Source organism: Furipterus horrens, unplaced genomic scaffold, assembly GCF_987537825.1.
Source record: "Furipterus horrens unplaced genomic scaffold, mFurHor1.1.pri manual_scaffold_9, whole genome shotgun sequence".
Classification (NCBI taxonomy): domain Eukaryota; kingdom Metazoa; phylum Chordata; class Mammalia; order Chiroptera; family Furipteridae; genus Furipterus; species Furipterus horrens.
The window spans coordinates 79921612-79993700 of NW_028327179.1; the positions used below are offsets into that span (position 1 = coordinate 79921612).

General features: G+C 38.8%; 5 long non-coding RNA genes across 6 annotated transcripts; 3 read left to right on the forward strand and 2 right to left on the reverse strand.

The window, feature by feature from the left end:
- Positions 1–16449: 16449 nt before the first annotated feature.
- LOC150002021 (uncharacterized) lies at positions 16450–19089 on the reverse strand. The gene is made up of 2 exons (XR_016513092.1): positions 19041–19089; positions 16450–16772 (listed from the first exon to the last, which is right to left on the reverse strand). It is a non-coding gene; the product is annotated as an uncharacterized LOC150002021 (long non-coding RNA).
- Positions 19090–25194: 6105 nt separating this feature from the next.
- LOC150002022 (uncharacterized) lies at positions 25195–37171 on the reverse strand. The gene is made up of 4 exons (XR_016513090.1): positions 37063–37171; positions 34029–34152; positions 30279–30431; positions 25195–25379 (listed from the first exon to the last, which is right to left on the reverse strand). It is a non-coding gene; the product is annotated as an uncharacterized LOC150002022 (long non-coding RNA).
- A 908-nt stretch (positions 37172–38079) lies between these two features.
- Positions 38080–46073, forward strand: LOC150002023 (uncharacterized). 2 transcript variants are annotated; one of them, XR_016513100.1, is made up of 4 exons: positions 38080–38382; positions 41502–41582; positions 43205–43276; positions 45841–46073. It is a non-coding gene; the product is annotated as an uncharacterized LOC150002023 (long non-coding RNA). The 2 variants fall into 2 exon arrangements; XR_016513101.1 differs by having other exon boundaries at positions 38080–38272.
- A 1443-nt stretch (positions 46074–47516) lies between these two features.
- Positions 47517–56106, forward strand: LOC150002024 (uncharacterized). Its single transcript, XR_016513114.1, has 2 exons — positions 47517–47553; positions 55285–56106. It is a non-coding gene; the product is annotated as an uncharacterized LOC150002024 (long non-coding RNA).
- A 7500-nt stretch (positions 56107–63606) lies between these two features.
- On the forward strand, positions 63607–68569 carry LOC150002025 (uncharacterized). The gene is made up of 3 exons (XR_016513113.1): positions 63607–63722; positions 64155–64230; positions 68411–68569. It is a non-coding gene; the product is annotated as an uncharacterized LOC150002025 (long non-coding RNA).
- Positions 68570–72089: the final 3520 nt, after the last annotated feature.

Genomic DNA, 72089 nt, shown 5'->3' on the forward strand with positions numbered 1-72089 from the left:
CCATTTGCTTTCAATGTTAGATGGGGATGTGAATGTTCGTTCTCTCAATAAGTGATTGGATCTGTTAGGTGCCAGGTACTGTCTTGGATGCTGGGGACAGATCTATATTCAGGGTCCTTGACCTCATAGAGTGTACATTTTAGTAGAAGAGACAGATGGTAAGTAAGCAAGTAAACAGATTAGAATTCATGATCGCGCTTAGTGCTAGGAAGGACAAAGTGTGAGAGAGAGACTCATAGTGTGGAAGGACGAGAGCCAAGTCAAATCTCTCCAAGGAAGTGCTATTTGAGCAAAAGCTTAAAGGATGAGTGGAGACAGCAGTGAGAACAGTGGGAAAGAGCATTTCAGAGGGAAAGGCCAAGACAGATGTCTGAGGCCATAAGCAGCTTAGAATGTTCTAGAAATTCAGTGAGAGCCAAACAGAAGGAGTGAGGGCAGAGTAGTCTCAGCTGAGGTTGGGGGCAGGGGCATGAGGCCTTGCTGGTGGTCATCTAGGGCCTTAGGGACCGTGGTTAGGAAACTGGATTTTATTCCAACTGAGGTGAAAGGGGTAAAAGTAAAGGGACTATCTCCAAGGTCCTTTGTGTGTGTGTTGGGGTGGGAAATGGGTTGAGGCAGGTAACTGGTGGTGCAGCTGGGAGCATTGTTGATAGGTCAGATGTGGAAGGAGGGGGGAAAGGAAGGATTAAGGGGTCTGAGCAACGTGGTGGAAATCGCTATCGTTTAAGGAGCTAGTGAAGATCAGGAAAGGTGTGTTTTTATTGGTAAGGGGAGGGGGAGGATGTGAATAGATATTAAAAGTTTGATTTACAAAGTACCTTCATTTTGAAACTTCCGCATCTAAATGGAGTTGTCGGGTGGGTAACTGGATATCTGAAACTGAAAGTCATGGAAGAAGGATGACCTTAAGACTGGATGAGGTGATTTTAGGGACTAAGTGTAAAGAGAAGTCCCATGACAAAAACCTAATGTATTGAAGTTAAGTAAGGGAGACAAAGCTGGAAGAAGAGGATCAGAAATAGTTGACCAATGAAGCCCTGGTGACGTAGCTCAGCTGGTTAGGGTATCAACCTGATACACCAAGGTTGCGTTTCGATCCCCACTCAGGGCACATACAAGCAGCAACCAATGAATGCGTAAGTAAGTGGAACAATAAATCTCTCTCCCTCTCTCTCCCCTTCCTTGCTCTCTCTAAAATCAATACATACAATTTTAAAGAAAGAAAGAGTTGATCAATGAGAGAACAAGGAGAGAGGGTGTTACAAATAATGAGAGTTTGTGCGTATATGTGTACATAGGAAAGGTCAAGATTCTAGAAGATACTCATCAACATGTCAACTGTGGTTGTTTCTGTTTGGTAACATTTTAGATGAATTTAGTTTCTATCTTAGGCTGTTCTATAATTTTAGAATTTAGTCCAAGATAATTACTTTTGTGTAATAGACTCAAACAGCATAACATTTATAATGTAAAGAGTTAAATTTTCCACACTCTTAACCCTCCCCCTTATCTACGATCCAGGAAAACTACCTCTTTACAGTTTGGTGTATGTTCTTCTAGGCATTTGTGTCCATACTTACAGAAGAATGAATACAAATGTTTGTATAAGTATACATATGCGTACTTCTGAGTAACATAAATCATATACTAAACATATGCATATTCTTGCTTTGTTCCCTCAGCAATAAAGTAGGATTCCTTCCTAAGTCATACATATTAATCTACTTATTTTCTAGTTTATAATTTCTACATTCAATTTTCTATTGATGAACATTCAGGTAATTTTAAATTATTGTTTCTAATAAGTCTGCAGTGAATACCCTTGTATATATCTTGAATGACTCTCATTATCAGGCAGAAAAGTAATTATTTTCTTTTGGGGAAACAAAAATAACTAATCTCCTAATCAAAATAGTACTGCAAGGGGATATGGAAAGAAGACTAATCTGGGCTAAAGATATTAGACTAATTCCCAGCCCTAATGGAGAATTGGAGAAATGTGAATTAACTGTATCTGTTATAGTGTTATAGTTGATCACGTGTAACAGATTGTAGCAGCCAAATCAAAGAGGGGTCCCATCCCTCCCCAACCCTGGTTCCTGTAAGCAGCAGCCAAGAAGGAGCTTATCCAGGGCTGGTGACTAGTAGCTTTAAGTTGTAAGTGGAGCCCAGGGTTGTTGCTTTTTAGCTTCCTGCTCGGCCATCCTTCCCATGCTTCGGGCCACAGACTGCCTGCTCTACCTCTAAGCATCTCTTCTATACTTCAGGCAGTATGTTCGCACCTGCCCATCAGACAAGTACCAGCTGGGGATGGTGCACACTCCTTAGACTGAATATGCCCACAGCTGACTCTTAGCCTCTGCTTCCCCTGCCAGCCCAGTCCAGAACCTTCCTTCCTGAGCTCATGGCAACCCCATCCACTGCTCTCCCTGAGCTTAGACTCTTAAGTTTCACACTTCCCCCTTCCAAGTTTTGTGGCAACTCTCAGAGGAGTCTCCTATATGATCTAGCTTAAATTTCCCCGAATAACTACAGGTTATCCATCCACAACACCCATCTAGCACATCATTCCCCTGCTGAATACCGTGATGGCTCTGTCAGCCTGGCATTCAGCCTCATCTCCTACCCATCACCCTAAGACTTCTCTTTACTGCTAGATGTTTCTCAAACGTGCTATGGAGCTCTGTCATTACATAACAGGATATGGTGGATTTACAATATGTCAACTTATTCAGGCTAAACTACCTATCTCAGAATCCCTGCTCTTCTATATTTCTGGATAGAACGGGCCACAGAGGGTTCAGTGGGAGATTTGGAAGGCCGAGTAATAAGGCTGCCACTCAGTAGCGAGTATGAGTTGCTGCCCACCTGCCAACTAGACTCCATGTTGTGGGGCAGCACCTTGGCCTGGGGCTGCTCTGCCCTTCCTCACCCTCCATCAGCTCCCCTCCTGGACCCGGTGTATGTGCAGCTCTGTGACACAGGCCAGGGGTGCGCCTAGTTCTGTGACACAGACCCTGGCTTCTGCAGGACACTCATCACCAAGACTGGAGACAACAGACTGCCAGCTTTCTTCAGTCTGTCTGTGTGGGCGAGCTCATGCTGGTTCTGGTTTTCTCTTGATCTCCCCACTCTACATCCATCCTCCCTCCCTGCCCTGTGGACTTCAGGCTTCAACTTCAGACATGGTGACAACGGCCTTACGGAGGCTGCTTGATCACTCCCACAACCCTAATGCCAAATCCTATGCATATATGTGGCTATCTCCTAGATGTTCTGACTTCTCGGATTCTGGACCCTAAGACACAGGGATATAGCCCTTTGTTACCCCAAGGAGAAAAAAACGTAAAATATACTCTGAAAGTATAATTATTCACACTTACCAATGTCATTTTAATTGTCTTCGTTATTTTTTCTCAAGCCAGAAACAGCAGACTGATGTCATGAGCTGATTCAGGAACAACTGGTGGCCTCCCCACTCACATTCAGGGCCCCACGTCGATGACGTGAGTGACTGCTGACATGTGTAACAGGGAACGGAAACAGCACGTTCTTACAGGATGTGATGACTGTCTGTTTTCTGGCTAGGTGATGTCCACTGGTCACAAGCTCCTTGGGAGCAGAGACCTCTTCTGTTTCCTTCACCATTTTATTCCGGACCCTGGGGCAATGCCAGGCACAGGAGAGGCCCTCAAGGAATACTTGTTGAAGGAGTGGGGACTTCCATTAGAATGGTGTTTACTTCTGGAATTTCCTTGAACAAGGTTCCTGTCTATTTGGAGAATTTCTCACTCACCATAACTAAGCTCAGGCATCCCCTCCTTTAGAAAAGTTTTCTTGGTAAGCTGTTGTCAATATTTCTATTATAACTAAATGTTTCTTCGTCTACTTGACCGGACTATGAACTCTAAGGGCAGATATTTCATTGGAGTCACTTCTATTCTCTAGTGTAATATGCAGCACTGGACAAGGTAGAAAGGATGAATTTTTCAATTGAACATTAGTATTCCCATAGCTTATCAAAGCCCATAGGACTAAATTAGCTTAAGGGAAACAAACAAACAAACAAACAAACAAACAAAAAGGGCTAGTTATACACAAAGTATGTTAGGCAGAGTGGTTAAGTCTTCCAGATAAGTTTGCAGCTTCTCATTATTTGTTACTAGGATCACAGCCAATAGGAATGTTAAGTTCATTTCCCTCTTAGTATATGACATCGGCCTGGGCAAAACTGTGCAGAATTTCTCCTTTTGTTGTTCAGTATCAGGAGTCACAGATTCGAATGCCTTTAGGGATCAGCTAATAGGCCAAAGGCAAAAGATTTAGTGGGAAATGTGGCAAATACAAGCGCACAGGCACCATCTCAAGACTAAAGACTGTGGTGCACAAGGGAAAGGCATGTGCCAAGAGCTTGGGTAGCACCCAGCATGGCTGGGCTTCACCTGAATCCAAATGTGACTTAGCCTCAGACACTGTCCTACCGGGCCCCCAGTGGGTTGCTCCTAAGAGCAGTAATGACTGCATTTACAAACTGCTCACCGAAGGCATGAATTTCAGATTTACTTGTCCTCCTGGGGTCATTCCAATGTTCTCTCAGCACCCTTTCTTAAGACAGGAAAATGACCTACAAATTAATAAATCTCCACCCCCTCATGTATGTGTACTGAAGGCCAAAGGCTATTTTATGCGACTGCAGTTAGTCTTGTAAGAGTGGTTATTTCTTTGTGTGCTCTGGAGTAGAAATCTTTCTTAAATACACAAGTATAATTTAATTTGATTCTGATAAAAGCCTGCTATAATAAAAACACATACTGAATTTTTCCTTATATAAAGAAACTATGAAGCTTATTTAGGGGAACATTTATCATGCATAAGCACATTTTCATTCATTTATTTTTTAAATCCTCACCTGAGCACATTTCCATTGTGTTGTTTTTTTTGGGGGGGGAGGGGGGCGACATCAATGTCAGAGAGAAACACGCCTTTTGCACATACCCCAATGGGAGATTGAACCCACTGCCTAGGCATATGCCCGGACCGGGATTCAAACCAGCAAGCTTTTGGTGCATTGAATGACACACCAACCAACTGAGCCAAGTGGCCAGGGTAGGTATAAATACCTTTTAATTTGAAACGGTTATTATGCCTTGTCTGAGACACATAGGATTTACCTTTTATTTTTAAGCACAAAATTTTAATGACTTGGTTCTACCCACTGTTTAAAATGTTGAAAGCCCTTTAGGTTAAGAGAAGGCTCTTAAAAACTTCCACTCTTCCTCCTCAAACTCTAGCCCCCATTCAGACAGTTAAGATGAAGTTTCCCATTTTCAATACCACCAGACATATGGAAATATGTTTAATGTCACTAATCATCAGAGTAATGCAACTTCAAACCTCCACGAGATATCACTTTACACCTGTCAAAATGGTTATCATCAGTAAATCAACAAACAAGTATTGACAAAGACGTGGAGAAAAGGAAACCCTCGTGCACTGTTGGTGGGAATGCAGCTTGATACAGGTTTTGGAGTTTTCTAAAGAAATTAAAAATGGAAGTGCCTTTTCACCCCGAGATCCCACTGCTGTGATTATACCCGAAGAATCTGAAACACCAATTCAAAAGAACCTACGCATCCCAATGTTCATAGCAGCGTTGTTTACAATAGCCAATGCTGGAGACAGCCTAAGTTCCCATCAGTAAATAAGTGGATCAGAAAACTGGTACATTTACACAGTGGAATCCTATGCAGCAAAAAGAAAGAAGGAATTCTTACCTTTTGCAGCAGCGTGGGTGGAACTGGAGAGTATTATGCTAAGTGAAATAAGCCAGGCAGTGAGAGACAAATACCATACAATCTCACGTATAGGTGGGAACTAATGAACAAAACAAACAAATGAGCAGAATAGAAGTGGAGACGTGGAAATAAGGAACACACTGACAGTGACCTGAGGCGAGAGGGGAGGGGGATAACAGGGAAAGGAAGGGGAAGGATGTTGTCAAGGAACAAGTATAAAGGACCCATGGACAACAGGGTGGGAGTGGGGGGGTCAGTGGAGAGCAATATGGAAAAATTGGGACAACTGTAATAGAACAACAATAAAAAAAGAAATTAAAAAATGAAAGTAAAAGTGTGGTACATTTACACAATGGAATACTACACAGCAGTAAAAAAGTACAAATTCTTACCTTTTGTGAAAGCATGGATGGAACTGGAGACTATTATGCTAAGTGAAATAAGCCAGTAGGTGAAAGACAAATACCATATGATCTCACTTATAAGTGGAACCTAATGAACAAAATAAACTAAAGAGCAAAATAGAACTAGAGGCATAGAAACATGGAACAGACTGGCAGCTGCAAGATGGGAAGAGGGAGGTGGGTACCGGGTGAAAGAAGGTGAAGGGATTAGACCAACAACATACATAAGTGACCCACGAGCATGGATAACGGAGTGGGGATTGACTTTAGGAGAGGGGAACAGGCTGGGTGGAGAGGGACAAAGGGGGAAATATTCAGACAATGGTAAGAGCATAAACAATAAAATATTTAAATTTAGAGATATACTAAGAAAGAAGCTCCTGGACCACAGAACTCTAATGTTAAAATCTGAGCTTGGAGGGAAAGCAGACAGACTACAGAATAAAGACCACACGGGTTTAGGTATCCTGCCCTACAACTGGACTTAAAGCTCACAAGGTTTGTGAGCTGACCACTATCTTGAACTAACCAGAGACTCAGATAGTCAGGAGTTCATTCTACAATGGTTACAGGGAACCTTCAAATGCCCTTCCAGGCAGTTGGTCCTTAACACCCCTTCTTTTTATCTTTACTTTACTGTAATAACTTTTCTTTCTTCTCCCGCTTTTTCTTCTTAACTATCTCCTCCTTCTCTTTATTTTTCCTTCAGGCTTTCTTCTTCTTCTTTTTTTTTTTTTCACATACTACTGATGTTTACTCAGGACTAAGACAACATCTTACTCATTTCTGTGTGTGAACAGCTGCTTCAAACCCAATCAAAGGCCTGGGAACCATAACTTATAGTTTCCCTACCTAGCACAGTACCTTGCTTTATTAGTAAAGGGTCTAGAGTGATAACCCCAAATACTTAAAATAGAGAACTAAAATTAGGCCTTTAGGGAATATAGTGCATTGATTGCAATAATGGACCCAAATTGTTTATACATCCCTGTGTTCATGCTCTTCATAGTGTCTTCTCAGATGACTCAAGCCATTGGCTTAAGCCAGTGGGACAGTAACTGATACGATGGGAATAGACTTGAAAAGCACTTGTACACCGGGGTGGTCCTCTTCCTGCCCGTGAAGTCCTGAGCTGCAGTGTGAAGGAGCCCAGGCGAGCGAGCTGGAGCAGGAGAGGGCGCGTGGAACAGGCAGTGCGCCATCCACTGAGCTCCCCTATACCAGCTCTCCCCTGGGAGCCCAGCCAGGATCAGCCAAGCATGAGCCCAAATAGCAGAGTAACCTGGTTAAGCCCAATCCACACTGTGGACCCACAGAACTAGGAGCTACATAAATAGCTATTCAGTCGCTGAGTTTGGGGTTTCTGTTATGTAGCAAAAACTCAGTGATACAAAAGTAAATTTCCTTCATAAAAAGAACTACAGAGTTCTGGCCAAGATGGAGGCATAGGTAGATACGCTGCATCTCCCTCCACAGTGAAGAAGGAATACAGCTACCTCAAAACTAAAACAAAAAACAAACAAAAAAAAGACCAAAAACCAGAAGTACCAGAAAATCGAGCTGCATGGAAATCCAACAAACAAAGAAATAAAGAATAAACACTCATCCAGGCAAGTAGGAGCGGCAGAACCAAAGCGGAAGGAGTTCATCAACACCAAGCCATTATTATATGAAATGTTAAAGAGATATGTTTAAGAAAAAGAAGATCAAAATATGAACATTAACATGACAACAAACCCACAACTATCAACAACTGAATCTCAAAAACAAAAAATAAGCAACAGAATAGAACAGAAACAGAATCATAGGTATGGGGAACATTGGGAGGGTTATCAGCCGGGAGAGGTTTCGGGTAGGAAGGGGGAAATGATGCGGGCATTAAGAAGCGTAACTGGTAGATACAAAATAGACACCAGGATGTTAAGAATAGTACAGGAAAGGGTGAAGCCAAAGAACTTATATGCAGGACCCATGGACATGAACTACGGGGGCTAAGATTGCTGGAGGGGAGAGGGTTACTGAGTGGAGGGGAGCAAACAGAAAAGAAATTGGGACAACTGTAACAGCATAATCAGTAAAATATACCACAAAGAAAGAAGTATAATTGGTAAGACAGGGGGATGTTAAGAATAGTACAGGAAGGGGTGAAGCCAAAGAACTTTATGCACAACCCATTGACATGAATTAAGGGGGATGGGATTGCTGGGTGGAAGGGCGGTACTGGGCAGAGGGAAGAAGCAAAGGGAAAAGAAATTGGAACCACTGTAATAGCATAATCAAGAAACATACTTAAAAAAAGAACCACATATCTTTCACACATAAAAAACTCCTACATATCGATAAGGGCCTGATTCCATATATACATCCTTATTCATGAGAATATTGGTATGTCCAGGTACATCCTTTTCAGTGAATTTCCTGGGAGATTGGCAACCCCTCCAGCCAACTAGGATGGTCACCAGGCAGAGGATGACTCACATCCCCATCAGACACACCCACTCATCACCTGAGTGCAGTGGGTGTCTGGTCCTGGGTGCTGGTACCTGCCCTCTCCAGGGACAAGTGGGGACAGACTACTAGGCTCCATGGTACACTCCTAACAGGCAGGTCCGACATCACTGAATTCACAACCTCAGGGCCAAATGGTCTCCCTCAAGTATTGCTGAGGACAGCTGCGGCCAGGTGGAAAAGCCTCTAACTACTCAAATATCACCTCTCTGCGTCCTCCTTACCTTAGAGTCACCACACACCACCTGCCTGACAGCCCCATGGAGTGTGAAAACAGACTGCTCCCAAGAGACAGATGGCAGCACACCTTTAGCTCAGCTACACTGCCCTAGATGAGGCACCTAAACAAACATCTGGCAAGCCCTTCTAATGCTCCCCTGAGCCGCCTGGTGGTGCACATTTCTTTGTTAAGCTTTAAGCTTTCCTGGGATCACAGATTTCCTTTGCTTTCTTTCCCTGACAGCCAGGTGTCCTGGACAGCTGGCCACATATAAAGGCTGAGTCATCCCCGTCCATGCAAATCTCTGGGAGAGCTGGGAGACTCACGGTACCATCCTTGCTTTCTGTGTGTTTCTCCTCAGCAAAACTCTTCACAGTTGAACTAACTTTTGACATCTGGCCTCCTGCCAGGGTGCAGAAGGACTCTCAAGGCCTCTCCAGATGGAGCCAGAGGCTAGGACCCTGCAGCAACGGATTATGAGGGAGGGTCACCACCATGACAAGCCCTAGCCAGACACTCCAAAGGACCACTCCTTTTCACCATTCGTTTAATATGCACTGATCTCGCACCCCACGGTGTCAGCCTGCATTAGCATGGAGCACCCCCAGGTCATGAACTAATGCACTATCCATGGACACATACGGCAGGTTCAATCCCCTGCATGTGTCATGGCAAGGCATGAAGAAGCCAATGGTATTTCAGAGGAAGGCCCCCTTCGGCCTCACCAGTCAGCCCTTTTATACCAGCATTTCATGACATCACTGTGAAGAGTTCTTGGGCCATCTACCTAAGAAACTAAGCAAGTGAGAGCTGCTGGCTTGAGCCTGTCCATGGGGCTTAGTCACTGAGTAGGGGACCTGTAGAGGAGACACATGCTGGGGTCACACTTTGTCCTGCAGTCAACTAGCCCAGATGTGTGTTTCAGCATGTGGGTCTGCCCTAGTCCATTTGTATTTTCAGCAGAGTGGACGGGCCGGGACCTGGGGTGCTGAGAGCTCCCTCCACCCATGGAATGTGCTTCTCACATGCCCTCAGGGAGACTGCACACCCAGAGCTACCTCGGGGGCTCCTAAGCCAGGCATTTCGCAATTATTACCTGACGTCTACACAACAGACACTGCAAGACCATAATGGTCCCACTTTAAAGATTAAGAGAAGCCAGGAGAGGTTAAATAACTTCCTGCCACTCACACACCAGAAGAGCACTGGGCTTAGCCCTGACAGTCAACAGAAGCCAAGCTATGATGCCCCCTCAGACTGCTGCCCCATAATTCCTAAGGAGATGGCCAGAGCACAAGGATGAAGGTGGCTGTGACTCGAGGCGGCCCCAGGTATTGCGCTGCCTTAGAGCACTTAGAATGGTCAAAGTTCTGTTACAAGAGAGAGGAAGAAAGGAGAAGTGGAGTTTCTGGCTTTCCTGCTTTCACTAATCAGACACATCCTCCCTCCCTTCAGAGCAGCCCCCCGGGGCCCAGCTGCAGCCACCTGGGAGTCTGGAGAATTTCTAGGCCTGTGCTGTGAGGTCAACATGCAGGTGACACTTCTCCCCACCCCAGGAGACCAGGCCCTGTGATCAAGGAGGCTTGTGGCCCCTGTACAGCCGAGAGCCCAGCACAGACCAGACCCTGAAGCCTGGCCACATCTCCTCGATGGCCCATCACAGCCAGCCACTGAGGCAAAGGAATTTTGTTCCCACAAGATTTATGAACCAAGGTCTTACTGTCCTCCAGAAAAAGCAAACTCTTTAAGTCAATGTCTGAATACAGGCAGGTCGGCTGGGTGATTCTGGCCACATCATTCTGGCCTACGGAGCTCTGCATGGCAGTGAACCCTAGCCCCTGGCACTGGCTGGTGGCCCCAGGATCCCGTCTGTATAACTGCATTGGAGTCAGGATACTTACAAATGCTCTGTCGGATCCACACCCAGGCGCTGGCTGCTCTTTTCCGTTTGGTATACTGTGGTCAATAATGATAGTTTCTGTATTGGCTAAACAAAATCCATTGGACCTCATGAATTCTGAAAATGAAAACAGTAAGAGAAACATGCAGGAGGGGTAAGGTTTTGAAGTTTGAGGCTTACACCAATCTCCAGACTACTGCCCTGTCTCCCCCACACTTTATGAGAATACTCTGCACCCCAGAAGTGCACTCTGGTGCCCATCTGGAGCTCTGCCACACACAGTAAGGGGCCAATGCCAATCTGCACTGGAGCCACACGTGCTGACTTGACCTATGGAAGCCAAGAGGCTCCTCTCTCCCCCAGGAAGAGGCTCTGGTTGTCTGAGTGCTCTCCCCATAAGCCCTTCCCCGTGCATTGAAAGCTGGAACCGAAAGAGCACTGGGCTCACATCTGGCAGCCTGGGTTTGAGTCCAGGTCCGCGGCACTCTGCCGGGGCTGCCGGTTTCTAAGCGCTCACCTGTGTCTGAGACAGGATAACACCATCACCGCCCTGGGCTTCCATGGTGATCAAATGAGATCAATGTGTGTTTTAAACCAAATGGGCGACTTCACCTTTTGCTTTATCTAACTCTATAACAGGACCCCTGGGCTGCTCCGATTGAAACAGAACCCACGGGCTGTTAAGTTAGGGGCCCGATTGCCCGCCGCCAGAATTATAACTCTTAATACCAGAGTTTGGTGAAAAGATAAAGAATTGTTTGTTTACACATAGTCCTGCCTCTCCCTCCCAGACCTGGCCAGTCTTAGGAAAGTCAGAAACACCGTTTCCCTACTTCCTAGGCACAGTTCAGCTTTACCAGTAGCTGCCAATCACTCAGTTCGGATTGGGGAGGTCCTTTCTGTGCTGTGGTGCCCTCCAGCTCTCAATGCAGGACTGCCTTGATTCTCAGCCTCCTTGCAAACTGCCTTCTTCCTGTAAACCTCGGGGATCTCCTCTCCTTCTCAAAACCGCCTGGCGAGAGCTTCTTCTTTAAGCAGCCTGGAGACCCCTTCTCCAAGCCACGTGGAGGGAGCCCACAAGAGCCAGAGAGTGAGGGCGTGAGGGCCAGAGAGAGAGCCTCCTAGAGCCAGAGCCAGCCCAAAAATATCCGCAGCTCCTCTCTTCCTCCCTGCCTCCTCTCTCTCCCTCCATCCTATCACGCAGTGGGTGTTGCAAAACCGTCCTGACCATTCACAGAACCCTATGTAGGCTCTGTCTGCTTCTTCCGTACCAGCCCACAGTCCAAGATCCCTTCCATCTTCCTGAGTCTTGGAAGTAAAGCAGATCTTTGCAACAATGTTTCCAGCCACTAGCTCCAGGCATGCAAGGGCATCCTGAAAGCTGCTTCCTGCTCCCTATCTCCCAGCCGCAAACTCTGAGGTTTCTTTTTGGACTCCCCTGTTTCTGTAACAACTCTGTATATAAATCGATTTTTTACCAACAAGCAGGAAGTTCATAATTTAAAGAGACCAACAAGGAAAACATATTCATGTCTACGTTGGCTGTACGGTGTTAGATTTTCGAGGACATGGGTCTGGTTGTCTGGTGCCAGAAGGGGTGGGAATGGGAGGCCTGAGGGTATGGCAGCTGAACTGGCACCGGCTGGGAGCCTGGGCCCTGCAGCTCAGCTCAACAATGAGCTCTGTGACCTTGGGACTCAGTACCCTGAACTGGAAAATTTCTGATGTATTCTCAAATCCAAAGAAGTATCCCAAGGATCATCATCTTCCCATTCAAGGCCTAACACATGGAAACACAGGGAAACACACCGCTCAAAATAGCCCTTCCTCTCTGCTGGTGAGCTCCATGGCTTGTTAGGGACCAGCCCAGGAGGGAAGCTCATCTGAGCTCTGCCTCCTGTCTCCACCTCCTTCTGCCCCTCCACCTGGTCCACAGCAGGAGGTGAGCAGCAACCAGCAAGTGAAGCTCTCCTCTGGCCCCACCCCCTTCGTCAGTGGAAAAACTGGTCCCTGGTGCCAAAAAGGTTGGGAACCACTGGCATTGACACATGGGCACCTGGTCTCACTGGGCATCTGATGCTATTGTTGTCTGGGAAATTGTTTTATTTTTTTCTTACATCTCACCATAATTTAGACTATTTTATTCCCATGTATGGATTTGATTTTTGTATAAGTCAGCGTGTAACTCCATGTCTAGTTTTAATCTTTCTAGGGATTTGGTTCTCATTTCTTGAAATTTCTCTCCATATGAATAGAATTAGGGAAACTATATGAAAATGAAGAAAGAAAAAGAGAAGATTTCCTCCTCACCCCCACATGGATAAAATGACTATTCATCAGTAATATTTGCCAAGTAATTCATTGCTAAAATTTCCACTTGGCTTTCTGGAGAAGTGACAGCTCGTATTTCTCTGGTTTTCTCCAACACCAGCTCAGTCGGTCACATTCCCAGTCATGTCAGCACAGCATGCCCTGCCTTGTCCTGCCTTCCTGGTTGGAGTCCCCCAGAGCTGCAACCTGCTCAAAAACAAGCGCCAACAGCCTGCAAGTCCTGAGAAGGAGTACTGAAAACCAACAGAAAGTTGGTGCTTGGAACCTCTGTGGTCAACTACATTTCCAGGAGCAAGAAGATGCAAAAAGATGTTTACCAAACCTCAGCGATTCTGAAGATGGCTAAATCTTAACAAGAAAGACTAAGAGTCTCTCACCTTGCTTATTTTCTTACATTTTCATTATAAAAATGGCTACACAAAAATTCACCAATTTTGATTTTTTTTAAATGCAAGCTGATAGGGCAGCCGTTATGATACAATTTAACAAAATTGTTTCAAATGAAGTTAAAGACAACAAAGTGCTACTAGAACCATCTTACAAAAAACAAACAAACAAACTTTAGGGCCAATCCAATATTTTATATTAGCTTCAGGCATACAGCATAGTGGTAAAACATTATAATAATTTACAAAGTCATCTCCCCAACAAGTTTATAGATGTACTTACCTGGCACCATACCTAGTTATTACAATATTATGGGCTATACAAGGTCTGTCCAGAAAGTATCGAGCCATGTAATATGAAAAAGACATTTATTGAAGATGATACAAGAAACATTGCACATAGAACAATGATAACTCAGTTTGCTTCAAAGTAGGCACCTTGGGACCTCACACAGTCGCCGTCACCTGCCCCATCGTATTTTCCTGAATCTCATCGAAGGTCTGAAATCTCTTCCCTTTCAAAGGTCATTTTAGTTCTGGGAATAGCCAGAAGTCTCAAGGTGCCAAATTTGAGCTGTAGGGGGGCTGAGTCACCTGGGTGATTTGATGTTTCGACAAAAATCTCTGCACAAGACATGATGCATGAGCAAGGGTGTTGTCATGATGAAGCTGACAATCACCAGTTGCCCATAGCTATGGCCTTCTGAATCATTCGAATAGTTTCCGCAGAAGAATGTTCAAACTTAACACAAAATTCGATGCAGATCTGTTGCTCTCCTTGCTCATTTTGAATGTGATAGCCACACAGTACACATGCTCACTCCAATGCGTCTACCGCTCCCACTAACTAGTACAGTGAAGTTGTCCTTGTTCACACATGTGCATTCCAGTGCACTCTCTTTGGCTGCCAGGTTGCACTGATGTCACACAAACTGGTCCCGTTATACTAACACATTGTATTCAGGTGTTTAGTGCCAACGCATTATGGTGGGAGTGGCGATTTTTTGAAATATGCGTGCAAATTTTGTCGTTACGTAAAATCACTATAAATTAAAAACTACTTCGAATATTTTTATAAAACTTTGATTTTCTGATCTTAGAATGTATTCTTCATCATTATTATGAAAGATAAAGGCACTCTGTGCACAATTTGCAAAAAATGTAATTTTACGTGTCCCGACAACAATGGGTTAACAATGATTAGGTTTTTTCTGCACAGACCTCATACTGCCTGTGGTGTACTTCACATCCCTGTGTCTACTTTGTAACTACCAATTTGTACTTCTTAATCCCTTCACCTTTTTCACCCAGCTCCCCAATCCCTCTCTCATCTGGCTACTGTTAGTTGGTTCTCTTAACCCAGTAGTTTTAAGATTGTTTGTATCCTTGTAAACATTTATTAAATACATATAGTGAACTTAAAATTCTTCTAATTCCTACCCTATTGTTAAGAAACTTCAAGTTTAAATGAAGAGGTAAGAACAACAGCTACCTTTATTGAGCATTTATACTGTGCCAAGTTCCACACTTAAATAATTTCTATGCGTCAGTTTACTTCATCCTCACAAGACGTCTATGAAGCAGATATGATTATTGCCCCTATTCTACACTTAAAAAAAGTGAAACCTATAAAATGTAAGTAACTTGCCCAGGATACAGAGATGGAAACAAGCTGGACCAAATCAGAGTGCAGAGCTTGAGTTTTAACCACTGCATCAATATGTTTACTTAGCATCTACTTTGTGCAAAGGTACAGAGTTTAAAGATGATCAAAATATGTTCACTGACTTCATACTTTAACTGAACATATAAAAAAAATACTACATAACAGATGTAAGGCCTCTATCATTTAAGTGGAAGAGACAGGTATATGGGCAAATTAATTTATTTACCTGTATGATAAACATCCATAAAGTATTTACTATGTGCGAGACATGGTACTTCATGCAAGAAACTGACATTCTAAAGATGGGGGAACATGATAAACAAAAGCCTGAACAAAGTAAATTCAGAAAATAAAAAATATGAAAATAAAACAGCCTATTGGGTTAGAAAGAGATTGGGAAAGGGGTTAGTTAGGTCATCAGGGAAAGCTGCGCTGAAGAGAGGAGACCCAAATGAAGTGAGGGACAAGCCACATGAAGGTCTGGGAAGCCACATGGGGTATGTTGTAGGAAGAATGGTGATGACTAACCTGGTGAAGTGAGAATGAGCTTAGGGTGTTCAAAAGAAAGGGGGGCAATGTGGCTTGAGGGGCACACGGGAGAAGTGGAAGAAGAAGCCAGAGGGGCACATAGAGGCCAAGGCACTCATGGCCTCGCAGGTAAACGTTTGAATTACATTAAAGAACCATGCAGAACTACCAGAGAGCTTAAATCAGATCCGATCCGATTTAGTCTTTAAAAAGAACATCCGAATTATATGAGAGGCAGAAGAGAGGGTTACAGGGAAATAAGAGTAGGAAAACCAGTCAGCAGGTGATGTAATCGTCTAGATAAGAGGTGAAGCTGGCTTGGACTGAGGTGTCCGCACTGGAAAGAATAACAACTAATACAGATAAAATTTAAAGGTAAACTGAAGGGCCTTCCTCACAGATTGTGGCATGTGAGGAAAAGAGAAAAACCAAGGATGTTTCCTAGGTCCTTGGAGATTGACTAGGTAGATTAATGGGATAAAGAAGATTAGAGAGGATCAAGTTTGTGAAAGCACCAAGAATTCACTTTGAACGGGCTTAGTTGTATATTACTCACCTAACAGGTGATGTTCAGCAATCAGCTCAAAATGGGAATGGACTCGAAAGAGTTTAGAGCTGGAAATAATAAATCTGAGGCTTATCAGTTTCCAGATGGTATAACCATGGGATTAGATTAAATAAATAAATAAATAAACAAAACAAGCTATTGGGTTGCCAGAAAAAAATGTGTTTAATACAATATAAAGAATAAATAAAAATGTTTTAGAAATATAGATACAAGCAATTATTTAAAATACAATTAGTAAGCCATACATGTTTGAGTCAATGCCAAACGAATGGTACAGATGAGTGTCACATGCATTTAGAGCGTTTCTTAAACCGGGCACTACTGACGTCTTGGGCTGGATAATCCTTTGTTGTGCGGCTATCCTGTGCCTGGAAGGATGTTCTGCAGAATATCTCACTGCTGCCCACGAGATGGCAGAACCCTCCACCCAGATTCAATAAACAAATGTCCATAGACACTCCACTGCCTGTGAACAAGGAAGACGGATGCTAGAAATTCATCCCTTATTGATAACAACTGATTTAGGGGAAGGCAAAATCATCATGGATTGGGCGTGATAAAAAAGGAGTAAAATGAAAAATGATGATAGAACCTAATCAAATGTAACAGTATCACAAACTCCCAGGCCTTGGATAGACCTTAAAGGCATAATAAGCCTGAACTCAATTGGGTTATGAAAGGAATTTGATTTAACCAAAACTACATGGAATGCACTGTTTGTTGAGTGAGAATACATGAAATATAATACACTATGGGGTTAGTACAATCAATTGTTACTACTTTAATTTTCAATTAAAAATTTCAGTTAAAAAGGCTTTTAATAAAACCACATTTAACCTAAAAACTAATGTAAATATATCCTCTTATGCTCTAACTACTTCATTCAGACACTCAATAAATATTTTAAAGGCCCTGTTTATTCTATTCTTGTCAACAATTATACTAGCCACATTCCCTCAATAGGTATGTCTACCACTTTCCTTCTACTTATTTTGCTGACACTATAACAGGGCACTCCCCGCCAACAGATCTGAATAATACCCGTGTTCATAAATTCTGCATCAGTTTAAATACACAACATAATCCCAAAGGAACTTGAATTAAATGAGAACAGAATGTACAAACAGAAGCAAGAAAAGCCCAGCACTGTTTCCCTCAGACAGGGCAGGGAGGATCAGAAGCGTTTCACACGCCAGATTGCTGGGTTATCCCTGCCAGCTGAGGATTTAACAGACTCAGCCAGCTCGGGGAACAGTGTGGATTTTGCCTTTAAAAAAAAATCATGGTGAAGTGACTGGGCTTTTTACAAGACAGTAAATAAAGGGAATAGAGATTTTCTCTCTCCTTCCTATTGAAATTTCAGAGTACAAGGTTAGCTCTCTGAATGCCAAAGCAGTTTAAATAAATGTATGTTTGACAGAGACTGTAGTTATTTAGAGTTAAATATAATTTAACCCCAAAATAGCCTCTTTGGTGAAGGTAAACAATGGGAGTACTTGACAAGGTATATTTGTCATATTCTCTCAGGCCCCATAAGGACAATTCTGGTGTCTTTTCAGTAAAGAGTCTGATCTGTGAAATCTTTCAGAATTGATCTCTTTGAGGTACACAGGAAGCTGGGTGTGAAACCCTGTGATTCATCTATGCAACATTAACAGACACAATGGACTGAATTCTCTGTAGTACCTGGCCACCTTTAAAGGTAAGTTCACATATTCAGAATGCCACTCATTATTCCAGAGACAACCTACTGCCCAGAATATGTAGTGTTCTGAAAGGGTTAACCATCTTCCTCAAGGTGGGCCATCTGGCCTTAGTGTATCCAAAATTTCTAGTACCTGGCCACTTTTAAAGGTAAGTTCACATATTCAGAATGCCACTCATTATTCCAGAGACAACCTACTGTCCAGAATACGTAGTGTTCCGAAAGGGTTAACCATCTTCCTCAAGGGGAGCCATCTGGCCTTAGTGTATCCAAAATTTCTAACCAATCTACATGCAGGATAAAGGTCATATGGATTTCTTGGTAAATTCTGACCTCAGAGCTCTAAATTTTCCTGTAAGCTCCTCAGAGGAAGAGAGACAGCCAGTTTCTTGAAGAAGTTTCTAACAGCCCTGCATTGGGTGACTTTGTTAAAGGGTTTATTTTATAAATTCTGAGTAATCCCCCGGCCCACCTTCCATTAGCATTTAAACCAAGGGTTGTGGTGTTAAGAAAACAGCTGTATACTTTGCACTCCATGAATGTCATCAAAGCACAGCAGGCAGGCAGTGTGGGGGTGGGGGAGGTAAAAAGGACGATGAGATCAGTGTTGCTCTGCAGTGCTGTCTGGGGCAATGTATGTAAAGCTATAATGAACCTTCGTTCTTTATGTAAGAAAATATGGAATTAATATTCACCTTAAAAAGTGGTTTAAAATTCTAAATGAATATTCTTATAACATATGCCACTTGAAGGCAAAAACAAAGCCAGTTTATCTTGGTCCACACTCAATATGGGTGAAAAGCTAATATAGATACATTTTTGATGGGGTAATCTGTTGAATTTATTAATGAAGAAGTGCTAAACTAATGACAAGGAATTGCCTTCAGAAGACAGAACTTAAAGAAGCTTTACTACATAGAGGAAAAAAGCACCCTTGATTATATTTATAAATTTGACTTTTAAAACTGACTTAAATGTGAAACCCACAAATGAAAGCCCATTTAAAAATAAACTTAAAAAAATACTTACTCCTCCGCTAGCCCCATGAACCAGAACACTTTCTCCAGCCTTCACACGAGTGCTGCAAAAGAAAGCATAGGTTCATCATCTCACTGTAAAGCTAATTAAGCCGACATAATTTAAATTATTCTCAAGGAAATTCTACCCTTAGTCCAGCTAACACTTATCCAAAGAAGAAACTCATGGTGAGATATTCTACAGGCTCCAGAGAATCAAAAAATGATTCTTCAGAACCACAGATAAAAGAAAACTTCAATTCATTCAACAAATGATTACACAGGAGAACAATTTTTAACATAATTCCTCTTGAGTTCGATTTTTCAGCTGTTTTAGACTTAAATAGGCATGCTGATTTCAAAACTGCAGATAGTTTTCTTCTATCACGTCAAGTTTTTTCTGTACAGCTTATTTTATGCAACCACTCTAGGCTGGATCGAGCCTGGATCGAGGGAAGCACTAGTGCCATCCTATTGGCTGAGAGCAAACCTCCCTCGAGTGGGGAGGGGTGGGGGATGACCTTGGAGACCAGCGACAGGTTCATACTTGTCTAGGCTATTCAGTTACACACGAGACACTGTGGTGAGAGGTTGTGTGCTGCTCTATATAGTGAATCGTATTCTGAAGTGTAGTCCAAGTTCTTGTCTGTATACAGGGAGTTGCAGAATTTATTATTTTATTTACATACGTACTTACTTCCTTTCCTTCAGATCATGTCTGCCTCTGCTGTTGCTCATAGTAAGTGCCTAAACAACCCTGATTCATTTTGTTATATCTATGGCAGTTTCACCATTGCCAGTCAAAGGACAAACATCAATGCATTTGTCAGGCAAGCCTATTTTGCATATCTTAAAGTAAAACTTGGTGATCAAGATAAGTCTTGGGCCCCTCACAAGGTGTGCGAACAGTGTCACGAGTTTATGGATGTGGACGAAGGGAACACATGATAAATTGCCATTTGGTATACCTATGGTTTGGTGAGAGCCCAGCGATCATTCAAGTGACTGTTACTTTTGTATAGTGAAAACGTCAGGATATACCAAGAAAAATAAATGTAAAATAGAGCATCCTAGTCTACCATCAGCTATAGGCCCAGTGCTTCATTCAACTGAAATCCCAGTGCCAGTTTTCATTGAACCCACCTCTTTCGAAAAACAGGAGTATGGTGAAGAACTAAGTGACAGCAACGATGATGATTTTGAAATTGAAGATAACTGAGTTCGTAAGGAATTCGATCAGCATGAGTTGAATGATTTGGCACGAGATTTGGGACTACGCAAAAAGGCTTCAGAACTCCTAGCATCAAGACTCATGAGAAAAACTTGATTGAAAAAGGAGTGAAGGTACCCTTCTTTCAGTCAAGAGAAAGTGTATTTCTGCAGTACTTTCGAAGTGACGGTGGCTTTGTGTATTGCCGTAACATACGTGGTTTAATGGAGGAACTGGGAATTCCAACCTAGAACGCAACTGAATGGCCACTGTTCGTCGACAGCTCGAAGAGGAGCTTGAAGTGTGTCCTCCTCCACAACGGCAATTTACTTGGTGCAGTCCCAACTGGCCATTTAGTCTGTTTTCGTGAAGAATATGAAGATAGAAAGAGAGTCTTTGGTATTTTGCCATATCACAAGCACAATTGGATCATCTGTGTTGACCTTAAAATGGTCTGCTTCCTTCTCTGTCAGCAACGCGGATACACCGAGTATCCCTGTTTTCTGTGTATGTGGGACAGCAGAGCTCATGAGAAGCATTGGGTGGAGTCAAATCGGCCTCCAAGATATGACCTCAAACCTCATGATCCAAACATTCTACATGAGCCACTTATTGGCAGAAAGAACATTATATTCCCACCTCTGCACATAAAACTGGGTCTCATGAAGCAATCTGTGAAAGCTTTGTCAACTGAAGGAGACTGTTTCAAGTATCTCATTTTGGCATTTCCTAGCCTGTCGTTTGAAAAGATAAAATACCTTAATATGTATGTTTGGTAGCAGAACTTTACTACTTGTACACAATTTGACTTACAATAACAATATGTAGGCTCTATATGAATAAAATAACTCTAAATAAACAGTATATTCAGGTAATTTTTCTTTTATTTTCTTTTGTGTGTACATTTTGTATGATTTGGGGGATAAAGGGAGGGTATCCTGTACCTTAAAAAGTTGATGTGATAGAGAAAAACTTGGTCATTTTTGGATTCGGATGCCAAAAGTTAGTACAAAACAAGTGTCAGATCTAACTCAACAAAAACTGTGCTTCCCAGTGTTATTAGAGTCTATTATGCGCCAGGCACTGTGCTGGATGCCACGATCACTCATGGTGCTCCCTGCTGCAGGATGCGGTCCATGCAGGGAAGGTAAGTGGACCTGCTGAAGCTAGAGGAACTGGAGTTCCTCACTGATTCCCACAGAAAGCATCTCAGAACAGTCCATGAGAGCCAGTCTTTATTCTGTGGCACAGAGCACTGCGCAAGTAAACATCGGAGACAGACTCTTTCAGAGAACATTTTTACTTTCCCATGCCTTCAGACATCACGTTGCACCAGCCTGTAAGCTCTCGTTTCAGAAAACAATGCTCAGTCAGCAATGATAAGAGAGTAAGAGATATGATAAATCCTCTCACAAAGGTTCCCGTGTCAGCCCTAAAATGTCTAGATTTTCTGGTGAAATCACATCCGTGTTTTTTTACTTCTGGTTCATACCACTACTTTTCTAATATACTGAAAACAAGGATTGTGCAGCCAGCACATAGGGGATCCTTCATTATTCCAGCTGGCCAAGTGCTAATATCACAAGCCAGCAGCTGTTGTGTGATCCAGATCTTACTCCCAGACAGGAGCTCTTACTTCCTAAAACAACAGGGCTGGGCGCCCATGACATGATGTTCAGTCTGGGAGTGAAAACACAGTAATCTGGAGTCCTGCTCAAGGCTGTGTGCCAACAGCGGACAAATGGCAGTTATGAGCAGTAAATGAAACTAACCCTCCTGCTTGGGATAAGGGGATTGAGGGTAGTGAATTAAACAGAGGGTCTCAAATGATAAACTTTGACATTTTAAAAGGTAAAATACAATGTAAGGCAACAGGATGACTAATGTTATATTGTGGCCTATGAAACACTTCTCAATGAATTTGAAGAAACATCTTATAAACAACCCCTCAAACACTTGGAGCACATTCTCCTAAATCCCTGGGCCTGTGGCAGGTAGAGAAAAAAAAACAGGCTAACCCTCTGCCGGATCCCCACTACTCTGATCCTTCTAACCTTGTGTGGAGTCACTGTGATGGTTAATTTTATGTCAGCTTGGCTGGGCTGGAGTGCCAGAGTTTGGTCAAACGTTATTCTGATCTCAATGTTTCTGTTGAAGGTGTTTCTTAGATAAGAGTAGCATTTGAATCGGTAGACTCTGAGTAAAACAGATTGCCTTCCTTAATACAGATGGGCCTCATCTAATCAGTTGAAAGCCTTAAGAGCAAAAGACTACCTTCTTCTGGGACAAGAAGGAATTCTGCCAGCAGATTGCCTTTGGAATTAACTGAAATTCTTCCCTGAGTCTCCAGACCCTATCAGATTTTTTGTTTGTTTGTTTTTCTTAGTTCCCTGGGGGTCACAGTAGGAGCTTGTGCACTTGGCCTGGCCTTCCAAGCTGTTGCCCCTTGCTTGCTTCCTCCTAGTCAATGAAGAATAGTATCTGGCACATAGGTTTTTCTTCCACCCCAAAGATAAGCCCAATCTAGGAGATTTTAGCATTCACCAGGGAGAAAGCCTTACATCACCATTCCTGAACTCTCCTCCGTATTAGTCACTCTCTCTCAGGGCTAAACCTAGTAACCACCTCCAACCATTCTACCTGAAAACTACCAGGTGATAGTAACCAATATTATGACAACAATCTCCTACCCTAGCTCTGTAAACTCATATTCTATCAAAACCTTTCCTTCAACTTCACAGAGATTGCTGTCTCTCGATTGATCTATTTCTGCCCACTTGCTGCTCTTGGCCTTACCCCCTTCCCTCATCAGCCTGGGCCCCTGGAAGATTACCCCAACTTCTCTTCTCTTTCTCTCCAGTATTTCCATTTCCTTTGCACTGTTCTGTTTTGCCACCAATACTACAGCCCTGAACTAATGTTAAAACCTAACTTCCTAAATAATTTGGCTAAGACTAGAAAAAAAATCACACAACAATGTGCATTTTGGTGCTACTTTGCCTGAGATAATCACATATAAGTTCCTTCAATACTGTACCTCTCTACCCATATGCTTTCCATAATTATACCATCTTTATATCCTCTAGGTTTGATGGATAAGCTATCCTTCCAATATTTGAAGCCAATCGCTCTACTGATGTCCTAAGTCCTTTCCATCTTGCCTTATGCAGGATCCTGTTCCATATGCCACCCCTCCCTCTCTGCTAGATCCTTTCTCAACTGTAAACATGTTCAAGTCTTGTCCTTCCTTCCCCAAATCCTTCTGTTCCTACACTCTCCTCAAGTACTCTTCTACTCCTTCCTGTTGGTCTCCCCCAACTTTTTGGAAGAGTAGTCTCCATTCAGGAATCAATTTGCCCTTCCTTCTTCAACCCACTCAATCAGCTTCTGTCCCATCACTCCCCTGAAAACAATATGACTAAAGTCACCAATGATCTCCTAATTGCTGAGCCCAACTGTTATTTTTTTTCCAAATACACCTCACTGCTGCATTTGACAGTTAGCCTCCCTCCTTAGTAGCAAAACCAACTACTACCCCTAACACTATCAACACTAATTGAGTACTTACTCTGTGCCAGGCTCTATACTAAGAGGTATGCATTACCTCATTTAATTTTTGCCACACCCCTATGAGGTAGATGCTATTAGTTTTTCAAATCAGTAAACTGAAGCTGAGACAGGGCAGTAACTTGACCAAGCTCATATAGCTAGTGGTAGGTGAAGACAGTACTCCAACCCAGGTCTTCCTGTCTTCAAAGCCCATGAGCTAAACAGGTGTTTAACAAACACCATGACTTCTAGACTCTCTTGGTCTTGTAATACACTCCTTTTGGTTTTATTGAGCCTCTGTCCCCTACTTCTGACCACACCAATACATGTTGGTTTTCACTAAAGTTCTATTCTCGTTCCACTCTTCCTCTCACTCCCTGAGGGATTTCAATCACTTTCATCTTATCAGTTCTCACCCACATGTTGATATCCCCAAATGTATTCCTCTAGCCTTCAATCTTACAACTCTTTCATCCAATAGTCTGTTGGACTTGTCAATTAGGATGTCTGTATTCTTAAGCTTTTCCTTTACCTAATTCTCCACATGCAGTCACCAAATATTCCCAATTTTACACCCTAAATAGTTGTCCTTTCCTCTCCACTTCTTCTTCTATGACCCTTGCTCTGGACAAGAAGTATTTTGCCCATATGATACGCCTATAAGACACTCCCATCTCTTCCATTCCTGTGGTCAAGTCCATCTTTCACAGAACTGGTAAGTGGTATCAACAGAACACAAATAGGACAATATTACTGTCCTGAATAAAACTTCATGACCCCCCCAATCCCTTACAGAACAATGTTAGAGCTCTATAATCTAGCTTTCACAATCGGAAACCTACATATGTGGTGATGACAGCTAACATATATTGAGAGATTATCTATTCTTTGCCACTCTTCGCCTTAAAAATCTTCTATCCAACAAAACCAGATTGTTCTAGCTCTCCACGGATACCATGCTTCCCCCCCCCACACACACTAGCTACTCCCATTGTCAAGAATGCCCTCTCCACTCCCAGCTCCCTTCCCAATCTAATTCCCTCTGATTGTTTTCAAATATAGCTTTAACATAGTCCAAGCCTTTACACCTTGCCAGGAAGACCTACCTCATCACCACAGGCACATCCCTTGTGATCTCATAAATCTCTATGCACATCTCTACCACTGTACTTTCCACATTGTATATAACTGTTATTACTCCTAGGTCCGCTTCCCTTACTAGACTGTGAGCATCTTGAACACAAAGACAGTGTTTTGCTCTTTTTTGTATCCATGGTGATTAGAACAATCTCTCAAATTAGCAGTTTCCACTTCATAAAAGCTTAACGGTAACAAAACGGTACCCCAAAATGACAGACAGATGGTAGGGAAAAAAGCAATTAACACTGCCCTCCTTTGTTGTTGGCTATTTAGTTGATAGTGTTATTACCTGTGGAGCAGAGCTCGATACGCAGTAAAATATGGGACACCCAGAGCAGCTCCTTGTTTAAAGTCCAGTTTTTCTGGCAGTGTGTAAACAGTGTCATCGGCTATGACAGCAAACTCTGCGGAGCCCCCAGAGACCGTGCTGGTAGTGAAAACTCTGTCACCTTTCTGGGGGAAGCAATACATTCATATGTGTGTCAGAGATTAAAAGTGACATTAAAATGGGTATAATCTTATTTTATGATGCTTTTGAACTTTTTCCTCAGATACAGTATAATACAATACTATAGTAGTTTCAGATGTACAACATAGTGATTAGATATTTATATAACTTATGAAGTGATCACCCTGAGCTGAAATCCTTTTTAATGCAAAGTTTATAACAAGAAATAAGCATTTATATAGTTTTCTACATCTTAGGGTCTCGTAAAAATAACTTTAAACTACTAAATACTTTTAAGTATTTTATTAATGGGAACCAGTGAGAAGAAAAATTATGAGAAATAGAAAAAAGCAAAGGAAAGCAAACCTCCAGAATGGTATAATGATGAAAATGATAACGAACCTTTATTGAAAGTGTATTGTGCTAGGCACTGCAGTAAGTATCTTATGAATATTATATAATTTGATCTTCATAACAGCTTAAGAGGTAAGTAGTTTTATTATTGCTACTTTAGAATTAATCCCACAATACAAATAATAAAATTGAGGCAAAAAGAAATTCAGTAATTTGCTCAGATCAAGAAGTTAGTAAATGGCAGTTAATAAAATCACTTTTGCCCAAAATACTAGGGAGAAAAAATAAAATGTAAGGTTTCGCCCTGGCCAGATGGCTCAGTTGGTTAGTGTAGTCCCATATGCCAAAAGGTTGCAGGTTCAATCCCCAGTTGGGCTCATTGGGAAGGCAATCTGTCAATGTTTCTCTCTCAAATCAATGTCTCTCTCTCTTTCTCTACCCCCTTTTCCTCTCTCTCTAAAAAACAAACAAACAGAAAACAAACCAAAAAACAAAACCCAAACAAACAAACAAACAAAACCCCATATCTTTGGGTGAGGATTAAAAAGAAAGTAAGGTTTCTTCCACACAGCAATTACCTGCTCTAAATCCTCTCCACAGATTTCTTCACCCCTACATTTCCTTCATTTTTCATGTTTACACCAAAAGGCAGGACTCTGTGCCTGGATCCTGACAGCAGGAAGAGCTGGGATTGGCTTCAGCATTTGTCCCAGCACCAGAAACAGCAATCTCTCAATAAACGTCTGTGCAGCCCTTACTGCTCAAGAGCAGAGCATAACTGAGGGTGAGACAAGGCTCTGTATAAGCATCGTGGGGCTGCCTGATGCGACCTGCACACTAGGGGAATGAGGCTGCCCACTGCCATCGCCTGCCCTAACTTCTCTCCCTTGAAAAAAAAAGAAAGCATTCCTTGGAATAAGCAAAACATTAAGACAATAATGCTCAGTATACTTAAATTTGTCCTATAATGAAGAGATATGAAAAACTAACAGCACTATATGGTGGGGTGTAGATGGGGTGTAGACAAACAACATTCAAAAGGCATCTACGAGTAAGAGACAAGCATCGCTGCTTCAGTGTCCCCTGTAAATGGTCAAGTATAACTAGGTTAAGATCAAGCGTGCTTTTATAGTTTAAAAACAAGACGCATTAATTTTAGTATAATTCAAACATTTACTAAGAATCCACTATACAGAAAGCATTTCTTTGAGTTCTGTGAAAGATATTAGTAAGCAAGACATTCCCTTTAACATCAAGCATCCTTAAGTCTAGGAAAAGAGAAATAACATGGAAATAATTACAAAGCAAGGTAAACGTGATGAGCCATTAAAGATAGATACAAGAAAAATAAAGAAATTATTTCTAAGTTAAGAGAATCAAGAATACTTTCATTGAGAAGTTAATATTTGAGGTAGGTCTTGAAGAATAGGAGATTTGAAAACTAGAATTGAAAAGTCATTTTGGGTGAAGAAAACTAAGTAAGTAAAGGAATAGTGGCAGGAAAAAAAAAAGCCAGCATTCATTCCCAAAGAATAAATAGACTAATGTATGGAATGTAATATTTTCAAGAGATAAAAAGAAAAGAAATGAAAGCTGGAGTGTCAAATCCCTTGAATCCATATTTGTAAGTTTCAGTTTAATTCTGCCAAGCAGAAGAATCAATATGAACAAAGACAGAGATAAAAGAGCATGAGCTATGGAGGGAAGAACAAAAAGTTATCACTAAACTGCAGGGAGAGAAGGAATAGGAGATACAAATGGAAAAATGGGAGAGAGAGAATATTTTAAAATAGTCTTCTTTTGTAACATAAGCAATTGCAACAATATCTTGAAATCTACACAAAATGAATGCAAGAATTAATTGTAAAACTATCAGAATTACATTTTAGAAAACACCTCCTACAGAGCAAGGAGAGATTCAAGGAGTAAGGGGGGAGGGGAGAGTGGTAAGGTACAAGTGTCTATTATAGAAGTCCAGGTAAGGACCTAGGAAAGCTAACCTAATCTACAGAGAGTTGAAATGGAAGGAGAGAAGGAGAGAGAAAACAGTTCTAATAAGGAAGAACGGAGGAGGGAGAGTGACGAGATAAGCCTCAAGCCCCCAGAGGTCACCAAGGCAGTCACACGAGAGAAGAGCAGAGATGAAGCGCGAAGAGACAAGCTCAGTTTTTAAACACGGAGTAAGAAGTTTTGGAGGTTGACCAGTGGGTCCTGTCTCTCCAGCACTGCTTTCTGTGACGATGGACACCATCCTATCTCCGCATGGGGCTAGTGAGCAGTGGTAACATTGCTAGTTTGACTAAGGAACTGTTTTTTGTCTTTGTTTTTCAAGTTAAATTTGAATTTTAAATTGCCACTAGCCATTAAAACGTGGCCGCCGAGCTTAGTAACTAGACTTACCATGGGAATCATTTTGTAAATTATATAAATGTCTAACCACTATACTATATTGCTGAAACTAATATAAAATATTGAATGTCACCTGTCATAGAAAAAAAGTTAAATGTTCATCTAATACAAAAAATAATTAAAAATAAATTCTTTAGAAAGAAAAAGAGCCTAAATATTAGGAAAATGTTAACTACATAAGAGACTCAATGCGTTGCTTATGTAAGATTAGGAAATGGTTCTTTTATGTGATTAATATTTGGTTGGGCTTAAAATACTGCTTCAATAAAATATTTAGAAATTTTTATATAAGAAAAGAAAATTCTAAGCAGAAGATATCCATGTAATAATGGAAAATACGGATGTACATGAAATCATCATGAGGAAGGTCGTCGTCGTCGTCGTCGTCGTTGGCAGCCGTCCGTCTCGAGAGACGATGGTGTAGCTTCTTAAGAGTCTATCTGCACCGCCGAGAATGGCTGTGCAGTCCGACTCGGGAGTGACATCGTATCTGTCTCTTCCCGTGTTGAATCGACATCTTGCGATGACGCTGAAGCTACAGAGCCTGGGCAGGGTGATATGGAGGGTCTGCTGTTGCCCATGCAGCAGACCCCCCCTCTCTTCGCAGCTGAAGGGTCCAAGGGAAAGACGGAGTCAATACAGCTTGGCTTCAGGTGCGCCGCAGGAGTTGCCGGTGTTGACTACAACGTCAAACCGCCTTAGGGACTCCGGCTCCGGATTTTCTGTCGGGGTTTACTCCCTTAGCCTTTCCCCTGAAGAGGTATGCCGCAAGGCAGCGGAGGTTTTTTGGAGTCAGAGTTTTCCTTCTCTGATGTACCCTGACTGGAAGATCGAACCAGCGACACTTAGCTCGCAGGCCGACGCTCAATCCACTGAGCTAAACCAGCCAGGGCCCATGAGGAAGGTATACAATATAAAACAGAGGTGTAAGGAGGGACTGGGAGCGCTGAGGAGCATCCCGAGAAAAAGAGGCTTGGAAAAGGATGCCCAGAAAGGAAGGGGGAGGAAAAGAACGGGAGAAATGATGTCACAGAAGCTGCAGAAAAAAGTTTTTTTTTTTTTTTTTTTTTTTTTTTTAAGAAAAACTAAGTGACTGAGAGTGTCAAATGTCACAGAAAAGTCAAGAGAGGTAATGACATAAAAGGGCCCATTAACTCCAGCAATATAGATGCCATTAGTGACATTAGCAAGAATCATTTCAGTGGAGCGATGGGGGCAGAAGCCAGGTTGCTATGGGCTGAGGAGTGGAAAGCTATAGGAATTTGCCTGTCTTCCTGTTCAGGGGCCATGTTAATCATCTCTGTCTCAGTCCAATTTTGGATAAATGAGGGACCAAAGTTGAGCAGGTCAAGGAATTATGAGGAAAGATGCTAGAACATGAGTATATTCTCCATATTTAAAAGTCTTTTGGTATATAAATAGTAAGAGTCCTGATCATAACATTTTCATTGACTCTATCACCTTGTTCTGTCTGAGTCAGAGCTCAGAAAATATATAGTGACCTTGCATTTTTTTCATTTTTACTTATAATTCCAAAAAAATTACATTCCCTTTACTTTGTGAAGCTAAATTTATTAAAAGTATTAAAAATTGTGTTGGTTTGTGCCCGGACCAGTATGGCTCAGTTGGCTGCAGCGTCATCCGAAGGGTCCTAGGTTCAATTCCCAGTCAGGGCACATGTCTAGGTTGCTGGTTTGGTCCTCAGATGGGGCACATACAAGAGGCAATTGATCAATGTCTCTCTCCCACATTGATGTTTCTCTCCTTCTCTCTCTCCCTCCCTTCCCCTCTCTCTAAAATCAATAAGCATGTCCTCGGGTGAGGATTTAAAAAACATAAATGTTTGTTTGTGTATTATCAAGAGTTAGGAAGTAATATAATTTTCTTTCCTTACATATTACTGTTAAAAGGCTCACCATTTAATTCTGTTGGGGATGTGAAGATATAGAAATGATCCTGCACTTATTCCCAACAATGCAAATAAACAAGGCCTCTGGATCAAAGGTAATTTCTTTATTACTAGAGGAGACCCCCAAGTGGCAGAAATTGCGTAATACTTAAATACAGACACATTTTAAAACTATGTTAAAATATTTTAAGAAAATATTAAGCTAACATAGAAATAATTAAAAGTGTAATACCTTGAAAGCAGGTACATCATCTCCAACAGCTTCTATTACCCCAGCCACATCCGAGCCAGGAGTACAGGGTAAGAGTGGTTTTCTACTATAAGTACCAGAGCGAATATATGTGGCCACTGGGTTTACACCACATGCATGAACTTTGATTAGAACCTGCAATGACAATGTATTAGTTTACACAGAGCATTCAGACATTATGCTAGGACTGTAATGATTACACTGGGGAACACAATTTTCGTTTAGATCTGACACTTGTTTCTTATCAACTTTTGACATCTGAATCCAAAAATGACTCCAGTTTCTTTCTATCATTTCAACTTTTTAAGGTACAGGATACCCTCCCTCTGTCCCAAAAATCATACAAAATGTATATACAAATGAAAATTTTAAAAAAATGACCCAAGTATACTCTTTACTTAGAGAGTTATTTTATTCATATAGAGGCTATATTGTTACTGTAAGTCAAATTGTGTACAAGTAGTAAAGTTCTGCTACCAAACGTACATATTAAGGTATTTTATCTTTTCAAACGACAGGCTAGGAAATGACAAAATGAGATACTTGAAACAGTCTCCTTCAGTTGACAAAGCTTTAACAAATTGCTTCATGAGACCCAGTTTTATGTGCGGAGGTGGGAATATAATGTTCTCTCTGTCAAGTGGCTCATGTAGAATGTTTGGATCACCAGGTTTGAGGTCAGATCTTGGAGGCCAATTCGACTCCACCCAATGCGTCCCCCGAACTCTGCTGTCCCACATACACAGAAAACAGGGATACTCGGTGTATCCGCGTTGCTGACCGAGAAGGAAGCAGACCATTTTAAGGTCAACACAGATGATCCAATTGTGCCTGTGATATAGCAAAAGACCAAAGACTCTCTTTCTATCTTCATATTCTTCACGAAAACAGACTAAATGGCCAGTTGGGACTGCACCAAGTAAATTGCCGTTGTGGAGGAGGACACACTTCAAGCTCCTCTTCGAGCTGTCGACGAACAGTGGCCATTCAGTTGCGTTCTAGGTTGGAATTCCCAGTTCCTCCATTAAACCACGTATGTTATGGCAATACACAAAGCCACCGTCACTTCAAAAGTACTGAAGAAATGCACTTTCTCTTGATCGAAAGTAGGATGCCTTCGCTCCTTTTTCACGCAAGTTTTTCTCATATAGTCTTGATGCTAGGAGTTCTGAGGCCTTTTTAGATAGTTCCAAATCTCGTGCCAAATCATTCAACTCATGCTGATCAAATCCTTACGAACTTGGTCATCTTCAATTTCAAAATCATCATCGTTGCTGTCACTTAGTTCTTCACCATACTCCTGTTTTTCGAAAGAGGTGGGTTCAATGAAAACTGGCACTGGGATTTCAGCTGAATGAGGCACTAGGTGTACAGCTGATGGTAGACTAGGATACTCTATTTTACATTTATTTTTCTTGGTATATCCTGACGTTTTCAGTATACAAAAGTAACAGTCACTTGAATGATCTCTGGGCTCTTGCCAAACCATAGGTATACCAAATGGCAATTTATCATGTGTTCCCTTTGTGCACATCTGTAAACTCTCAACACACAGCTTGCATACCTTGTGAGGGGCCCAAGACTTATTTTGATCACCAAGTTTTACTTTAAAATACAGTATTCACTGTATTTTACTTATTGTGGGTATTATGTTCTAGACCACCCCCGCGATAGGTGAAAATCCACGAAGTAGGACCCTTACATTTATTTTAGTATTTATACATATTTTAAGGCTTTATAAACCCTTCCCACACACTTATAAACAATTCCCAATCCCTTATTAACCTTTCCCACTCCCTTATTAACCTTTTCCACACTTTTATAAACACTAATGTTCTTAAACATATTCTACACTCTTAAACCTACGTAACTTTAACAACATATGTAGACAGCACCACAAAATCCCATGATATAGCAAAAAATCCACGATAAATAATTAAATATAATTTTAAAAATCCTGTGATACAGTGAGGCCACAATAAGTGAACTGCGATATAGAGAGGGACTACTGTATACAGACTAGAACTCGGACTACACTTTGGAATATGATTTACTATATAGAGCAGCACACAACCTCTCACCACACTGTCTAATGTGTAATTGAAAAGCCTAGACAAGTATGAACCTGTCGCTGGTTTCCAAGGTCATCCTCTCTCCCCCTGACTCAAGGGAGGTTTGCTCTCAGCCAATAGGATGGCACTAGTGCTTCCCTCGATCCAGGCTCCATCCAGCCTAGAGTGGTTGCATTAAGATAAGCTGTAAAGAAAAACTTGACGTGATAGAAGAAAACTAACTGCAGTTTTGAAATCAGCAAGCCTATTTAAGTCTAAATAGCTGAAAAATCTAACTCAAGAGGAATTATGTTAAAATTTGTTCCCCTGTGTTATGGGTACTATAAAAATGAAGGGGAAAAACCTTGCCTTCAATGAGCTCACCTTCCTGTTTTCCAAATCCACATTTAAATAAAAATGTAAGGCAGAATGGTTTATGTGCCAAATGAAAAACATTTTGAGAAAATAGTGATGGAAATACTTGAGATGTGTGGCAGAGACCTTTCTGTGCTCATCAAATCTATTTCCTCCTCCTGGGTATAGAGGAAAGAACTATTGTTTCCTGGCTCATTTACAGTTATGAGTAGCCAAAGGATTGAGTTCTAGCCAAGGGACTCTGAACAAAAGTGATGAGAGCCACTTCCAGGCCTGTCCCATAAAGGCCTTCTGAGGCAATCCACACTGCTTCTGCCCTTTCATGTGACCTCAGAAGACAGGCATTGAAAGTGGCAGAGCCACATGCTGGAGGACACCTGGGTCCCTGAGCCAGTGCTGGAGGAGAGCTACCAACTAACATTTTCGAATTCTGGAATCTAGTGAATAAGAAATAATTTTCTATTGTTGATTTATTGATATTTTAAGGTTACTTCTACTACAGAAGCTTATTTTACCTCAATTAACACAGAATTACTTCTGCTGTAAGAGTAAAGAAAGGCATTTAAAAAGAAGTGGTATTCGTACTAGGCCTTAATGGATGAGCTGAAATTCTGTGGGATTTGGAGAAAACTTATATTTCAAGTTAAAGGACAATTTCGTGCAAAGACAGAAGGAACAAAAGGGCCTCATGGAGAAACTGGATAAAGCTTGATGCTACTATAGCACAGTCTATTGAAAAAGAGTGATAAGAAATAAATATATAAAGATAGGTTATGGCCAAATTGTGAAAACGCTCATAAAGTTTGCTAAGGAAATTAAGACTCAGGAGCCATGGCAACTGCAGTAATAACAATACATAAGTTTTATTGAAAAAGTATACGTATTGTTAAAGTCACTGGAAATGAAATGATTAAGCTCTACATTTAAACTCTCTTAATTCATATACGAAAAGCCGGTATGCAGAAGAAAATTGTTTTCCTGATGTTCCCAAAATAAAAATCAGGAAAATTTATAATAGAGTAACTATTCACAACTACTTATGACTCCATTTAAAAAAAATCCTACTGCACTGCATCGATGATTCTCAACTTCAAAAAATTCTTAAAACGCCACATTATTTCTTTTCTTAGATCTACTTCACTTGTTATTAGAATTATGTTATCTTTGTCAGAGCTCATAAGCAGTGTAAAATTTGTCTTTAACTATCTTTACAATCACTATGAGTCTGCTTCTTTTGAATATTAATTTGATGTGCTAGAGACTCATACTCTGTAATTATTGCCTGTTTTTAAGTAATTATTTCCACCTGATGGTCTTTTGGAATTGGTACTGCAACATCCGACTGAAATTTCAGCACTTCTGGTCCACCAAATTCAAAAACTCTAATAGCTCTCATCAACTTCTGTCCAGTCGCCATGGTGATCTAGAGACTGAGGGAAAAAAAAATTAATGTATTGTCCTATTGCAGCTAGGCTATTACTATGTTTTTTTCCCCTGGAGGGTCAGATCAAACAATTTTTCAAATGACAATTTAAATCACAAGCTTACACTGATCTCATTTCATGTTTAAAACCTTTCATCTTACAAATCCTTCAGCTACAAAGCAAAATACTTCATATTGTTTCCTGTAGCCATTCAATGCCTTCAACAGGGAATCAAACATGCAAACAAAAACATCTGGATAGGTCTAACAAAATGAATATTGTAGGTGTCCTTTTGTGTACGCTTGGGCTGCAACATCTTGGAAATTTTAGGAGCTAATATAAATTTCATTAACATGAGATAAATAGATCTTTTTTTGTTATTAATTATTTCAAATACATAAATACAAAGAATATGATAAACACATTTATCTGCCACCCACCTTTAACAAATCTTAACATTTTAAAAACCTAAAATATTATTGATATAACTGAAGCCTCCAGTACCTATCCCCAAACCCATTTGTCCCACCCATCCATGAGATAACTGTTACCATAAACTCATTAAAATATTCTCGATTCTATAACTGTATAATCTTCTTTGATTTAACGTAACAATGTTTCCACGAATCTGGTTTTAAAAACAAGTCCTTAGCACCAAGGAGTTCAGTCTAGAGAATGATTTAAATAAAATGTTAATACCAAATATTGGTTGTTATTCATTCAACACACATTTTTTTTGAACATTAACTATAAGGAAGGTGCTGTGCTAGCCTCAGAGAACACAAAGGGCCTCAGCCTCTCCCCAGCTCCCATGCAGTCCTCATTCTCTCACACATGTACACACACATCATGTAAGGTTTAGAGCTCTATTTCCATGTTCAGTATCTACCCACTTCATACCTATTCGTGTCTTTCAAGCATTCGCACCTATCTGTTCACCAACAGACATCACTATCATCCTCAAAAAACTGTAGCAATAATAAAAACACAATTGCCCTGAAATAGAATGTCAAAAATATCTAGTACGTACATTTTTCCCCCTACATTTTGACATTTGCTAAATTGGGAGAAAAGAACAAAGTAAGGAAGAGACTTGTGCTTAATGCTGGATTTAGAAGATATCCTGCCTGGTCCAAAACTACTACATTATCCTGTGGTGCCTGTAAGGAGATAGGCATGACCTTGACAGCTCTGCCTTCTACTTTGTTTCTGGAGATCTTATTTCCCACTGAGCTTTTGCCATTATGATTGATCAGGCTCCAGTCTGTACTCCTTGCCTTTGAACCCCCTCAGCTACCCACAGGATCATAATCTGCTTCATAATACAGGTACTGTGTCAGAAGGTATAATAAAAAGAATAAAAAACACAACACACGAATAGTAATTATGGTAATTCCTAAGCCCCTGCAATACCTGGTTTCTTCTAAAAAGCACATCTTTCACACCCGCTGATATACTTATTTTCACAATAGGCAAAGAAGCAACAGTTATTAAAACTGTGTGCAGAAGTGGAAATAAAGTCACCATCCATTTTATGGATGAGAAAACATTCTAAGAGGTTAAGAGACTCATCAAGGTCACACAGAAGCAAAGCTAGAACCCAAGTGCTACACTCTAAATGTCATTGTGTGATTTTATTTCCTTCCTGTACAATCCTTTTCAGCTCACCCTTTGAAATGTTGGCAGAGAGGACCCATAATTTCTTAGGAATGTACTTTAGCACAGTAATAGTGAGACAGTTAGACAGTTAGAAATATGAAATTCAACTAACCTTCAGGTAGGGTTGCATATTTTACGATCAAGGCATCTGCTTACAATTTGAAATATGTCAAATGCCCATAAGTTAGAGGATCCAGTAGAAATATACAGAGCATTATTCTATTAGGAAAACTAATAATTTCCTTATCTGTAATATGGGGCCAATGCTCCCTACAATAGGATCCTCATGAAGATTAACAGCAGCCCATGATGTGTGTGTCATAGTACACCTAGCATGTAGTAAGCTCCATTATTCAGAGTAAAACATGTGCAGTCAGCAGTCCTGTCACATTGCTTGTGTTTTTTGTAAATTAAACTGTACTTCAAATATGGTTTTCTATTTATCAAATATAAACTTTTAAAATTTTTCAACAAGAGTAACTTGGTTTAAAATTTTTATTTTACTTTTTAACCTACAAAAGGTTGTCAACCATACTTTGCAAATCTAGAAAATTCAGAATTTAAAATTCTTCCTGGCCCTGGCTGGTGTGGCTCAGTGGACTGAGCGCCAGCCAGCCTGCGAACCAAAGGGTCACCTATTCGATTCCCAGTCAGGGCATGTGCCTGGGTTACTGGCCAGGTCCCTAGCTGGGGGTGCACAAGAGGCAGCCACACACTGCTGTTTCTCTCCTCTCTTCCTTCCCCTCCCTCCAAAAATGAATAAAATCTTAAAAAGTAAAAATAAAATTCTTTCTGAAACAGTGATCTTTTCCATGTTACACTTGAATCTATTAGGTTTAAATGAAAATTAAAGGAATAGAGAAAATATCAGAAATTTACTTTAACACGAAATGCACAGATCAATTTACAAAGTCAGAGCAAAGGTACGTTAGGAGAGAAAAACAAAAGTAAAATTAAATTAAAATTTTAGGCAAGAAATAAAAAAATTAAAACTTGGAAAGAAAATTAATCATATAATGTGCTGTTGATCAAGAATGATTCACGTACGCATTTTATTATTCCTAATCCAAAAGAAATTAAAAAAATAAAAAGTAGCCAAGGATAAGTATCGTCATGGCTTGTGACCTCGTCAGGTTGCTCGCAGGGCTGGATCTCAGCGCCCACTTCTGGTAAGAGAGGGTGGCAGAGTTATTGACTAGATAAAACCCTCCAGGTTCTCTGAGGCAAACATTGGGTGGAACTGGGCAATCTGCTCACCAGCGGTGGGGAGCAGAGCTCGGTGGGATTTGTTGCTGCTGACCAGGCATTCACACAGCCATTCCCACCAGCTGCGGACAAACAGGCCGAACCTTAAACCGGTTCAATGATTAACACACCTTCCCTGGTCAGAGGTGTGTCCTGGAGGAACAGAGGAACTGTGTAAACATCCAACGATGTGTTAACTGGGTGTTTTGTAACATTTTCTTTTTTCTTTGAAGATTATTCTAAGAAGGAAAGGTTTAAAAAAAAAAAAAAAAACCCTACACAGTTCTCTCTAAAAGATGGCAAATCTGATCGCAAAGCAGGAGGAAGGCCGGTTAGAAAGAACTCAGGGGACCCCTGTAGTTGCAAGGAACCGAAGACAAACCAGCTCCCACAGGTGGGCGGCGGGCAGGGAACGCAGCAAACGGCCGCGCGGCCGCAGGAATCCCCAAGCCCAGGCCTGGGCGCCCGGAAAAGCAAGCGGGTGTGGCAAGAGGAGGTGCAGGGGCAATGCCAAGGGGCTTCCCGCGGTGTGGGGCCGAGACGCACATCCTACTGGAAACCAAGGCTGGGAACTCAGGCCAGGCAGATACAACTCCCCAGGTAATTTACGGAGGAGAAGCTTACGGCCCCTAAAGGAGAAAGAGGGTGCCCAGGAGCACCTCACTCACTGGTACAGCGCGCAGGCAGGGGCGCCGCCAAAATCGAGCTCGTTTCAGTCCGGACTAGGCTCGGAAGAGCACATCTGGAACATCTCGGGGACTGTTCTAAAACCACTTACCATGTCCGAGACTGGGAAATCGAAATCTGCGAAGGTTCCCACAGATTTCACAAAAAAATGGGGCGGGCCTTGCCGTCTTCAGTATTCGCTGGCTCCGCCTTGCCCTCCAGCCTCTCCCAGCCCCCAGGACACAGCGCGAGAATCTCCGAGTTCGTAATGACGAGGAAGTGAGAAAGTTTGGACCTTCTCGGCACCACTCGTTCCAATATGGCTACCCCCAGGGGAACGCGAGGACTATTGTGGAAGTACAGACGCCGAATTCCTCTTCACATGGACTGTGGAGCCGAGTTCAGGAGATGGGAGGCGCAGTGTCTGAGCAAAGCGGACCTCCGCCGCAAGGGCAGTGTGGACGAGGATGTGGCTGAGATTGTGCAGCTCCTGAATGGGCGAGAACAGTTTTTTACCACCAGTTCCTGCTCTGGCCGTATCATCCTCCTAGACGGGGTGAGCCTCCTTTGAGCCCGTCCAGCGCCTGCCTTGTAGTGGGAATACCAGGAGCTCTGTGTCCACCCACTGCAGCACCCCAGTGCAGCCTGTTTGTGTTTGTCCTTCTGGTGGGTGGTCTCGATTTCTTTATTTTTGGCAACTTAAGAGGGTGGAGAGACTTGAATGTGTCTATTAATCACTTGGGTATCTTTTCAAGTACACATTCTGATTCTGTAGGTCTAGCCTGATAATTCTGCTAAGGCCGCAGGCCTGGGAATGATTCTGAGTTTCAAGGGCTAAAGAATCTGATTTTCTGAATACTAAGGGACTTGAGAAACTTTCCAGCCTGGCGAAGCTGGAGGCTTCTAGCGCTCTACCAAATCCTTCATACCTGACTTAACGTCACCACGGTTAAGGTGTTTACTGCCTCCTAGCGGCCCACTCCATTATTACAGCTCTTATAATTCTTACATTAGGCCGAGAAAGTACAGCACGGTAGTATAGTGTGAGCTAGTGGTCAAGCCCTCGGGCTTTGAAGTGATACGGCTTAGATTCTAACCCAGTTATGGGAATTACTGGCTTTGTGACTTCAGGACAGTTATCTGAGCTCACCCCCTCCCTGTTTCATGAGCTGAGGATAACAAAAGAGTATAAGCTTTGTAGGGATTTTGTATAGAGCAGGGATTTTCGAGGGGGTGTACTGCGGAAGGCTTACTGGTGCGCCGCAAGAATTTTTAAAACTGACCTCTTTTCCCTTTGATTGTCAAATTAAAAAACGACAACAGTCAATAAAACAATAGCAGTCCAATGTGAATGAATCAAAATATCTATTTTTTGTTAGATCAGCAGTTTTGGTGTGCTGCAGAATTTTAATAATTTGTGTGCCATGAGATGTAAAGGGTTGAAAATCGCTGGTGTAGAGAAAATAAGGTAATTTATTTGAAACATCTAGTGTTGTGCCTGGCCCATATTAAGAGCACAGAAAAAGCTAGCTGTTTTTTGATTTTAGCATCAGCACTGAATTCAGAGCATGAAAGACAACACACGCCTTCGCTCTTTTTTCAGGTCCCTCACTGATCTCTCTGGTTCAGAGGGCCTGTTTTTACATTGCTTCTGTTGTCTTTTGAGCACTGGGACTCTTGCTGAGCTTGCTGTCTTTCTTCCCCCATTTCTACTACTTAAGAGGATTTCTGCGGTAGTTTCCTAAAAGGTCACTAAACTATGAATCTCTACCCCAAACCATGTTACACGTTGTTAATAGATTTACCTTTCTAAAGCACAACTCTGTCAATGTCACTCATCTATGCAGAAGTCTTTTTTTTTTTTTTTTAATATTTTATTGATTTGAGAGAGAGAGAGAGAGAGAGAGAGACAGAAACATCAGTCTGTTGATCCATTGATGCATTCATTGGTTGATTCTTGTATGTGCCCTGACTGAGAGATCAAACCTGCAACGTTGGCGTATCGGGTTGATGCTCTAACCAACTGAGCTAGCCGGCCAGGGCTTACGCAGAAATCTTTTGTTACACGTTTTTTTAACATCAGAATATCCAGACTCCAACTCTAGTACTATACCTTTCAACCCTGTTTCCTGCTCTTTCTCTTCATTTTTATTTGCTAAAAGTGAAATATTCCCTTTTTTTATCTTATTTTTACCTGCCTTAGCTCATGTTTATTTTTCCTGAATTGTTTTCTACCACCTCTGCATATACATAAGGCATGACTACCAAAACTCCCCTCCCACCTGAACACAAAAACACATTTGGAAGTAATAACTGCTTCTTCTGAACTGCCTTAGGTTGTTTTCTGAACCTCTTTTTATTTTATGTATTACTCATACCTGGTATTATATTTATTTTCACCTTGCCTTATCTCAGGAAGGATTTGGATGCATTTACAAAAAGGCAATATAAGAAGAAGAATTAAGAATGGGAATATCTGGATAAAGGGAGTATCAATTAGATGAAGCCAATGATGACATTAATTCCTAAAACATACAACGAGATTCTAAATCTAGAAGTGGGCTACACATTTGGTTCTACAATTTAGAGCACCCAGCATAAAATCAGATACAAAAGCCACTGAGGTTACTGAATGAAAACAAACCAGTTATTGAGGACAAGCTCAGCTCTTCCCATTACTAAGGCCAAATAGCAAAGTCTCCTGTGTACCCACTGTGTGAATAGTTACTTTGTAGAAGCACAGTGATTTAAAAGTGCATGTGGTTTCCTGCTTCTTTTTTCAATTATCCTTAAGGGTAGGACCTGTGTATACCCAAAGTATGTAATAGAACTCTACAAATAAACACTCCTTCCGGTTAATAAACAAAGAATCCGATGTTAAATATTTGCGTTGTTGAAATTTTGATCTTTTAGTTCCAGCTTTGCCCTTTGGAACTACATGTAAAGTCTAATGAAGAGGTCACAGATTTATGCCTCTAGAAACCAGGGACATATTATAAAGGTGTGAACAGCTCAGGTGACAGTGAAAAGCGGTAGGGATTGTGACAGCAGTGCTTTTTTACAGAAGTAATTCAATTGTTTTGTTTTGTTTTTTAACATTGTGCTAAGTAAAACAGCTCCGGGACAACTCAGAGCCTGCTAGTGTTCAACCCCTTGAGTAAATTCTTTCCTCCTGACAAAAGCACGACCATATTTTAGACAATATTACGTTTTTTTACCTTGGTAAACACATTTAAAAATTTTTTAATTTATTTATTATTATTTTTCAATTATAGATTACTTTTAGTATTATTTTTGTGTTAGTTTCAGGTGCACAGCTTAGTGGTTAGACAATGATATACTTTACAAAGTGTTCCCCCTGATATTTCCAGTAACCATCTGGCACTATACATAATTATTGCAATATTATTGAGTATATTCCCTATGCTGTACTTTACACCCTAGGACTATTTTGTAACTACAAATTGGTACTTAATCCCTTCACCTCATACCCAATCCCCCAACTCCCCTTCCCCTCTGGCAACCACCAGTCTGCTGTTTATTTTGTTCTTTAAATTCCACATGTAAGTAAAATCACATGCTATTTTTCTTTCTATTTTAAACATTTTGGTTTCATTTTTGTTTTTGGTTAATGTTACCCAAAAGCCTTTTGAATTTTTCTCAGTAATACTTAAAAATCACCACTTGGGATTATTAATTTAAGAAAGCCTACCATATAGTATACATTGTACTTAATAGTTTTATAAATATATGATTAAATTAAATTATGCTATTTTTTATTTTAGAGTACAGATGGCTTTGAGGTTCAGAAACAAAACTGTTGCTGGCTACTGGTTACACACAAACCTTGTATAAAAGATGATGTGGTAAGTTTTTATATATAAACTTACAGAAATAAGCTTTTTAATTCACAGTCACTTTAAATACAGATGAAAACAATTGACAATTCAAGGTGATATATGTTCATAATTATAGTGGGTGAATATTATTCATAAAGCCTAAGGAGAGTTGTAGGGCCTAAAAGTAGAAATACGTATGCGAGCATTACTACGGCTGCTCAACAAAACACATCCTCTTGGTTATAGCAAAGAGTTCATGGACATTGGACACATTGGGTCCAAAGATTAAATTTCATTTCTGCCATTTTATAACTCTGCAACCTGGTACAAATTATAGAAAGAAAAGGGAGAAAGGGAGCCAGGAATAAAGGATTAGCCCTATCTATATATTACCAGCATGTTGATGTAAATAAATTATCCGTTACATACCTGGATTGCTTCTTGAAAATGTATTTATCTGTGCTGGATTGTTTAGTTTCCTAAACTGAAATGTTTAGTTGAGCTAATACAAGTGTGTATTAGTCAAGCACTTACATTACTGATTCAGGTGCTCAAATGTTGTCTTCAGAGGACTCATTCAGCATCCATCCCCTTGTTTGGAAACTAGTTCTCTGCATATTTGCCCTTACTCTCTTCTGCTGTGGATTATCTTTGTGGCAGGAAAGGTAGCTACCATCAACCCCAAAGATCTATGTATCATTCCCAAAGAAGGACTCTGGATAAACTGCTAGTTAGGTGTCCTCCCTCTGAGATCAGGTATTCTCGCCAATAGAATGGAATGCTGTTCTTGATCAGACCTAGGCACTTGGCATCTTTGATATTATTATAGTGGAAATGATGAGTTGACAGGGTCATGATTTACAGTCCCATGAAAATGAAACAGAGTGAAGGAGGGAGTCTGCTGTCCAGGGGTGTTAGGCATACAGAAATAACAACTACCTTATATAAATTCTAGCTCATACCTAATAATGCTTGTGTCTCGAACCTTAATCGAACAATGGAGTATTTAAACAGACCTTCTGGTATAGTTTTTCCATACCATATTCCTTAATGAAAAATCTGTTATGAAATTAAATATAGTAGTCACTTTTTAAACATTGTTGGAAAGAATGACATTGAAGGTATATGGGAGAATTAGAAATCACGTCTTTTAAAAGAATAAGCAGATTAATAAGTTTTTGGAGAAAGAAGACCAGAAAAGCAGAGAAAAGATTTTTTCAGAAAAAGGGTGCTGAACGAGTAAAAGTTCCTGGGGAAAACTGAAGTTACATATCAAAGTGTCACCAAAGAGGAGGATCACGTATTTGTGTCTGATCCTAACGCTTTTCCTTTACTTAGATTGTAGCTCTGAAAAATGTGAACGGTGGTGCCATTTTGAAATTTGAACCCCTTGTCCTTCATGTGCAGTGTCAGCAGTAGCAAGATGCACGAATTCTGGTAAAACTTTGTAATTATACTTGAAATTATAGGTATGTGGATAGATTTAATTGAGCTTTAAAACACCTACCAAAAATTAATGTGTTAGTTTAATCAACTAGTTTTAATTTAATTACAGGTTTGGGATTGTATGTGCTTCTGCAGTTTGTAGAGTTTAACAGTTTATCTGATTAGATAGATTATCAGAATTTAACAAATTTATTTTCTTTCAGCATTCAGTGGCAGTAGAGTCTGGTTTCAGGAACTCTGGCATAACGGTGGGAAAGAGAGGAAAGACTATGTTGGTAAGATACCTTTTGGCAAAGAGTTCTTTGAGCATGAAGCTATCCAGGTTATTGAAATAACTTACACTTCTACCTAGACTCCTGCCTTTTGTCTCTCCTTACTCCGATCTTCTTGCCATTCCCTTGCTGAAAAACCTGCAGTGACTTATATTTTTCTACCAGGCAAAGTTCAGAGTGGGCAAAGTCGAGAGCTGTTAGATGTATGTTTGAGGTCTTATTTTATAGTATCGTAATCTCCACTTTTAACCTCATCCTCTGTGCCCTTCTTATTCTACATAATCCTAAATTAATAAGCACCATGGTGTCATGGAAGGAGTCACAGATACGGAGGCTAAAGTCCTCTACACTAATACTGTCTGGCCCCCGGCTATGCTATATGAACTTGGGCAAGCTCCTTAATCTCTCAGGGTCTGAATTTTCCCAGCCATATCAGGAGTTCAGCAAACTACTGCCCTAGGGCCAAGTGCAGCCCACACAGTGGGGCCAGATTCTACTACACACATTTGCTTAATTACTGCCTAAGGTTGCTTTTGTGTTACGGTGGCAAAGTTAAGTAGCTGTGACATACTGTATGAAAATGTTTACTATCTCTCCTTTCTCAGAAAAAGTATGCTTACTTCTGGACTGAATTATCTCTAAGGCTCCTCAGTTCCACATCCTCTCTGAGTTTTCCTGGCCGAGCCACTCCGTAGTGATTTTGCCCTGATCTGATTTGCTACAGTATACAGTAGTCCCTCTCTATATCGTGGTTCACTTATTGCGGCCTCACTGTGTCACAGGATTTTTTAAAATATTATATTTAATTACTTATCATGGATTTTTCGCTATGTTGTGGGATTTTGCGGTACTGTATACGTATGTTGTTAAAGTTACATAGGTTTAAGAGTGTAGAATATGTTCAAGAATGTAAGTAGTGTTTATAAAAGTGTGGAAAAGGTTAATAAGGGACTGGGAATGGTTTATAAGTGTGTGGGAAGGGTTTATAAAGCCTTAAAATATATATGAATACTAAAATAAATATAAGGTTCCTACTTCGTGGATTTTCACCTGTCGTGGGGAGGTCTAGAACATAATACCTGCGAAAAGTGAGGGAATACTGTATACTGATTGTATTTACTTTTTGTCATGGCATGTATTTGCTCCTGAATTAATTTCAGATTGTCCTCCATTCTAGCTCCCTAGACTTTGCTATTTTCTACTTCTTTTTACCAAGAGCCTGTTTGACAAATAGAAGCGGCTTGCAAAAGAAAACCCCTGTAAAGCATGACTGAATGGAAAAGCAAACCTCATGGTACTGGTTTGTGTCCCCATCTCATTCCGCACTGCATTTGGTGGCCCAGCAAGAACAGAGCCATCCATCCTTCTACCTTTCTTTGCTTTGCCTTCCATGTGCACTTACTTTAAGTCCTTTCATATCTGCCTCTAATTTCTCACACCTGAGTCCACCTCACCAAGCCCTCTGTCACTGCCTCTACTTAAGCCCTTGTCCTCCCTCGCCTCAGTCTTTACAGTGGTCTCCTGACTGGTCTTCCCGCTGTCCATCTTCAGGTCCTCCAAGCAATACTGTTAGAATCCCCCCTTTTGAAAAGTCAGGGTCACCAGATATTTTCCCTGATATTTAAGGCCTTACCATCTACCTTATTTGTGCTAATCTCCTGCTAGCATACTTACACTCCAGCGAGATAGAAAACTTAGTTGTTTCCCAAATGTGTCATGCTCTTTCATGTCTTCATGACTGTAGATAAGTTGTTTCTCCCCCATTTTTACATCTGGTAAAATTGCACTTACCCTTTAAAATCCCAACTCAAATGCCGCCTTTCCCATAAAGCTGACGCCTGTCTCAATTAGTTGTACCTCTTCTACATTTCCTTAATGTTTTGTGTTTGTGTTATAATTTTTTGCTCACTGATAATTTCCTGTTCTAAAGTGTAAGCTTCTGAAGGGACCATGTTATATTCATCCTGTATCTTCATACCTTACAATAGGGCCTACATTACAGATGCTCAGTAAATTTTCACTGAATTACTTTTTATTCCTCATAATAGTTTTTGTTGTTCTTAATCCATATCCAGTGTTTGGATTTACTTGTAACCTGTTGACTGTTTCATCAACAGAGTTACTAAGATTGGCCCTAAAGTGCTGAAAAAACAGCCACTTTGTGGTTTATCCTTGTAACCAAACTGTGCTCAAGCAGCACTAAGAGACTCTTTCAAATCCAGTCCATTTTGATTTTCCCTTGAAGTTTATGTTGAGATTTCATTTCTTTCTTTTTTTAAAGAGTGTGTTAAAGCTTCCTAAGCTTTAGTGAGATTGAAACTGTTAGTTATTGGATTCTTTGATATTATCTGTTTCTCTAAAACACAATGTATAGAGTGGCTTTCTTTAGAAATGACTATATGATGTGAAAATCCACTGTGTTTAGCTAAATTATATCAAAGCATTAACCTAAATGCTGTCATGAACTGAACTATGTTTAAACACAACCCTGACTAGGAGTTTTCTTTAGTGATGTTTAGTGTCTCTAGTACGTAAGTCATCGTATCTGAACTGTCTTTTTCTTGTAGGCTGTCCGGAGCACACATGGCTTCGGAGCACACATGGCTTCGAAGTGCCATTAAGCCATAAGGGAAAACTGATGGTGACAGAGGATTATATTGACTTCCTATTAAAGATAGCAAATCAAAAAATGTCAGAAAACGAGAAGAGAATTGAAAGGTATATTAATTGGATATTTCCATGTTATTTTAATATGCCTAAATCATCCTTGAAAATATTAATACACACCATCTTTAACTTATATTCCTAATTGCTTTTCTGTTTGTAGTATTTTTATCATGAATAATAAAAAGATGATCAGAGTAATAGAGGAAAGTGGGCCAGACTATAATGGGTAGTAAATGGAGCATAAGCTCCATGGGGGACAGCGAGACAAACGGCTGTTGGCAACAGACATAAAGGAGAGCACAGTCACTTGGGTGCGAGAGCTCAGTAGCCACGGGACTGTAACTGAACGAGGTGAAGGCAGCCGTGGAAGAGGTGCACGTTGCCCCCTGGATGTGATCTACTGGAGACCAGACTACCTAGAATCTCCTTTTGAGGAGGATAGACTGGTTAATTTTAGCCTGGTAAATATTTTACACCTCTGGTGAGTTTAATACCCATCTATTATCATGGATTAGATCTAGAATTGCCAGAATTGTCCAAGTAATAGGGATCATGGCTATTAATTCACATTTATACTTCTTCTGTTCTTAAATTTTACCTCATGGTAGATAAAAACTCTTACAGTGCTTTCTTTTTTCAACTCTTTTCTAAGCATAGTTTTTGATATAAAGAAGTGACTGTTACGTTGCTTTTCTTATATAAAGATAATGCCACTGACTTACCACCAATAAGGTCTACATGTCTGAGTTATTCAAGTGGTGATGGCCAACTTGACATCATTTATAATTTCCTTTTTCCCTTCTCCCTACCCGCTTGGCCACCTCTTAACCAGTCAATCTCTGCCCAAGTGACTGTGGAATCATTCTTCTCCCCCCATCCTTAACTGCAGTATTAGCTTGTCTCAGCGTAGAATGCTTCTAGCGTGTCTCCCTCCTAAGCCATTCTTATTATCACTGTCAGAATCCTGTCTGTAAAATGCAAATTTTGTCTGCTTAGAATTCTTTAACACCTAGAATGAATGAATGAATGAATGAATGAATTTAAGCAGCTAAGGCCAGAAGTGCCAATGGCAGCAGTGACCATGGTGGGAAGAGGTAGAACTGGGCTCCAGAGCTAGACTGGAATTCAAATCCAGGTTCTACTACAAGTTACTCAAATGTCTTGGCTTCATTTTTCTTATTTCTAGGCAGGGGTAAATATTTATCTTAACAATTTTAATATACATTCAGTATCATTAGTATAATGATTAGCACTGGCATGGATTCTCAAGAGAGGATAGCCCTTCCCCTTCTTCAATGACATAGAGAATAAACCAGTAATAACATCAGTATCACTGTCCAGGCTTTCTCAACCAGGGCTCCTTATCTGAACAACAGAATTTACAAAATTATTCAAGTGACTGTCTCAGTTCTCCCAACAATGGTACCATTCCAGATACATTGAAGAGAAGTTAATTTATCGTATACAATGGATGTCTTAGGGCATTAGAGCTTATTTTTCTAGCAGACCCGTGGTTGAAGAAAGCCAAGAGGAAACATTCTAAAGTGTTGATTTCAAGCAAGCAACTGAAGAGCATCTAGCCACTCCACCAGACGATAGAGTTTGAACTATATGTACATACTTATTGGTACCATTCCTAAAGTTTACATTTGTTATATAGTATTCCAATGAGGTTGTTTGTTAAAACATAGGAGGTAGCAAGCAAATCAGTTTTTCTGTTTCCTTAGTTGAATTTCAGCAAGGTTATAAATATAGCCCAAGATCAAGTAACTATACACCTGGTGAAGTTAATTGAGCCACAGCCAACTACAAAATCAAATTATGCTTTAAATCCATTGACTCAAAGATATGTTTTGAGATTATAGTGTGTATGCTGCTATCAAGGGAGCCATGCTCATCACATAAAATCAGTGAAAAATTAAAGAAGGGTAAAAGTGTCAGAAAGGCTGTACAAATTAGGGAGCTCCTTTGGAAACAGCTGTACTTTCAGCCAAAAGCAGAGAGTTACTCTTCTGATGTTGAAAAGTGAAAAAATAGTAAATACTGGAGGTGATGAATTCTGCAATCAGACACTGACTACTAAAATTGGTTTGTCATAGGACCAAAATTTCACAATTAAAATAGTTATAATAAGAGAATTTTTAAAAGTCAAGGTCCAAATGAGAATTTTCCTGCACATATGAAAAATCAAAGCCAGGCGGTAAAATATTTTCAATAGAAGAAAGGTCTTGTTTGTGTCAACCAATTCCCGAACCCACTTCTTAGTGGAAAGAGTAAGATAATTTTATACCTAATAATTTCTAGGTAAAAGGAAAATTTGGAAATCTACTTATTAATTACAAGAGGAAGACTGTCTTTGATTCTGTTTATAGGCAGTCAGGACTGACTTGAGTCAGGTAAGACCACCATTTGGCTATGAGTGCAGTGAAAGTACTCATGTTCTTTTCACCAACGGTGCAATGAGAAAATAAATGTTCAATAAAGTACAGAATGAAATGGCTGAATATATTGGTACATAATATTGTTGGTAAAAATGAAGCAAATTGGAGAGGAAAGGTAAATGAATCTATTTCCAGTGGTTGGTTTTTTGTTGTTGTTTTTGTTGTTATTATTACTTTTTTGTAGTTCAATATACATAACAAACTTACTATTTTGAGCATTTTTAAATGTACAGTTCAGTGACATTGAGTACACTCAGTAACCACCCATCACCATTATCCATCTCCAGAACCTTTTCATCATCCCAAATTAAAACTCTGTACCCATTAAACAATACTTCCCCAGTCCCCAAACTCCTAAGTCCCTAGAAATTACTATTCTGTTTTTACTTTCTATGAATTTGGCGATTCTAGGTACCTCATGAAAGTGGAAACATACAATATTTTTTCTTTTGTGTCTGGCTTATTTCACTAAGCATAATGTCTTCAACATCAATCCATGTTGTAGCATGTATCAGAATTTTGTTTCTTTTTAATGTTGAATAATATTTCATTGTATTTATATACCACATTTTGCTTATCTATACATCTGTCAATGGACGTTTGGATTTTTTTTCACCTGTTAGCTATCGTGAGGAATACTGCCATGAACATGGGTGTACAGATGCCTGTTTGAGTCCTGCTTTCAGTTCTTTTGGTGTATACCCAGAAGTGGGATTGCAGGATCATCTGGTAATTCTGTTTAATTTTCTTAAGAACTGCTATACTGTTTTCCACAGGAACTGTACCATTTTACATTCCCACCAGCAGTGAGCAAAGGTTTTCTTTTCTCAGTGTCCTCGCCAGCACTTGTCTTTTCTTTTTTCTTTTTCTTTTTCTTTTAATGGCCGTCGTGACAGATGTGAGGTGACATCTCATTTTGGTTTTGATTTGCACTTCTTTGATGATTAGTGACATTGAACATTTTTTATATACCAGTTGATAAGAATTTTCTTGTGCCAGGCACAGAAAATAATGATTAATATATCACTGCTGCTTTCCTTCCTGTTTCCCTTCCTTCTTATCTTCCTTCTGGATTTCTATTACTGTTCTATCTGTTAGTTAAATATTGTTCTCCAGGATTCTATTCCTGGCCCATAGCTTCAGCTACTTCCCTGTATACTGGTAGGTCTTCCAAGTCATGGGCCCATATGTCCATTAACCAGTTGAACATATGTAACTAAAATACCCCATCAGTCTTTCCTTAATATCTTTCCTAACCTAGTCTCAACCCCATAGCCATTTCCTTGGTTCAGATTCATATTACCACTTACCAGTATCATTAAAGTTTATGACTCAGTGCAAAACAGAAATATGAATCATATTGCCTTGCAATTATTTATTCACATGTGTAATTTTTTTCCACTATAATGTGGTCACATTGAAAATAGAACACATACACACTTTAAATATCTCTTCTCCTTTATCTTCTCCTAACGCCTTACATAGTGTCTGCCTCATGGTAGAAAACCGGTAGATGTTTATAGAATTAATCATAAACAATAAAGGGAGATATATTGAGTTCCGCGAAGGTAGAGACGGTTTCTTATTAATCATTACTTTCTGTGTCTGGCACCAGAACATGGTTAATAAACATTTACTAAATTTAGTTAACTGACTTTTTCCATCAAAGCCTTAAAATGATTATTCTGGAACACATGTAAGACAGCTTAGACATGGAGTGAGCAAGATTAGGCTCTGGTTACATAGTCCATGTAAAAAGTAACAGGACCCTGAGTAACAAGATGAACAAGAGTGATATTACAGAATATGAACCAAAATGGCAACAGATTAGAAATGGTAGAAGAGAAGTAGAAGTCAAGGATAACAGATGTCTTAGACTCCTCAGAGTTGCTAGTCTTATTTTTAAAAAGGGAACTAAAGCAGGCAAATAAGTTACACCTTTCCCTATATACTGAAAATCAAAAAGGTAAATAATGTAAAGTGAAAATACATGTTTTATATTCTGATAATCCTCCCTAGATATCCCCTCCCCTCATTTTTCCTTTCATAATACCTCATCCAGCCAGCTTTCCTTTCATTCTGGCAATTGAGCCCAGGCATTGGGGTTTTCCCAAGAGCTTTTCACGATCGCCTGGAGCAGAGTGCCCCAGTGTGCTCCCACTTTATCTTGCCTTTCTCCTTGCAGGTTGAATGTGTCATTACAGCTCTGCAGCGCTCATTAGAGCCTGAGCTCCTTGAGGGCACAGACCATGTCTCTTAGCTCTGTTCCCAGCCCCAGAGACAGACTATCACACACGTTTTAAAATAAAAACGCTAGAGCTTAGTTAAAATCTAAATGCGTAATATATGAAAATAGCCTTCTTTGTTATCTGTGAATAATGGGAGCCTAAAAGGGTATGAAATTCTGCTTAGATTTTATCAAATTTTCCTTCCTATGTCAGAAGTCAAAGAAATATAAGCTTTCTATTGTAAGGGGTCCTGTAATGGACCTGAAAAACAAGAATTCATCTTCACAGTGCTGGCCTGAAAAGTTCTCTCATCAAGAGAACTGAGTACAAGTTGCCCTGTGGCATGATGATCTTGACTGCCGAGGTGAAAGACAGTTTGAGTTTCTCTGGAGGGGAGAAAAGAAACAGTTACCTGAATGCACCCCAAGCTCTTTGTGTTGCCTGTGAGAGCTGAGAAAATTACCCTTTGAGATTTGGACTTCAGAATGCTGTGTAAAGGGTCATAGAATGAGAGGAGAACATGCAATTGGAAAACAAATTTCTGACTTAATGTATACGATAGTTTCTCAATGGACTTTTTAAAAGTTCCCTTAAAAAAGGAAAAGGAGAAAGTATTTGTCGTTTTCTTGGTTTTGAGTACAAAAGAGTCTCTTCCATTTACCAGTTGTTTTGTAGTACCCCAAGGATGCAGGTTTGAATTCTTACATTCTTTACTGAAAGATTAAAGCAAGCCACCTATTCCTCTTTAATTACCTTTTTGTGTATGTGATATTTTACATAAGTTATTTATTTTGTGTTCCTACAAGAGCAATTTGGTCTCATCTGTAATTTTCTACGAATAGAGCATAATCCAGAAACAAAAGATTTGTCTACCTGAGTCTAAAGGGCAGGACTGGGTGGAGAACGATAGAAGATGAAGTTGCTTAGGATGGGTAGCCTATTGTGATCAGCAAAGGGCTCTTCACACATTGTGTGGCATACTTGGATTCATGTTTGAGATAAAATGAATCATTGGATCATTTTTTAAAGCTATTCTAAGTAAGCAGTTTGGAAGATAAGAATAAAACCAGTCCTTGAAGTCATCCAGGATGATTGTAAGACTAGAGAGAAAGATCATACCCAGTGTAGAAGGTTTCATAAATACAAGGGACTGAACAATTTTGATAGATGACATGAGGGACAGGTGTAGGGACACGGGTGTAGGAGGTTAGTCTTAGCAAAGTCTTGGTGAGCCAATTACATTCTGACCTCATCTCTCAACCCTGTGGTAAGTGGGATATGAAAGAATAAGCAGTCTCCACTTAAGAGGAACACAGGGCAGATGGTATCTTTGTGGAAGAGCCAAGTTTCAGTTACCGATGTACAGGGCGCATTACACGAAGAGGTCATTAACATGGAACAGGGTTTAAAAAATTGCATGTCAGTTAATATTTTTCAAAGCCTTTTGCTTGTATCTCTTACTGTACAGTTTTGCCTTTTTATTATACCTCCCTCTGAGGTTTACTCATTGAAGAAATGTCTATACGCACGCATTATACATCAGGCACGGTGCTGGATGTTGGTGTGTAGAGCGATGAGTGTGTACGTTCCCGCAATAGGGAAAGGATGTGTAGTAATCATGTTAAGTATGTGTTAGAATTGTGTGGAGTATTTGGGAATAGGTAGATGTCTTGGGTTTTGGGGGGAAGTTTTAGAGCCTTTGCAAATAGAAGTAAACCTGTTCATTGCATTAAAAAAAGAAAATTGGTCCAAATGGCAATCTGTTCTGTAGATGTCAAGAATTTCCTGTCATAGTCTCAAATTATAATAGGATATATAAGCATGACAAGATCCCTACAATGGCAAGGAGTCTCAGCCTCCAGACCATTCTAATTCAGGACCTTTTTTGCTCAGTAGTTGTTTTTTTCACTTAGTTGGCATATTCTTAGTGAGTGTGTCAGCATCGTACTGCATGCTATGAATATAACAGAAAACAAGAGAAATGGAGGTCTTTGGTCTCATGGAGTTTATAATTTATAAAAATAGTCGTTAGAGAGAACTGTGCCAGGCACTACGCTAGGTACTTACATATATTGCCTCTGCCCTCTGACAACCCAGCTAAGTACAGGATAATACCCAATTTTCTAAATGAATAAATCAGGGTCAGGGAGTTTGGAATTAGCCAGCCCAGCATTCCCAGTACAATGCAGGTATGAAGCACATGCGACACACCGTGTCACCTTGATGCCTTCAAACACATGCCAAAGGCTACTGTGTCAGGCAGAGATTCTTGTTAGCTGTTGATGTGGGAGGAGAAAAGAAATGAAGCGCAATTTTCAGGGAGAACATATTAATTGTTTGTTTGTTTTTTAAATACTCTCCACCCGAAGTTTAAATTCTTATATATGATATAAAAAATACGAAATTTTACCAGAAGTGTTTATGAAACAATTTGATCTTTTGCAAATTGATGTGCATTGCCAAGTTCACCATAAGTGAAATTCATGAATGTATATACATGGGTCTATATTTAAACTGGCCATTCTATCCCACTGATGTATTCAGCCATTCCTGTGTTCACACCATACGATAGTAATTATTACAGATTTACAGTTAGGTGTCTGTTAGGACTACGACTACCTTCACCGCTCTCTTATTTCAAATACATTTCTTACTACTTTTATAAATATTCTCTTCCATATGACCTTTAAAATACATTTGTGTGGTTTGTAGTGCCCAATTTTATACAATGCAATGATTTTTTAGAAATACATGTAACATACTATAGATGACTGTATTTTTCATTACAAAAGACAGAAGGGGGCATAAATTATATTATGGTAAATTTCACACATTTTTATCTCAACTAGACAATAGTGATTCTAAATATAGTTGATAAATTAAGGATATATCTTGTAATACCTACAACCACCACTACGAAAATTTTAGCTACAAAAGCAAATAGAGAATAAGAGAATCCAGGACAAAAGTAGAGCAGGCACTGCAGGGGACAGGAAGGGTAATTTGGACCCAAGAGGTACTGGAGTTCTTTTCAGGGGAAGGTAAATGTGCTGGAATAAAGACAGTGGTAATGGCTATACAACGTAATAAATATACTAAGAAACAGCGACATGTACACTTTAAAATGGTGATTTTTAAGCTGAGTAAAGTACATCTTAATTAAAACTATGATACATCAAGAAAAAAAAAACCCTGCAAGTTTTATAAGAAAACAAAACAGTGGAGCTAGGACATTAAAATTAGTGGGTTAAAGGAAAAGGGAGAAAATAAGAGAGGAAAAAAATAGCATGATGGTAGACTTAAATCCAACCATACCAATTATGCCACACTTAAGTGGACTACATACACATTCCAATTAAAAACAGAAAATGTCTAAATTTGGGGGGGAAAAACAAGCCTTAGTAATATGCTGTTTCAAAGAAAAAATGCTATAAATAAGCAGGTTGGAAGCAAAAGAATGCAAAAGAGATGTAAGTTGAAAACATAGAGCATAAGGAAAAATGAAAGGCAACTTATAAGACTGTTGCACGCAAGTCCTCAGTTGTACTGAGGACTAATAAAAAATATGATGTAGAAGTAAAAAAAAAAAAAAAAAAAAAAAGGATGTCTCTGGATGATGCTTCATTATCAAAGACCTTAAGATTTCAAGACCAGCACTTTCATGGCACATGGAGCCATGACAGAACATATTAATTGTATCACAAAATTAACACTAAAACTCCAGTAGAAAAATGAGTAAGGAAAAGAGCACTTCACAGTAAATAAAATTCAAAGAGATGAAAATTGAAATAAGATACCATGGTCACCTTCCAAATAACACGTTTTTGATGGTAATACTTAACATGTGGGTGAGGTGATCTCTCAAGTATTGCTGTTAGAAGCATGTATTTTAAACATCCATTCTGGAAAACAGTATTTTTCAAGAACCTTAAAATGTTTATACCATTTAACCATGGAATTGCATGTCTAGGTATCCTAAAGAAAGCTAGAAATTTAGATCACATTATTTTCAAAAATGTTTGTCACATTGTTTATATTAGGGAAAATTTGAAAATAAATTACGACCAATGTAGATGATGATGCAATATTATGATTAAAAAGTGTTATTTGTAGATCACTTGATAATGTAGAAAATATTTTCAAGAAACATTAAATTTGAAATACCAGTGGAAAATGTGTATGTAATATCACAATTGTGTTAAAGACATGTGTGCACATATAAATACATTAATTCAGAATATATTAATAAACTGGAAAGAATAAAAATATTGAGTGACTATTTCTAGGTAGTTATATAGAAGATCTGTATTTGTAATTTCATATATTTTTAAATTCTCTAAAATGAGCTATTACATGTATGATTTTTTTATAAAGAAAACTTTTTTTTTTTTTTAACCTTCCTTGTTTGACACCTACATGTGGAATAGAAATTGAGGTACAATAGAAATTGTCAAGAGGTGATTCCAACCCAGTTTTTAGGACTGTTCTTAAGTGAAAACACAGCTTTCCCCTAATTAAACAATAATAAAAGCAAGAAGCATATTAGTTGTTTGAGTCGTTTCATATTTTAAGGTTAATGTGAGACATCAAATTTATATAATTTTTAAGTTCTAGGTGTATTTCAGTCATTTGGTTTCAAGACACTGATATAATGATAGTACTTATTTCTTTCCAGGTTTTACAACTGCCTACAACATGCTTTGGAAAGACAAACTATTACTAAGTCACATCACAAAGAGAACGTCAACGAGGAAAATAATTCATATTCTCATAAGAAAAAAAGAAACCAAGAAAAAGCACATGACACATGTATTACTAAAGAAAATGATAAAGAACTTGAAAATGATGATGATCCAGGAATCAGTGCTACTGTCTTCCCTGAAGATTACTAAGATTTGGTTCTAAAGTGTCTTTGGTAGAATAGTTTCTACTAATTATTATAAAGCTGCTCTTTATAAGAGTATTTTTGTTGAGTGTATCAGACATTCAGAAAAGCAAGATTTAATTTATCTCTATATTTTAGAGACACCCATCTTATAAACAAATACCTTTTTAAAATAGCTGTATATAATGTTTGTTCAGTACGATCCTTAAATCATAGAAATTTGTTACAAAAATAACGTTATGATTTTTTAAAGTTTTAATTTCTGTTGCAAAGCAGGAGAACTGTACTACCCCTTCAAGAGAACCTGAACATTAGGAATATTTGAATAAAAGTCATAGCAACATTTTACTTATTTTTAACTTTGAAAACTTCAGCCTTTAAAGGCATGTCAGAGTTTGCCTGTTGCCCTGGAGTCCAATGACAATTATTTTTTTCTCTTTTAACCTTGTGAATAAAACAACTGATGCCCTTTTTGTTCACTATAAAATATTTGAACTGTCTTTTCTCTTTATTTTCATAAACCAGAGGTTGTCGCTGGCACAGTCTCCATAACAGTGAGCATAGTTTCTCACTAAGTCTGTTCAGAAATGATAAGACACCAGGATCTTAATGGAACAAATGTGGTGTGGAAAATTGCAAGGAATCAGAAGGCTTGGGTTTGAGTTTTGACTGCTACACAGGTGTTGGAGGTCCTTGGGCAAGTCACTTATTTTCTGAGGGCTTCCATTCTATATAATAATTGCATATTGACTGTAGGAGTTGTGACAGGACCAAGTTAAATAAAAATGTGGAAGCAGTAGAAAACGGCATTTTGCGTGCATGTTACTGTTTTTCCCATTTATTTTCATTTTTTAAGTTGTATTTTATTGATTATACTATTATAGGTGTCCCCATTTTTCCCTCTTTGCCTTCCTCCACCCAGCAACCCCCTTCCCTCAGGCAATCCCCACATCTTTGTTCTTGTCCATCGATATGTTTGTAAATTCTTTGACAACTCCATTTCCTATACTGTATATTCCATGGCTTTTCTGTAACTACCAATTTGTACTTCACCCCCTCACCTCTTCATTTATTCCCCCCAAAGCCCCCTCCCATCTGGCAACCATCAAATCATTCTCTGTACTCATGATTTTGTCTGTCCTCCATCTAAACCAGAAATTCTTGAACCTGTTTTCATTTTAAAAGGAGATGCTTTCATACTGTATTTTCAGAATATATCAAATTATAAAAATATTTAAAGGGAAATTACTAGTCAAGAACTAAAATTATAAGAAAGAATACCAGGATGTCAAGAAACATAAGGTAGTAAACATTGAGTTGTGATTTGTTCATTTCCTAATATTTGTATAATGTTCTTAATTATATAAATTAGATTTGCATCTCAGTGTTGCTTTCTGACGTATTTTGTACTCTCATTTTAAAAATAGATTGACTTCATAGACACCTGTTGTCTCCCTGAGTAAAATCATGAGGGAGAGTGTTCAGATAGCTCTAAAGTTATTGTGAAATTCCTTTACTCTCTTTTCTGTGATAGTTCTGAACTCTTTTTTGCCTTTAAAACAAGATACTAATATTTACTTTCCCAATTTGTTTTAGTATTACTACAACATTTAGAAATACTTCTCTGTTTCCTTGTTCCAGAAAGACCGTTCTCTGAGTCTTTGACCTCCTCCCCATATTGCAGCTTTGGTGCTGTTGACCACTCTAGAATCCATTAATCTGCCCTTTGGTGGGCATCCTGAAAGCTTGCTTCAAAGTCATTTTCCTGTTTACGGCGAGTCTGTGATTTTTTTTTTTCTCTCCAACCCTTTAACAGCTTTCAACATCAATTGCACTTTAGAATCATCTGTTCATTATGAGCAAATACAGGAAGAACCTGAGAATCTTCCAGGGCAGTTGGCATGTGGTTTGTTGTTGTTGTTTTTGAGCTCCCAAGTATATACTCTGGTTTCTCTTCAAATTGCATAAATCTTTCACCTTTTAAAAGCTCCCAAGAGGTTTAATTGTAAACTAAAGGCTAGTAACCCTGTGAGTGTTCCCAAGTTTCTGTTCTAGCCATCTCATCCATTCCAGTAGCCTTAACTTTTGAAAGTGACTCCCACCTCTCCTTCCCTGACCTAACTCTTATGCTCCAGCTAACTGGTGGGCCTCGTTAGTAGAGCTATTACTCTCTAAAAGTTTCCTTTTGTTAGACCGTTCCTTCCCTGGTTCTTTGACTTTTGAGAGCACGGTTTTGTTGATTTTTTTTTTTTTTTTTTTTTTTTTTGTCTTTGTCTGAGCCCATTGGCAATTCTGGATTGCCAGTGTATACAGTGCCCAGTCTGGGATATGCAAGGTCAAAGGAGATCCCAGGGAAGTCCCCACTGTTTTGCTCTTTAGGTTCTGAGAGCCCTACCTGGTCCTCCTCCCTCTCTTCAGCTCTCAGTCATCTTATGTTCTTTACATAATGTTGAGCTTTTAGTTGCACTTAGTGGGAAGGAACAGGAGAAAGTATATATACTCCATCTTCTCAGAATTGAAGTCTGTATTTCTTAATTATTGATAATGTCACATGTTGAGGTATGGTTGAGGACACTTTGGAACCCATCCAAGTTGCTCCCGTCTCGCAGCTTGCATGCCCAGTGGTAAAGCGTTGTAGTCCATGGTGGAGGTCAACAGGTGTTTCCTAAACAGGCTGTGCACCAGAATTACCCAGGGTAGGACAGAACATGGGAGCTGCATTCTAAAACACTGACTCCTGCGTCCTCCCCTATATCTCTCAAGCTGGAATCTTCAGTCTTCAGCTCTAAGAATCTACTTTTTTAAACTCATCCAAGTGATTCTGATTAAATTTGATCTCCCGTTTAGAATCCATTGGTGATAGAGTTAATCCTGAAGACATTGAAGAGGAATTAAAGATTTTTTAATGCAAAAGGAACATGATTAGATGTTGCAATGTACCTATGTCAGAAACTATATAGTCACCCGTGAAGTCACTGTCTCTATCCTTAGGTCTAAGGCTGTTGTCAAGAGGAATGGCAACAGGTACAGCTGTGTAAGTTGGACTGCACTCAACTCCAGGAGGGGCCATTCCCCATTAATGACAGTAGGAATGACACTCTGTGAACTTGTGCAGTGCACATTCTCATACACTGGAATACACAGCAGTCCTGCCAGAAGGGAATTTGGCCAGGAAAGAAATCTTAGAGTCTTAGAATGTCTGGAACATTTCTTCTAATTTAATGAATAGAATGTGGAAAAATTTGCAACGCAGGTACATGGAAAGTAGAGAAATGATTTAAAAATAAGCCTTACATCTATAGGAACTATGGGAAAAGTGGTAGGGTGGGGCTGGGGAAGAGTGTCCTATGGGGGAATGACTTTGCATTTTGCTGTTTAGAAATATCCTGAAAGGGTTCATAATTCATTGATTTTCCTTCACTCACTTAAATTGATTCCTGAGGAACGAACCTATGAGTTCCCAAGTTCTATAGCCTGAGTATACCCATGAGAATCTGGAAGAGAGGAACTGCCTCCTAATCCCTTTAGGGTAACAGAACCACCCCGGACCTCTTAGTAGAGAAGGGATACCAGGTGCTGACCATCACACCAAGAAGATATTGAACTCCACTCATTCCTTAGCATCCCTAAGTATATTTTATTTACATATTCAATCCCCATGCCTGATCAAAAATATTAATAACTGAAAGTGGGAAATTTAGGAATAGTTTAATATATAAGATTACTTATTGAGAAATACCTTGTGGTTTATTTTCATTGTTGTTGGTCTACCCAAAATAAATAAATTTTTTTCTTCCCCTGGAGGCAGGCATTTTTGTTCCTAAGGCCTGGCTTCTCCATTTCTCTGTATCACCTGTGAGTTAACAATAGTTGACTCTTGAACAATGCAAGAGTTTTCGGGCCGCCAACCCTCTGCACAGTTGAAAATTAGGACATAATTTTTGACTCCCTCAAAACATAAACACTAATAGCCTATGGTTGCCTGGAAACCTCACCAGTAACATAAACAGTAGAGCAACACATATTTTCTATACTGTATTCTTATAATAAAGCAAGCTAGAGAAAAGAAAATGTTATTAAGAAAATTATTAAGAGAAAATACATTTACAATATTTATTGAAAAAAAACCCACATATAAGTGGATCCATGTTTTTCAAGGGTCAGTCAGCTGTACTTGTGTGTTCTAGAGGAGGAAAGAAAAATTTGTCAGATTGTTGAGAAACGGGGAGGAAAACTAAGACATGCTTTTGTTTTTGAAATTCAGAGCCAAGGTCATAAACTGGTGGCCAAGGAATGGGCAAGCAGCTGTTTTGTTTGGCCCACACAGAGGGTATTTTTCGTAATTGAGCCAATATTTTAAAATACGATGATTTCATTTTTTAAAAAGTACATCTGTAGCATTCCTTTAAAAATTGCAAGATCTGGCTACCCTAGGCCTGCATTCCCACATGACAACACTTAGCGGAGCCAAGTACTGACTGCCCCTGGGGCGGTGGCTTGTTTTCCTGACTTAACTGCTACAATCATTCCCCCTTCAATACCTGGTCCTGCGGGCACCAGCATTAGCAGCCCCTGGTTAGAACTTTGGCGAGAGCTAAACTATGATATGACTATATTATACAAGTAACAGATTTGAGCAAGATTGTCTACATAATTTTCAAAGGCCAGTGCAAAATGAAAATGTGGAACCCCTTGTTAAAAATCACTTAAGAATTACAAAATGGAAACAATTGAGCATTAAGTCAAGTGGAGGGAGAGGGGGCACTTCAAAGTATGAGGCCCTGTGCAGCTACACAGGTTATACACCCATGAAGCGGCTCCGGGTTGGAGGCTTGTTTCTTCGAGAAGAGGGTATGGGTGCCAGGGTTTTAACCCACTCCCCCCCCCCCCCCCCCCATTGAGAAAGGGGCAGAGCGCCGCAGGTTCTGTGATGTGCCTGGTCTTGGTGCTTGATTGTATGCACCATCCCTGAGGTAGCTGAACCATGGGTAGCTATTTAAGAGCCTGCAAGGACTGAGTGCTCATCAATGATGTTTTGGAAGCTACGGCAAAGGTCTCAGCGGCTAAACTCAGAACAAAGGAGATGGAGTCTTCTTCAGAACCACTGGGGCTCAAACAGAGCAATGGTAGTAATGACCACCATGTTTTGAAAAGGACTTTTTCCGTTTTGACAGGAGTTAAATTTCCTGGGTTAAGTATTGAAGAACCGTGAAAAAAAGACTGCAGTCGTCTTTTACGGGTGAGACTTTAAGTTAGTTGAAGGTGAGGGAATAAATCTAACAATACCCTATAATGCTTATTGTAAGAAATATGTTTTGGTTAGGAAATTTGGCATTTAAAAATGGGCTTTGACCCTCAAGCCTCTCCTTCCTCTGCTTTAATGTACAGCTCTAAACATGTAAGCTTGTCTTAATGAAAAAGAATTTTAATGCTTATAAATGCTTATGTTCTTAAACTCAACAATTTAGTGTCTTGGATTTTTATGCACACAGTTCCTGCTAAGCATTTATTTCTCAGCCCTTTCTCTTTTTGTTTTAAAATGGTTCAGTTTCAACTTTAACCCATTGTACATGTTACCATTCATTTATTTAATTTAATATATTATTTTAGAGCGGTTTTAGGTTTATAGAAAAATTGAGAAGTACAGAGTTCCCATATACTCCCCTTAAAGGTTTTCTATATATAATGTGTCAACTGAAAATACTGACAGTTTTACTTCTTTTTTTCCTTCCCAATTTGAATGCATTTTTTTTTTCTTGCCTAATTGCTCTGGCTAGGACTTCCAATACCATGTTGAATAAAAGTGGTGTGAGTGGACATCTTTTTCTTGTTCCTGATCTTAGAGGAAAAGATTTTAGCTTTTCACTGTCTACCATTATGTCAGCTATGGGCTTGTCATAAATGACCTTTATTATGTTAGATATATTTTCTTTATACCCACTTTGTTGAGAGTTTGTATCTCATATGAATGTTGAATTTTGTCTAATGCTGTTTCTGTATTTGTTGAGATGATCATATGATTTTTATTTATCATTCATTTAGTTTATGTCATGCATCCTATTGATAGGTTTGCAGATGCAAACCAAATTGGTTTGTATCCCTGAAATAAATCCCACTTGATCATGGTGTGTGATCCTTTTTAAACTATTACAATTCATAAATGTATAGTATGTATGAGAGTTCAAGATCATTATCTAATTTATTGTTTTACAAACAAATTACAAACTCCTAATCAAATTCTATTACTATTCATTTCTTAGAAAAATATTTATAATATGGTCAATAAAATTGGTGGTGAAAAAAAGTTCAGGGGGCACCGTGTGCACAATACCATGCTTTATAACTGACAAAATATCCAAATTTCCAGACCCAGCATTCAAGATTCCAAGATATACTTTGTGACTAAAGGTGATAAATTCTTGTGTGTGTTTTTTTTCTTTTTTACAGCAAGCTTTTTATTTTGAAATTATTTCAAATCTATGGACAAGTAATATGTTTATAAACATTTTTTTTCCTGAAAATGTTAAAGGTACTATGCTTTTTGCTCTTAAATATGTCAGTGTATCTTTTTTTTAGACCAAGGCTGGTCTAAACACAATTATAAAAATCAGGAAATTCAACATTTATACAACACAATTACATAGTCTACAAATCTTATTCAAATTTCATCAATTTTCCCAAAGATATTGTTTTTAGTAAATCATTTTTCTGGTCCAGGATCCAATTTAGGAACATGAATTGCATTTATTTTTTATTATTCTTTAGTCTCATTTAATAGTTAATAATGTTATAAGCTTTATCTTTTGTAACATTGACATTATGAGAAATACATGAACTTTTTTAATAGCAATCAACTTATATTTTTCTTGAATGTATTCATAATTAGATTCAAGTTATGCATTTTTGTCAAGAACACTACATAAGTGTTGTATTCTTGTCAATCACTTTGAGAGGCACATGATTTCAGTTTATCCCATCATTGGTGACACTAGCTTTGATCATTTGGTCCATGTGGTATCTGACAAGTTTCTCCACTCTAAAGGTAATATTATTTCTTTTTGTATTAATAAGAAATTTGTAGGATGCTATACTTTGAGACTATGTTAATAACATGTTCCTTATCAAATTTTATACACTGATTTTAGCATCTATTGACAATTCTTGTCTGAATCAGCTATTACTATGATGACTTTGATTGCAAAATACTAATTGGCTATTTTCATTATTTCTTCTGCATTTTTAAATTGATATTCTATTTTTAGAGAAAGTTTCCCCCTCACCATTTATGTGTGTGATCAGTATGGGCTCACGGGTTCTCATTTTATTCAGTGGGTTATAATCCATTGCTATCATTCTTTATTTTAATGCTTATATTTTCCCAGACTTGTACAGTAGGAGTCACTTCATGTTGGCTCCTGTCTTCTCTTCATACCCGCTTCAGATTTTGAGCATTTCCAAATTATTTCACACAAGATGTTCCAGGTTTGTCCCAGCGTAGAATCCATCAAAGTGCTTTGGTTCCTTTTATTCAGAAACTACGTTCTGAACACTAGGTGTGTTCATGGCAGCAAGATTTTTTTATTAACAATTATGAGTGATTCATCAGTGTATGATAATCAGTACGTGATAATTATTAAAAGGTTAGATTTTGCAGTTTACATCATCCAATGTGTTGACAGAAATAACACCTAAGATTAAGTCTACTAAGTTCATTTCTCTGTGATGTAGCAGCAGGAATGTTCATATTGTTACTCAGAAATGCTGCCTCATTACATTCATTTAATGAATTCCTTTGTCCCTCAGCTTTTCATGACTTAATACTATTCTTACCTATTTTCCGGGATACGGTAAGACTTAAATAAACTGTTCTCAACCCCTTGGAGAAAAGCACTATGCAGAAATCAAGAAATTCTGACTAATTTTATTTTACTTAACAATTGCCAATAACTTATTTAAACCATCTGTTAATCTTAGAGCTAATCTGTACTGATACTTTAAAATGAGGTAAAAGCAAAATAGCAAGTCACATGAACTAGCCAATATTTCCCACAGCAACAGGCATGTAGTCAAATTGAACTTCAGTTCATTAGTTCTATAAAATAGGGAGCAAAGAAAGAAACAATGCCCAAACTCATTGTCTAGAGTTTTCACCAGCAGCCACCAGGTGGCAGAGAACTACGCACAGCAGACCCAGCACAGCAGTTTGAGCCTCATTGAAGTCTGAGGTGGTAAGTGTGAGCTTTGGATGAATTTATTTTCTTTACATAACCAATTCCAGAGTATTTTGGTATTTTTATTTTTAACTACTATTCAGAAGTAAAAATTCTACCACTTATTCTTCTATGAAATGGAGTCATGTTATATCAAATTATATTTTAGTCACTTGGCATTTTAATAACAAAAGCTATATATCGAGAAGTTTTCACCTTTGTTGTTCCAGTATGCCATGAAGATCACAGTATATCTAAGGTGTGAAATAAAATAAATATTAAGAACAAGCTTAACTTCAAATTTTTAGTAAGCTTGAGTCAAAAATCTGTGTATAATTAGAATGATCAGAACTAAATATTTTCACAAATAAGATGTATGTATAAGGAATTCATAATAAAAATCATTTTTTTACAAGTTCAAAACAGATCTATATATTGACTTCTGTATAGGCCCCTAAGGAAATTGCTGTCTCCCTCTGTATAGCTGTGTGAAATCTACAGGTGTGCCAGAAAAAGAATGGGATAGGTAGGTAATTGTGGTTAAATTGATCAGGATTATAGAGTTCCATGTCAATTTTTTTTCTTTAAAGTTGCTAATGTTACTGTTCCTCATGCAGTCCTATTTGTTCTTTATGTTAAATATAATGTTCAATATTTAGACAAGTCATTACAAAATTTAAACATCTACATTCAGTCACCGAGTCTATATATAATCCATTGCTATTGGTTCAAAACAGTCATTCTAATATTGACGTCCACTGACTCAGAGGACAATGTATTCTTGATTTGGTACAACCGTTGACAGATTATTTTTGATCCCTTGATTTTGAGGGACTTCTGTGACACTGAATTTTCTTTATGATTGTGTATACAAAATGTAAATAGCACACTTTCTGTTTTGAGAGCCATGCTGAGGAATTCAAAATACAGCATGCCTGGGGCCTTAAGACTACAATTGTGGTTTGGTGGCAGAAAAGTTGAAATGCATTAAGAAAATATGGAAAAGAAGCCTGGTAGGAAATAGTGTCCCTTGAAACAAAGATAAAGATCATCAAATGCCGAGAAACTTAAGCAATTTGTTTTGCTGCTACTGCTATCCTGTGTTAGATGCAGTTCCAGTGACTTCCGGCTTATCCTGAGACTCTCTAGTTTACACTTTGCACTTGAAAATACAAAGAAACATTTTTCTTATATACTACATTTGTGTTTTCAGTTACAAACTCCTGGAGGTACTTGGCATGCTTTCCTCTGTGAACTTACGTGTTCCTGCTTTCTTACTTGGGTGTCCTTTTTGGACCCTAATCTCAACTGTTTCCCCAGACTTCTCTATAATATATTCTAAGCAAATCGGTCTTCTAAATGGTAAAGTATCATTTGTGAGGACATTCTTTCACTCAAGGAATAAAGAATAGTTTCTTAAAAGGGTTACATTTTGTCAGCCGTATCTGTAGTCATTTCTTTTTTCCGCCTTTCCATATTTTTAAAACTAAAAAGCTATGTATGATATCTTAACTCTTGGCTGGTCAAGCAGTGGGCTGCTGCCCTGTTGATGCTGAGCAGTCTAATATAGAAATGGGCCTATAGCTTTCATCAGTTCCAGTATCATGCCTTGTTTCTATGGAAAATACATGATCCAATTTAATTACATAATCTGACATTCTCTCAGACAGGCTTCCAACAGGGCCAAACAATTCTGAAGCGGGTTTTCCTTTTTTCTTTTTTTTTTTAAGAAGGCTAATCAGAAGGGATTTGTGATATTGAAATCACTGAAGTAATTATGAATGATTTTGTGCAATTCAAAATGAAAAATTTCTCCCTAAAGCCCCAAATCTTTGAGCCTATTTTGTTTTAAAATAATGGAAGTTTGTTGCTTTACTTACCTATCATAGTAGTGTTGTATATGGCTATTTCAAATGCCAAAAGTGAATATATGTTCCTGTAAAGAAAGATGAATAGACTACAAGTGACAATAAGACCTGACACATAAATATACCTTTAGGAGCAGAAATTTTCACATAATGAAAGACAGGGGAATTTATTTCATGAAAATAATATTAATAATGAGTTTCAACCCTGAGATTTTTCATTGTTTCTTTACAATCAGAGAAGAAAAACTTTTCCAGAAAACTTTCCATAGTCTGTTGGCATGAACATTATTTTTTGCTATTAAAGTAGAAACTAGTAATTACATTTTTTAAATGATACTCTGATAATTACATATTTTAAATATGAATCCTGATGTTTAATTAGGTCATATGACTGTAATATCAGCTCACATTAACAGCAGATTACCAGAAATAAAAGAAGAAAAGGCTGTTATAATTGGGATACTTAAATAGAATAAACCATCATGCAGTACAATATTCTTTAAATATTTAATGTTTACTAACGTTATTGAGTAATGAAGTTTATTATCATGGCGTATTCTTCTTACATAATTACTCTGCTTGCAATAAGCACATAGGAAGAAGCATGGTGTTTTTTTTTTCCAGGAAAGCTTTCAAATTAAGTTCAGAATAGAATTCAAACCATATATTTAAAGTGGTTTTGTATATGTTTAACATGCATATATGTTAAAATTTTTTCTGAAATTACTTACACTGTAATTTTTATTTTTAACTTATATCCTAAATCTGTATTTTATTAGCTCTTACTTTCACTCTGTTTTCTAATTTTCACTAATAAATAATGCAGTGCAAAATAAACCTATTTTTAACATAAGTATTTATCATTTACAATTAGTAGTTTCTAAAAAGCTTAACCATATGCCTAGATTTTGTATCTCAATGTTTGATTTTGTATTTATTACAATGAATTTGGGGTTTTAGTTCCTTCTTGTTCTAATCCCTCCTTGCTTTTACAAACCACACTGACTGGTATTTACTGGTGTTATTTATTTGCTACAAACATGCAAAAATGTCATAATAGAGTTTGGTTATTCATTTTTTAATCTTAATGCAACCTTCTTTCAGAAGTATTTTTCTTAGTAAAAGATCCCTTTAAAATGTGTTGCACTTCTTTGATACCTTAATATTATGCCTTAATATTATATTTTCTCCCTCATATTTGCTCTTTAAGATACAAAAATTAACTGTTAAATAGCTACCAAATTCATTTGTGTAGGTTTAGTAATTCAAAAGCTTTTAAATACTTATAACTTTTAAAGTCTCTTTACAATGTGTCTAATGATTTACACAGCCAAAACAATTGAGTACTTTTCCATTCAGTTCCTAAAAGCTAGGATTTCCTATATATATGTAACTTTATTACTCAAGAAGCCTGTCTTGAAATTTTTCCACATACATTGTCCTTGACGATGCTACCAGAATTTTTATTTAAAAAATCCCACTTTTCTCCCCTTGTAGCTACATCTGCTGTAGCTCATAGCTATAAATATATATTTTGTAATGAGAGAAAATTCCTTTCTGAATGACAAAAGTCTAATATTGCTTGAGTGGATCTGAGGATTAGATATTTTATTTAATGGGCAAGAGAGAAGAGATTGCCTTTATCATACACTTTGCATCTTTTTGTATTCAATAAAGTAGCTAATTATATTACAAACAGTGACAAAAAGTGTGTGCTAATATTACTATACTTATAAGTGATATTTGGTGTTTATGATTCACTCTAAGAAATGTATTTCTTAACACTAGGGGTCATTTTATTTTGTGGCAATATAATAAGAATTTTAGTTTTAATAAAAGAGAAGGTCAGGAATATATTTCCTAGAAAAGTGCTATCCTGGACTCAGATCCCTAATTTTTCCCCTAGTTGGACTGTGAATAGATTCTATTACTTGGTCTAATTTGTAAAATGTCAAACAAAAGTGTGCTCTGAGTTTCTTATCTAAAGTTCATTTTTGTTAATTCTACTAATAATATGTTCAGGCTACTTTTGAGGGCATGGTGCTTCATATCCTGTTTTTGTCAGTTTGGGGGTTTTCTTGGTCTTTTTCTTCAAGACTATGTCCCTATCCTTCTGAGCCTCAGTGAAAGTCTTCTGTATTTTTCACTAATTTTCAAAATTTTGTGAAATATAGCAAATGCGTCCATTAGAATGGAGCTTTTTTCTTCCCATAACAAAATGAATACTTTCCATTATGCTAACTCAGATTTTCCTACTCATAAAAGTTTTTATAATTTCAAGCTCCTTCCTAAAATACTTTGTGTTCCTTTTCTGGGACTTAATAATATCAACTCCTTATTTTATGTAAAAATTAACTTTAAGGCCATGGTGCTGGATATGAAAGATAATATAAAGAAAATACATGTTTTTTTTTATAGTAGAGTTACATATTTTAGAATGCACTACAGATTATGTAATATGAATTATGATTTTGTTTATATTGAATGGAATGTGTAATTGCAAGCTATAAATCATTTCTGGGTATCTGAAAAATTTAGCTTTCTTGCTCTAGTTACACACATAAATAAAGATAGTTATATTTGTTTTTCTAAATCCAGTTTTAAAAATCTGCTTAAAATCTGTTGTGCTTCAGAAAGCATAGCATGTTCTGTTTAACATTTTTCAATTGAAAATCAAAGTATCTCCTTTGATTCAAAAACTGGGTATATTTTCTATTTCTAGTATTTGTTAGACCTACAGAAAATACCAAAAGAAAGTTACTTTTTCTACTATGATAAAAATGTCCGTTAAGCTTACATTGATTCAAATGACATGGAGTTCTACTTTTTCTAACTCAGGATCAGAATTATGGCCTGAATGTCTAGACATGTCAATGATGCCGTTTGTTCAGAGCTCCGGCTGCAGAGGCCTGTGCTCTGCCTACAAAATTCTGCTGCTGGTTGCCTACCTGGAAAGAAAAATGAAAGAACAATACTGTGTTTTGGTTCTGCTCCTAATTGTCCATTCTGTTTTCAATAACCAGTCTTAAGAAAATAAAAGAGAATAAAGTATATTTTCAATAGGTAAAGCTTTAACGTTCTCATACCTAAGGACAAAAGGGTTCTAAACTACAGAGAAGTTTTATTACAAGGTTAATGGAAAGTGGCAAAACATGCAGAAACAATATTATTGCTCACACTACAGGCTTAAAGTTGCATGTTGATGTTAAGCATATCCTATTATAAAAATCACTGATGTCTGTATTATATGAGGCTAACATGCCACATGCCTAAAATACCCATGATTTAAAGCCATTTGGAGGAAGGATGTTGAAAGAATGGGACATAAGGCAAAAGGTGACAGGAGTAAGGACAGCCAAGTTTCAATTTCATCTCTGTCATTTCCCAGCTGTGTGACTACCCCTTTCCAGTTTTTGTTCCTCATTTACATAATAATTAAGAGGATGAACATTGTGGCCTCCACTATCTTTCCTGTATTGGTGATTCAACATATCTTTCTGGTCTGTACATACTCTTAACAGCTAATTTTCTTTCTCAGAAAGCAGCACGGCCCTGACCTCTTCTGCGCAATGTTATATTAGCTATGCGTGCTCAGCTGCTTTGTGATAGGAATACTGTCTACACTGTGTGCGAGTGTCTTGCTCAGTAGATATAATTACACGAATCTCCAAAATGGTACCTATGTAAAAGGTACCTCACTTTTATGGCTATAACATGTTAATGAAGTGATAAGCATTTACATACATACATATATATTCATTCAAATGTACAAGTTCAAGAATAAGGGCATAGATGATAACTCTTTATTACTATATTTCTAGTAACAGAAACTTTACCTGAGCCACGTCCCTCAATAAAGCAACCACTGAAAGAAAAACCCAGTGGATCATTTAACAGTATTATTTTTTAAGAAGTCAAGTTCTCTAAAAGGTGAAAATCATGTCCAAAACAGTGATACTCAAGGACATTCACTCAAACTTATTTTGGACTGTTGTAGGTAAAAGTGTATAAAAAAATGGACAACTCCTCTTCCACCCCTTTTCTTTGGCGATCCATAACTCTGACCATATTGGGACATGTGGTGTGGCATAAAATATCACCATTAAAAAACATATTTCCAATATATATTAGTTGCTATTCTAGAATGGCAGCAAAGGGATTTGATGTCGTAAAAATGGTAGCCCTCCAAAGAAACACATTACAAAAGCAACTCCTTTCCACCCTCCTCCCTCCCCCTGAAATAATAACAATTTACTAAATTGTTGGGAAGTTGTTACAATTCCTTTTCCAAATTATTACTCGCCCTTTAGATTAGAAATGAGGCCAGGGTTAGCAATCAGCTACAAATGGTAGGATTTTTCAAGTAAGAAGCACTTGTCTGATTGTGAAGTGGAGGCCATTACTGCCTTGATTGGGTCTTTTTTTTTTTTTTTTTTTTCAGCTTGCTTGATTTGTGGTTGAGAGGGCACATTCACTCCTGTACTGTGAGCAATCAGGGCCTCCCCACTCTCATGTTTTGCTCAGCGACTTAGGGTCCACTACTTTGGCACAGCTGCCACCTTTCAGTCTCCGTCATGCAGAGTACACCCTTTAAAAAAAGGGTGGGGGGATGGGAGCAGGTAACTAATGTACGTTTGGCTTCTTGTTGTGCCTGTTTTATATTTTCAGAGAGGACTTTCTCACTCAATAACAATCATATTGGAACTTGGACTTCTACACCCAGATAAGTTTGGACAGAGACTTGAAGCTTGTTAGAGCTTATTTTCTATTTCTTTATTTATTCTACCAGAAACAAACAGAAAAACAGGTGAGAAAAACAAGCATCCTAGGACACAGGCATCCTCGGGCACGTTTAACTTTGGCGCTAGCATAGTCTTTGTTCTCTGGGAAATGATACAGAAATAAGAGCTTTTTTCGTTGCTTTTGTTTTGGAGGTCGTTTCATAAGCTTTGCACCAAATTTAAGACTCTGCTAAGAATATAACTGAGCCTTGAGATACCTAGGAATAGAATTGCTGAGTCATATGTATATCTATGTTTAACTTAAGAAACTGCCAAACTCTTCTGCAAAATGGCTGCATCATTTTTTATTCCCACCATCAATGTATGAGTTTCGATTTCACCACATTCTTGCCAACACTTGTTACTGTCCATCTTTTTTATTATAGCCATTTTAGTGTGTGAAAAATTTATCTCATTATGGTTTCAATTTGAATTTCCCCAAAGACTAATGATGGTGAAAATCTTTTAATGGGCTTATTTGCTATGTATATGTTCCTTTTGAGACATATCTATTCAAATCCTTTGCCCATTTTCATTTTTTCTTATTGTTGATGTATAAGAGTTCTTTATATATTCTGGATACAAGCGCCCTGTTCGAAATATGATTTACAAATATTTTTTCCCAGTGTGTAGGTTGATTTTTCACTTTCTTGCTAATGTGTTTGAACCACAATAATTTTTTAATTCTGAGCAAATCTCTTTTGAACGCTTAATGGAGCACAATATTTCATCAGCTCTGAATGTAATTCTTTAAAGAATCAGAAAGAGAAGGAAAAGGTTAAAAACAAAATCACTAATTATACTTGGGTTAGTGTGAGAAAAGAAAGAAATTATTTTACTACTTCATTTCCTTTAAAATAATCTGAAAGCTTTCACTAGGAGAAAAAGTTTTGTTTGGTTTTTAGCTCTTTATTGCTAACTTTAGGTGAGTTGTTTCAATCTTTTCTTAACTAGGGTGCCAGAAATTCAAAACTCAGTCTTGCCCAGGTCACAAATGGCTTTGAATGAGGCACATATACAAAGGAACCCAAAGCTGCAAACTCTGCTCTTGTGCTTCTACCTCTGAATGATGGTAAATGGCTAGAGAAAAAAATCGGATGCAAAGAAGCTCATTCTCAGACAGGAGCCCCTGATTTTGCCCTCCTGGGCCTACTGCTTTACCTGATTTGTGAAATGCCTTCACCTTCATAAGTGATTAGTAACAGCCACAACTTTATAGCCACTGCTAAATGCCAAGTTTTCTAGAAAAATTTGTCAGAGATCTAAGTAAAACTATTGGCAATAAGTGCCCATTTAGAAGTTCCTTTAGGGGAACACAAGGGTGGGGACAGAACCTACTTGTGAAGCAGACTTAGAACTTGTTTATAACACCCATGGCTCAGCTCTAGTGTAGCAAAGGTGTATGGACTTTGCTCTTATCAATAAAACGGTAAGCATTTCAATACTTTCCAGAGCCTATGGTTTAAAAAGTTTAGATTTTCATCTGTCATTTGTTGTGCATCATAAATAAGATATAGCCCAAATGGAGTTTGGTTAATTTTTGCTTCTTTCCCACCTTTGCACCATTATGAATTTAAGTCACCAATGTCTAAAAAGTACATACAATTGCAAAAATATTGAGGAGTACTCTTATTTGACTTTATAGTAAACTTCAGAGTGTTTTTCTTAATGAAAACTCTGGATATAATTAAGAATTCAGTGACAATCGTTGGTACATTCTATCTTATAGATGCAAA